Source organism: Lycium barbarum, chromosome 3 (genome assembly GCF_019175385.1).
Source record: "Lycium barbarum isolate Lr01 chromosome 3, ASM1917538v2, whole genome shotgun sequence".
NCBI classification, from domain to species: Eukaryota; Viridiplantae; Streptophyta; class Magnoliopsida; order Solanales; family Solanaceae; genus Lycium; species Lycium barbarum.
This window is the reverse complement of record NC_083339.1, coordinates 127,978,373-128,050,275: the sequence shown is the minus strand read 5'-3', so window position 1 is coordinate 128,050,275 and position 71,903 is coordinate 127,978,373. Positions and strand designations below refer to the sequence as shown.

At 34.7% G+C, this 71,903-nt stretch overlaps 4 protein-coding genes and 1 long non-coding RNA gene across 11 annotated transcripts in view; 3 read left to right on the top strand and 2 right to left on the bottom strand.

The window, feature by feature from the left end:
• The first annotated feature begins 20,173 nt into the window (after positions 1–20,173).
• On the top strand, positions 20,174–27,925 carry LOC132632407 (uncharacterized). The gene is made up of 7 exons (XM_060348333.1): positions 20,174–20,218; positions 20,327–20,348; positions 21,019–21,090; positions 23,224–25,545; positions 26,013–26,117; positions 26,295–26,469; positions 27,429–27,925. Exons 4-7 carry the CDS (start codon positions 23,498–23,500, stop codon positions 27,633–27,635), a joined length of 2,535 nt encoding a protein of 844 aa, XP_060204316.1. The 5' UTR covers positions 20,174–20,218; positions 20,327–20,348; positions 21,019–21,090; positions 23,224–23,497; the 3' UTR covers positions 27,636–27,925.
• An 894-nt stretch (positions 27,926–28,819) lies between these two features.
• On the bottom strand, positions 28,820–35,658 carry LOC132632406 (DNA-binding protein RHL1-like). 3 transcript variants are annotated; one of them, XM_060348332.1, is made up of 9 exons: positions 35,285–35,658; positions 34,101–34,211; positions 32,756–32,842; positions 32,405–32,619; positions 31,847–31,920; positions 31,465–31,625; positions 30,437–30,547; positions 29,495–29,533; positions 28,820–29,398 (listed from the first exon to the last, which is right to left on the bottom strand). In XM_060348332.1, the coding sequence occupies exons 1-9, from the start codon at positions 35,606–35,608 to the stop codon at positions 29,396–29,398; spliced, it is 1,125 nt and encodes a 374-aa protein (XP_060204315.1). In that variant the 5' UTR covers positions 35,609–35,658; the 3' UTR covers positions 28,820–29,395. The 3 variants fall into 3 exon arrangements, with proteins under 3 accessions (XP_060204315.1, XP_060204313.1, XP_060204314.1); XM_060348330.1 differs by having other exon boundaries at positions 28,820–29,343; positions 35,285–35,657; XM_060348331.1 differs by having other exon boundaries at positions 28,820–29,343; positions 32,405–32,616; positions 35,285–35,657.
• Positions 35,659–42,500: 6,842 nt separating this feature from the next.
• LOC132632404 (uncharacterized) lies at positions 42,501–45,971 on the bottom strand. Of its 2 annotated transcripts, XR_009579375.1 has the most exons (3): positions 44,538–45,837; positions 43,528–43,715; positions 42,501–43,037 (listed from the first exon to the last, which is right to left on the bottom strand). It is a non-coding gene; the product is annotated as an uncharacterized LOC132632404 (long non-coding RNA). The 2 variants fall into 2 exon arrangements; XR_009579374.1 differs by having other exon boundaries at positions 42,501–43,715; positions 44,538–45,971.
• Positions 45,972–49,170: 3,199 nt separating this feature from the next.
• On the top strand, positions 49,171–58,488 carry LOC132632403 (plastid division protein CDP1, chloroplastic). Of its 4 annotated transcripts, XR_009579373.1 has the most exons (14): positions 49,171–49,985; positions 52,141–52,254; positions 52,332–52,469; positions 52,771–52,875; positions 52,970–53,092; positions 53,509–53,877; positions 54,120–54,215; positions 54,295–54,414; positions 55,004–55,069; positions 55,149–55,931; positions 56,414–56,604; positions 58,026–58,201; positions 58,279–58,364; positions 58,458–58,488. XR_009579373.1 is itself a non-coding variant. In XM_060348329.1 (12 exons), exons 1-12 carry the CDS (start codon positions 49,683–49,685, stop codon positions 58,108–58,110), a joined length of 2,493 nt encoding a protein of 830 aa, XP_060204312.1. In that variant the 5' UTR covers positions 49,172–49,682; the 3' UTR covers positions 58,111–58,488. The 4 variants fall into 4 exon arrangements, 1 of the variants encoding a protein (XP_060204312.1); XR_009579372.1 differs by having other exon boundaries at positions 58,279–58,488; XR_009579371.1 differs by having other exon boundaries at positions 49,172–49,985; positions 58,026–58,364.
• A 9,481-nt stretch (positions 58,489–67,969) lies between these two features.
• The window catches only part of LOC132632401 (dolichyl-diphosphooligosaccharide--protein glycosyltransferase subunit STT3B), a 6,076-nt gene continuing 2,142 nt past the window's right edge, over positions 67,970–71,903 (top strand). Inside the window, exons 1-4 of the mRNA XM_060348328.1 lie at positions 67,970–68,510; positions 69,082–69,595; positions 70,016–70,552; positions 71,613–71,903. The exon at positions 71,613–71,903 is cut by the window's right edge and continues 164 nt beyond it. Coding sequence (XP_060204311.1) covers positions 68,164–68,510; positions 69,082–69,595; positions 70,016–70,552; positions 71,613–71,903 — 1,689 coding nt within the window. The 5' untranslated portion in view covers positions 67,970–68,163. The remainder of the gene's footprint in view (positions 68,511–69,081; positions 69,596–70,015; positions 70,553–71,612) is intronic.

Sequence of the window (71,903 nt, the reverse complement as noted above, 5' to 3'; positions counted from 1 at the left end):
GTATTGCTGAATTTTGATGGGCTATGTTTTAAAGATAAATGGAATGGTTGTTTTGTAAAGTTTGTTTTGTATTTCTATTTTTCTATTGCCAGCAGGAATTCCCTTGTTTGATAGCAGTGCCAGTATACGAATTAGAACTACTGTTTAGTGAATTGTAATGGAACAAGCATTGTTACGCTTCATGTCACGTTGTAAAATAGTTCAAAGAAAAGACTGTTATTATAAACCAAATGAACTATATGGAGGAATAAGGAATTAATTGATACCCTCCCAAACGTATGATTGTATTAATGCAAATGACCAAGTGGCTGCCCTTCTTAAGTTGTCGAAAAACACACAGTAGATAAATTGCTCCTTCTATGCGTCCTTTAAGAATTGTCACCCTCGTCACTTCTAACAATTGTCTTATTGAAACAATTATGTTTCTTTTTCTTTTCAATTGTGGAGTTTCCATATTTAATTCCACCTTATTAGTTAAACAACCAGGCAATAAATTATTTTCCATTCTGAAGGATGTGGATCGGGTCTAAGTAGGAAAACAATCACTGAGCATGGACACCAATGGCTTGGCTTGGATATATCAGAATCAATGGTTGGTGCGTGAATTTCTTATCATCCAAGTGCAAAGTTTTTCTCGTTTAACTGTTTTTTAATAGTGGCTTTCATGTTCTAGATATTGCATTGGAGCGCGAGGTTGACGGTGATCTAATACTTAGTGACATGGGTCAGGTAGGTACATGAATCTCAGTCTACAGGATTTCTTCATCTTTCTCCAGTTGCAGGTAGTAAAACCAGATTATATTTTTATTGCCAGAAGTAAAACTCTTAAAATTTTCCAGGTAGATGAATATATTTACAACCACAATACTTATTTTTGCTGTCATACTGTAATCTCAAACTGCAATTGACGGAAATATAAAAGAGGGCTGCCTCACTTGGTTACTTTAGTGTATATTCACATTGCTTTGGAACTAAATCATAGCATTTCTCTGAAAATTAAATATCTTGGAAAATACTCTCTCAACACATAATATTTGTTGATGAAGATGTTACTATTTGTCAAAGAATGGCTAGTTCAAATTTGGCACCTCCTTTAAATTTGCAACCTGTTCATTTGTTTGAATGACTTAAATAATAGGGTTGCATCTATTTTAGGGGTTAGGGCTTTGACCTCGAGTTCTAGACGGTGCCATCAGTATCTCGGCTGTCCAGGTACATTTTCATCCCTACTTGACTGATTCAGTGATTTGTTCTTCCATGCTAATGATAAGGTACCTACTCTGTATCAAAAATGTGATAGTAGCTATTTTGTATCGCCCTTCGCATTTGGTCCAGAAGAGCTTGAGAATACCAGAATTACATCCAAACTGGTCCTTTTTCTTTTTCCATGATTAGCTTGTATATTCCATATGAAAAGAGTTGGTTTGCATTTAACGTTCAAGAAGTATGCAAGCAATAATCTTCGTATCTCATCATCAACTTTCGAAAGTTCTCCTACCTGTGACTTGCATTGTATCTTGTTAAATTCTGTATGTATTAAAGATACTCCCTCGGTTTCAATTTATATGTCACCATTTGAATCAACACGGAATCTGAAAAGAAATGAATGGTTTTGTAACTTGTGGTCTTAAACATGCCATAATATTGGTGTAGCTATAAAAGCTTAAAACCTTTGCCTTAAACATGCCATAAAATTTGTAACAACAACAACATACCGAGTGAAATCCCACCAATTGGGGTCTGGGAAGGGTAGAGTGTACACAAACCTTACCCCTAGGTTGGGAGGTAAGGTGGTTGTTTCCAATAGACCCTCGGCACAATGCCATGACATTTGTATGATTATAAAAACTTCTCATTAGGAGTAAAATGGGAAAGGTAAAGTTAATTGTTTCCAATATTCGCAGTGCGTTTATCTATTTGGAATGGACTAAAAAGAAAAGTGTGTCACATAAACTGAACAGAGGGATTAAATAATAGCATCTCTACCTCCTTTTTCTATTTTTTTGACATGGAAATCGGCCTCCCACTCTACCCCAAAGCCCAATAGTGGTCATTCTCACTTTGCTCTCATGGTTATAAATCCCAAATTGTATGGTTGGAGGTGTCAGCTCTTTTCTTATCTAGAAGTAGGACGTTCATCCTCCTAATTTAATGTAGGTATTAGGTTAGTGTCCCATCAGAGCTCTTAATGAGGATAAAATTAAAGATACGCGTGAGAAGATAAAAAATGATTGCATTCGCCAAAAGGTTCCAGTAGCACATATTGAGGAGAAAATGATAGAAGGTCGTTTGAGATGGTTTGATTATGTCACGCGTCGATCTTCAGATGAAGGTGTGGAATTATGGTGACTGAAGGTGTAAAAGGTGGATGAGGTAGGACTACCATCACGTGAAGGAAGTTCTCTCTAAGACCTACAATCTCTTGGAATTCATGAAAACTTAGCAAAATGTAGGACAAAATGAAAGGAAAAGATCTATATAGCTGGTATCAATTACTTGAGAGTGTGCTTTAGTTATGATAGTAAATTTACTTTAGGTCCTATGCTTTTTAGGAATCTTTCAGCCCTAGTATAGATATTTATGCCAGTTAAAATACAGGAACTTCTAGTACATTTTATTTTTATTTTGCATAATGTTGGCCTGTTCGGAAACAGCCGTCCTATCTTGGTAGGAGTAAGGTCTGCGTACACTTTATCCTTCCCAGACCCCACGATGTGGGATTTCACTGGGTTGTTGTTGTTGTTGCATAATGTTGGCCTGAGATGAGTCTAATTAGATAAACATGGTCAGTGAGAATTCGTATAGCTCACTCAACTTGTTTGGTACTGTGGTGTTCTTGTTGGATAAGAATGTGCGCATCAAACCATATACATACATATGTATGTGTGGGTATACAATTGTACATTCATGTTAGTTAGGTGTCTCTTGTTTTTTTTTTTCAAAATAACAATGTTGTCCAGGTTAGTTTGCGACACCTTATTCGTCCCTTTAGCAAGAGTATATTGAGTTGAGATTGTAGTCCTTTTGAAATGTACAAGTCAAAGAGGTAGAGTGTCTAGAGGAAAAGGGAGTAGTAGTGGGCTTCTTTCAGTTGACTATTGACAAAATTAAAAAGATCGGAGATGGGAAAATTTTCTGTTATATTTCTCTGCTCAATACTGTACATTGTGTAACGTATTTATACACCTATGGTAAGGACTACAATGCTAATATAAGAAACTATAGTACTAGTATGTAAAAATAAATAAAATCCCTAACAAACTAATCAATTATGTACAGCTCACAAGATGCCTAGAAGGGTCTAGAAGATAACCATACAAGGTGTCATTATTCCTGTGTAGTGCAGTGTATGATAAAATTAGAAGTGTGCTGATTTGGACTTGGATACTTGGGCTGCATCTGAAAATGTCAATAGGCCCAAACTATGAAGAAGCCCAAAGTAAAAATGAGTCCAAGTCTCAAATCTGTAAAGCCATAGAATTAATCACCACAAGGCTATGTTGAATGGGATGTGCACTATACTTTGGTGAAGTCAAAGAGTTCTTATTCACTTGTGTTTTCTCTGTTTCTTCTTCATCGTCCATCAAGGATTTCTTACCGGATTTCTCACCGGAAACATCCCCCTCAAGTAGGATCGGACTCCTAACTTGCTCGTAAAATGCCGGTGAAGAGGACCAGCCAACGCCTTTGTAAAAAGATAAGCGACTTGAGATGAAGTTGGGACGAATTTCAACAAGATGAGTCCGAGGAGCAGTTTTTCACGAACGAAATGGCAATAAAGTTCGATGTGCTTAGTTCTTTTCGTGAAAGACTGGATTTTTAGCAATATGGATGGCGGCTTGGTTGTCACAGTGCAAAGATACCGGAAAAGAAGGCGACACACCAAGATCTGATAATAGACGAACTATCAATGCAATTTTTGCGACAAGGCGACGCATAGATCTGTACTCCGCCTCAGCGGAGGAAAGGGAGACGACGGGTTGTTTCTTGGATTTCCAAGAAACGGGAGAGCCACCCAAACTGAGATAAAACCCGCTAACAGATCAGCGAGTATCGGAGCAAGACGCCCAGTCCGCATCATAGAAACCCAGAAGTCAAAGAGAGGGATCAGAGTTCATGAAAAGACCAAGTCCTGGGTTTGAACGGATATAACGAAGGGTGTGATATGCAGCTTGAAGATGACCTGTCCAAGGAGATTGCATATATTGGCTCAAAGTTTGTACGGTGTAGGACAAATCTGGGCGTGAATGAGTCAAAAAATTCAATTGCCCCAAAAGGCGTCGGTATGTGGTTGGGTTAAAGAATCAATGGTGAGTTTGATTGTAGGGTCAAGAGGAGTGGTGGCATTTCGAGGACCAAGATATGGATGTTCAACAATAACATCTCGAGCAAATTTTCGCTGTGTGATGAGAACACCTTCAGGTATTTGCAACATTTCCATTCCAAGAAAATAACTTGCATAGCCCAAATCTTTAATCTTGAATTCTAAGTTAAGAAAGTGTTTCAAATCTATTATCTCTGCTTCATTGTTCCTTGTTAACAAGATATCGTCGACATAGACTGCAACGATAGTAACAAGTGTGTCTGTGGATTTGTGAAATAGAGAATAATTATTCAACGAAGAAAAGAAACCTCGTGTACCCAAAGCTGCTGAGAGTCGAGCATACCACTGACGAGAAGCCTGCTTAAGGCCATAAAGGGACTTGCGGAGACGACATACATGAAAAGGATGAGAGGGAGTCAAACCAGGTGGAAAACGCATAAAAACCTCTTCACTAAGATCTCCGTGAAGGAACGCGTTGTTGACATCAAGCTGGTACAGAGGCCATTGACGCTTGACTGCAATGCTTACTATACATCGAATGGTGGCCATTTTTACGACAGGTGAGTAAGTTTCGGTGTAATCAAGTGCTGCTCTTTGAATGTCCCTCCTCACTACGATTCTGGCTTTCAGTCTCTCTAAACTGCCATCTGATTTCAATTTAACTTTATACACCCATTTGCAGGGTAATGCCCTCTTACCAGGTGGTAGAGGGACAACTTCCCAAGTGGAGTTGGACTCAATAGCCTCTTATCTCATTATCCATGGCTGCTCGCCAACCCTCTTGAACAACTGCTTACTGATAAGAATAGGGTTCCTGAATCTGATTAGTGGAATCAGTAATAACTTGGTTGTGCTGGCTAAGTAAAGAGTAGCAAAATGAATGTAGAGGAAATTCAGGTGGATTAGGAGATAAAACAGAATTAGCATTACCACAAATAAAATCAGATAAATGTGAAGGAAAGATAGATTGTTTGGTTGATCTGCGCAGCACCTGATCCTGAGGCAACACATCCATGCGAGGTTGGTCAGAAAGAGAGTTAATGGGAGTACTAGAGGGAGGAATTGTTGGACTGTTTATAGGAGATGAGGGTGTAGAATGGACTGGATCAATAGAAGGAGTTGGAAAAGAAATAGAAGGAGTAGGAGATGATGAAGTTGAAGAAAGAGGTGGTGAGTGTGTGGAAGGAGGGAGAACTAGAGGTTATGCATACTGAAAAGAACCAGGAAACAATCTAGACATAGGAACTGACTTAGTGAAAGGAAATATAGATTCAAAAAATTTAACATTCCTGCTGATTATGACTTCCCTGGACTATAAACTTAGGACTTTGTATCCCTTCTTACCAAAAGGAAAACCTAAAAATACTCCTGGAATAGCTCTAGGTGCTAATTTATCCCTATTGGCTGAAAGAGTAGATACAAAACATAAACTGCCAAATGGTTTGAGATGAGATTAATCAGGACTTTTTCCAAATAGTTTTTCATATGGACTTGAATACCCAATAACCTTAGAAGGAAAAATATTTATCAAATGAGTGGTTATGAGCAAAGCTTCTCCCCAATACTTAGTTGGCAGGTGTGACTGATATAAAAGTGCCCTACATATCTCTAAAAGATGCTTATGTTTCCTTTCAGCCACCCCATTTTGTTGTGGGGTAGCCACAAAAGTGGTTTGGTGCAAAATACCTTATGAAGAGAAGAAATCTGAGGGGATAGTTCCAGAACCTAACTCATAGGCATTGTCAAATTTGATGATTTTAATTTTCTTGGAAAATTGTCTTTCTACATAAGCCAAAAATGATTTTAAAATAGGAAAAGCATTTGATTTAGTGGAGATGAGAAAGGTCCAAGTTGTTCTAGTGTAGTCATCTACAATAGTTAAGAAATATTTTTCTCCTCTATATGTCTGAGTCTTATAAGGCCGCTAAGTGTCTATGTGGATCATGTGAAAAGGATCTGTAGTGGTTATTTGGCTATTGAGGAATAGAAGTTTGCACTGTCTTGCCATAGGGCAAATGTCACAAGGGAATTCATGTTTGTTGTTATGTTGGATTAGAATTTCCTTAATGTATTTCATAGAACTAAGAGGTAAATGTCCAAGTCTATAATGCCATAATTTATGAGAATAAAAAAATATCAGAAACATTGTCTTTTGCATTGATGTAAGATTCAGTACAAATATCAGGACTCAAAATTTTCTCAGAAACATTAAACAAAGATTCTTCACCAGACTCTACATGCTTGGACAGAGCATGTGTCTTAGGTAAAGCTAAAACAGACTGATTTCTAGACTCTACATGCTTGGACTGAGCATGTGGCTTAGGTAAAAGAGAATTAGAATGGTCACTAGAAAACTGATTAGACTTGATAGGTGAGGAACTGGATGTGTCACTTCTCAGTAGATAAAGTCCTGCTGCAGCTTCACCAAAAATCTGATTCTTATTGAGAAGAAGGTCCTGCAGAAAGCAAGCATCCTCAGTTAATAAAACTCCACATTTAGTTTGTTTACAAAACTGATTAAGGGAAAGCAGATTGTGCTTAAAAGAAGGAACATATAAAACATTTTGTAATTCTAAATTTGGAGTCAAAGAAGCTGTTCCTATTTGGTTAACTGTAACCTTGTAGGAATTTGGTAGAGTGATAGTAATAGGACTAGAGAGAGACTTTAAATTATATAGTAATGCCTTTTCGAAAGTCATTTGTTGGGTTGCCCCTGAATCTATGATCCAAGGATTGGATAAAAGGGAATAGAAACAGGAAATGAATGAGATACCAACCATGTTAGCAAATTGATTTCCATCTGAATTCTTAACACTCTTCAGATTTTCAGTATGTACTGTGTGGAACATCTGAAGCAGATGATCACATTGATCTTTGGTGTATCCATGGGAACTCAGCATTGCAGAGATCTTGTTTTCCTCAGCATTCTGCACTGTAGGTACTTACTTTTCTGTAGTTGTTGCATTTGCCTTAGCATTGTACTGATTTCTCTTTGGCTTATTAGTGAATTTGAAATCCTGTGGGTAACCTATCAGCCTGTAACAATTCACTCTGACATGGTTGGTCCTTTTGCAATAGGTGCAAAATAGGTTGTTTCTGGACCCAAAGTTTTCCTGCCTTGGTGATGTTGTGTTGGCTAGATTATTGTTCTTTTGTTGACTCCATTTTGCTGCATTGAAAGCTGCTGAATATAACTAGGTTCCCAGCATGGACTTCCCTTTGGGATTCATCATGTAAAATAATAGAATAAGCTTGACTAATAGAAGGAAGTGGCTTCATCATTAAGATATTCCCTCTGCAACCTGAGTAAGCTTCATTTAATCCCATAAAAAATTGGACCAACTTCATATCTTCATTCATCTTGTGATTGTGTGTTTTTGCTCCACACTTACAATCACAAGTACAAGTCATGAAGGTATTAAGAATTTTCATCTGATCCCATATTTTTTTTAGTTTGTTAAAATAACTAGCCACATCACTACTACCTTGTGACATGTTGTTCAATTCCCTTTGTAATTGAAAAAGTTTTGCCCCATCAGGCTGTCCATACCTCTCTTGTAATTCATTCCACAAATCTGCTGCTGTTAAACAGCAGATTACACTTTCAAAGATCTCTTTGCTAAGAGAGTTGAGTAGCCAAGTAATGACCATGTCATTACACCTCTGCCACCGTTCGAACCATGGTGAGTCTTCCTTTGGTATTTCAACCTTGTCATTAAGAAAAACCAGCTTATTTTTTGCTGATAAAGAGATAAGAACTCCCCTCTTCCCGTTTCCATAACCAGATCCGTCAAAACATTTATCAGGTTGTTTCCAGGTGAATCTGAAGGTGTTAAATAATATGGGTGAGATGGAGGTACTACAATCTCACTGGATTTCTCACCAGATGAAGTAAATATAGAAGAAACTTCAGTTCCAGTCATATTCGAAAATTCTGGGAAAGAAGATGAAGTTAGCTTGAAAGAAGAAAGAAGATTTGAGAGAAACCTTGGAAAATTTCCCTTAAAATTGCTCTGATACCATGACAAAATTAAAAAGATCGAAGATGGCAAAATTTTTTGTTATATTTCTCTGCTCAACACTGTACATTGTGTAACGTATTTATACACCTATGCTAAGGACTACAATGCTAATATAAGAAACTATAGTACTAGTATGTAAAAATAAATAAAATCCCTAACAAACTAATCAATTATGTACAGCTCACAAGATGCCTAGAAGGGTCTAGAAGATAACCATACAAGGTGTCATTATTCCTGTATAGTGCAGTGTATGATAAAATTAGAAGTGTGCTGATTTGGACTTGGATACTTGGGCTGCATCTGAAAATGTCAATAGGCCCAAACTGTGAAGAAGCCCAAAGTAAAAATGAGTCCAAGTCTCAAATATGTAGGTCCATAGAATTAATCACCGACAAGGCTATGTTGAATGGGATGTGCACTATACTTTGGTGAAGTCAAAGAGTTCTTATTCACTTGTGGTTTTTCTGTTTCTTCTTCATCGTCCATCAAGGATTTCTCACCGGATTTCTCACCGGAAACAACTATATAGGTTAGGTTGGACTGATCTTTTCTCACATCTCAATTCTTGGTCTTCTTTCCATATGTATAATACTTGCTATGCTTGTTTTTTGCTTACTACAATGATCTTTATTCTCAAGCAGTAGCTATGCAATGCTGACAAGTCTTCTCATGAACCTCGGTTAAGGTTGAAGTAAGTGAAGAGTTCATTCATGTCTTAGATTGATCTCTGGTGCATATTGATCTTCCCGACATCCATTTATTATATCAGCAGTATGGGACAAGGCACAAGCAGTGTTAAGCCTACACATATTTCTGTAGGGCGTTCTTTGGTTCCTTATATAGATGTTTGGGAAGGGGCGCAAGAGCAGTACTTCAAGTCTATCCTGAAAATATTGCTCAGCGGGAGTTGATACTGGGTTTTGCCATGCGAGCTGGTTTTTCTGGAGGCATAGTTGTTGACTACCCCATAGGTAGAAAGAAGCTTATAAACTTACTCTGCTCTTCATCTTTGCTAGTTTCATGTTTAGGTGGAACACTTGCACAACTGAAAGAATAAAAGGTGAAACAGTTGAGAAATCAACATTGGGTTTTCTGTCTGCAAGCTCATTCCTGGTTGCCCTGAACTGAATTTACTTAGCGTGTATTCCCCAGGAAGCTTTACATGGCTAAATTGGAACTTGTGTCTGCATAAAGCTTAATATGGTGGTATTCCTCATGTTAACTTTTAACATATCAATCTTTAGTTTGTCCGAAATGGGATAGGTTAATCCCTCTACAAGCAGGATCAATCAAATTAAATAATTACTTAAAACAACCACTTTGCATCTTGGAGATATGCTGGGTAAGACTGCGTACAATAGACCCTTATGGTCCGGCCCTTCCCCGTATCCTGCACCCCGCGCATAGTGAGAGCTTACTGCACCGGGCTGCCCTTTTTACTTAAAACAACCACTTAGCTTCAGTACCATTAGTGTTCCTCCGCTCAACCTCCAAAAAGCTCAGTGGTTTCCTTCTTTTGAAGATATAATTAAGCAATTCATAGTGTCCCTACTCTTAACTTTAAGCTTTTAGAAGAGATGAAAATATTATACGAGCAAGACCCAGAGGCTGCTCCCGTTGAAGTTTGCATGCATGGTCATGCATCCTCTCAATCATTGTTCTTCTTTTTCATAGGATTGAAGGATAAAGTTGTAAACACAATAACGGAGGGGCTGAACTAGGATTAGCAAAAAATGTAGGAAGGTAAAGGCAAAACATATATGTTAGTCTGCAAAGAGATGGATTTTCATGGGAAGATTCAACTTCTTTGCTATTTGGTGTACTGACTTTACATTGGATGCTTTCTCTTCTCACAGTACTAAAAGGAGGAAAGAGTACTTAGTGCTCACTTGTGGTCTCCCGTCTCTCAGCTCTGTCACTCCCGAGGGAAAGGGTGAAGATGGAGAGAGTTGCTCTGACAAAGGTAGTAGCAGGGATGAAGAAAACCAGACAGTAAGTATTCTTTTTCCTTTTTGATTTTAAACCTCCTCTGTCTTCCCCTTTTCTTCTTTTCACCAGACCATGCAGGTTTGTGTATCTGATAGGCACAGATCTAGAAAAAGACAAAAACTAAACAAGAGAGGCAAAGGAAGAGATTGGGTTCTGCGGAAGAAAGAACAGATGAGGAGAAAGGGGAATACAGTGCCTGCAGACACCAAATACACAGCACGTAAAAGAAAGGATCGATTTTGATCCATTGTTCATATGAACTTCATCTGTTTTATCTGTTTGTGAATAGAACTTGAGTTCATTTTTCTGCAAGAGCACATACTTTGGGAGCAACTTTGGATTGAGTAAGAACTGAACAAATGAAGATCCTGATGATGTTCTTCGTGTGAGCTCAAGTTTACATCGAGATGATTCATTTTTTTTTGAGGTTCTTTATTTCTTTCTTTTCTTTTTTGTTTTTCCAGCGCATTTCAATCATGTAGTATGTATTGACTCTCAGTTTGGAGTTAAAGACTGGTTCTCACATTAGAGTAGTGCTCTTTTCACCATTCGAGTGTGGATATGTTGGTTGTTTCTTTACCGTATTGAAAAACTCATCATTACGGTTGGTTTTGGTATTTCTAAATGATAGTGTTTGGATGAATGAAGAACAGAGAATTATGAATGAGTGAAGGGAAGAATGACTCTTAAATTTTTCCTTTTAATGTAGTTATTTGTAAAACTAGAGTATTTTGTTCTTTTCATCCTTCGTCTTTTTAAAGACTGAATAGTATAATTTGACATGCATCGGAGCCACCTTCGGAGAAGGGTGGTCAGGTGCACACCCTTTGCGGAAAATTACCCGGTCTACATAGGTCAAATGTTAGCTACAATGAGTACATATTTAAGTTTGCACACCCTTAACACAAGTAAGAAAAAAAATTGCACACCCTTCACCAAATTCTGGCTTCGCCACTGATATCAAGCATGTCTGATTAAATCCTATTGTCTTCCTTTCTAAAAATTGCATGCGAGCAACCTCAGTGATATTGTTTGCAGTATGCACAATTATCACTGACAGTTGCGATTTTGTCATGAAAGTGAAGACAATAAGCTTGCTTTTTCACAAGCCTATACCTCAGGCATATGCAAAATCTAAAAAACTGTTAAAATAACCTCTCTTTTCGTCAACTTAGTGTTTTAAGTAAAGTTAATACTCACTTGTCAAATTTATGCTGATTCTTTGAATACTAAAAATTCAGTTTACTCCTCCTAAGTCCTAACAAGAATTACTTAGTATCATGGTCCTTATCGTCTCTTCAGATGCTACTAAATAAAACTTACTTCAACGTAGACAATTAAATCAATTTCTTGCTCAGTTTCCATTTCTTTTCATTTTCTAGAGTTCTGTTTTTAACTTTCAATACCTTCTTAATTGGTGGGTTATTTTTGGCCCAACAAATAAAAGTTCGATGATACCATCTCTTGAAAATGCGATACCGGCCAAGCTAGAAAAATTTAATCAAATTCGGCGTTTATATTGAATTGTATTAGTTTATCATGCTTGGTAGGGGTGTACATGGACCGGGTTGGTTCGGATTTTTTAAACACCAAACCAAACCAATTGCGTCGGGTTTTTAAATTTATACACCAAACCAAACCAATAAAATTCGGGTTTTTCAACCTCGGGTTTTTCGGGTTTTTTTTCGGAATAGTCTTGATACAAAACATATAACTTTTACTTCAAATATTTCTTTAGTCCTAGTAAGGTACAACTATATAATTAAGGTGTTTCTTAAGAAAATAACACAAAATGTGAGAAGAGTGATGACATTGTATTAAAATATTTAACAAAAGCTAATAAAATCGGTTAACATAAATATTGCTAATTAACAAGCCATAAAGAAAATGACCATAATCTAAAAATATTAAGTCATGCTAAAATAAGTACGACAAATAAGTATCAATTACATGACAGAGAAAAAAAACTTAAGTTATGTATTTTCACTCTCTAAATCAATTATGCAAAACTAAAGAATAGATATCCAACATCATTGTCATTCCTAATGGTAAATTGAATTTCTTTTGTTAGCATTAGTGTTGAGTTGGTTTGGTTTTGGACTTTATTTGAGTTACTAACATCCATAGGATATAAAACTTATTGACGTTCAAAATTCTAAGTTCAAGCTTGAATAATATGATAATAGATAAAAAAACTACGAAAATTTTTAAGAAATATTTATAAATTACATTCCAAATAAATACATGTAATGTCGGGTTGGTTTGGTTCGGTTTGACTTTTTTTAGTTAAAACCAAACCAAACCAATTATGGTCGGGTTTTTTTTTTCAACACCAAACCAAGTCAAACCAAATCACTAGTCGGGTTTTTTTTTCGGTTTGACTCGGTTTATCGGTTTGGTGCGGTTTGTCGGTTTACTTTGTACACCCCTAATGCTTGGTGATAAAATTGACATTAAAATGTAAAAAAGTATATTATGTGTTTATTGAATTGATGTAAATTAAAATTTTAAAACGTCGATATGCCATATAAATTAAAAAGATTAGTGGAAGAAGAAATGCAAAATATGTGGGGTTAACGAAATTTCCGAAAACTACTCCAGTATATACGTAATTTTTGTCCTATCAAAGTGGGAAATATTAGTACTACTATTAGTTAGTATATAGTAAATTTCTACTATTTAGAAGATTGAGTTTTACTCGCTCTTGGTCGTCCGTCGTGGGCCCTTCCCCATAAATAAAAAATTTTGGGCCCTCCCATAAAAAAAAAAAAAAAAATGCCCCCCCCCCCTCCACCCAATATTAAACAGGCCCATAAAAATAAAAAATAAAAAATTGTAAAAAAAATAAAAATTTTGGGCCCCCCATAAAAAGTGAAACCCATCACATCCAAACTCACGGAAATTACTATTTAGAAGAGTGAGTTTTACTCGCTCTTCGTCGTTCGTCGTGGGCCCTTCCCCATAAATAAAAAATTTTGGGCCCACCCATAAAAAAAAAAAAAAATTGCCCCCCCTCTCCACCCAATATTAAACAGGCCCACAAAAATAAAAAATAAAAAATTATAAAAAAAATAAAAATTTTGGGCCCCCCATAAAAAGTGGAACCCATCACATCCAAACTCACATAAAAAAAAAATGGACCACATATTAACAAAATCAAGTAATATTAAAAAAAAAAAAAAGTGAATCCCGTATTAAAAAATAAACAATGTTAAAAAAAAATTATGGGCCCCATATTAAACACCATGTGTATCCGTAGCAAACACTAATATAATAAAGTTTTAAATACGGAGCACAAACTACAATGTTATATTAATCGTGTTTTGAACATAGTATCTCATATTCACAAAATCAAGCAATATCCCCCATAAACCCCCCCCCCCCCCCCCCCTCCACCCAATATTAAACAGGCCCACAAAAATAAAAAAATAAAAATTGTAAAAAAAATTAAAATTTTGGGCCCCCCCCCCCCCCTTAAAAAGTGGAACCCATCACATCCAAACTCGCAGAAAAAAAAATGGACCCCATATTAACAAAATCAAGCAATATTAAAAAAAAAAAAAAAAAAAGTGAATCCCGTATTAAAAAATAAACAATGTTAAAAAAAATTGTGGGCCCCATATTAAACACCATGCGTATCCGTAGCAACACTAATATAATAAAGTTTTAAATACGGAGCACAAACTACAATGTTATATTAATCATGTTTTGAACATAGTATCCCATATTCACAAAATCAAGCAATATATAAAAAATAAAAATAAAAAGTTAATCCCATATTAAAAAAATAAACAATTTCAAAAAAAAAAAAAATCAGACTTTGTATTCTTAGCAAACACTAATATAAAAAAGTTTTAGATACGGATCACAAATTACAATGTTATATCAATCGCGTTTTGAACATATATATATATATATATATATATTATGCATAAAAATAGTGCAAACTAATAATGTTCAAAAGAGTGGCCCCATACTAAACAACACCAAGCAATATAAAAAATGGACCACATATTAACAAAATCAAGCAATATTTTAAAAAAAAAGTGAATCCCGTATTAAAAAATAAACAATGTTAAAAAAAATTATGGGCCCCATATTAAACACCATGCGTATCCGTAGCAAACACTAATATAATAAAATTTTAAATACGGAGCACAAACTACAATGTTATATTAATCGTGTTTTGAACATAGTATCCCATATTCACAAAATCAAGCAATATATATATATATATAAAAAGTTAATCCCATATTAAAAAAATAAACAATTTCAAAAAAAAAAAAAGTTCAGACTTTGTATTCTTAGCAAACACTAATATAATAAAGTTTTAGATACGAATCACAAATTACAATGTTATATCAATCGCGTTTTGAACATATATATATATATATATATATATATATATTATGCATAAAAATAGTGCAAACTAATAATGTTCAAAAGGGTGGCCCCATACTAAACAACACCAAGCAATATAAAAAAAAAAAGAAAAAAAAAAAGAAACTATATAAAGCATGGGTTTCATCGTCTGTTGTCCCTTAAAAAAAAAAGGGTGGGCCCCATACTAAATAACACCGAGCAATAAAAAAAAAGTAAAAAAAAGTGGGACTCACCACATCCAAACTCACGGGAAAAAAAGTGGACCCCATATTAATAGAATCAAGCAATATTAAAAAAAAAAAAAAAGGTGAATCCCATATTAATAAAACAAACAATGTTAAAAAACAAATGCTTAGAAAATCAAACAATTAAGTGAATAATGATGGACTCATTGCCACATGCGTATCAACCCATTAGTGGAGCAAATGAAATTATTGTACAACAATATACTTAAAATACTTATATATTAAAATAAGATAGAATTTAATTACTTTTTCATTTTTTCCTTACTCTAATAAATGTGAAAAGAGATTAATGTCATAAAAGAAAAAGTAATATTAAATGGAGATCAAATAATTAATAAGCTAAATTATTGAAATTATAATTCTAATTGACGTTTCCTTAAAAACCGCGTAAAAAATAACATGACAAGTAAAATGAGTTAAACAAAAAATATTTACTAAAAATTAAAAAATAGAAGTTCTTCATGGCCCATATTAAATACCAACTAGTATTAAAAAAAAAAAAGTGGAACCCACCACATCCAAACTCTTCGGAAAAAAAAAGTGGCCCCATATATATTAAACAACAACTAATATTAAAAAAAAAAAAGGTGAATCCCATATTAAAAAAACAAACAATGTTAAAAAAAAGTGCTTAGAAAATCAAACAATTAAATCAATAATGATGGATTCATTGCCACATGCGTATCAACCCATTAGTGCGAGCACATGAAATTATTGTACAACAACATACTTAAAATACTTATATATTAACATAAGATAGAATTTAATTACTTTTTCATTTTTTCCTTACTCTAATAAATGTGAAAAGAGATTAATGTCATAAAAGAAAAAATAATATTAAATAGAGATCAAATAATTAATAAGATAAATTAGTGAAATTATAATTCTAATTGACGTTTCCTTAAAAAACATGTAAAAAACAACATGACAAGTAAAATCAGTTACTAAAAATATTTACTAAAAATATTTACTAAAAATTTAAAAATAGAAGTTCTTCATTTAAATAGAAAATCAAATTTCTACTTCGTTTCATCTTAAACATATAAAATTAATATAATAATTAGAATTAGAATTATCCAAATCAAATTTTGATAAAAAAATTATATGTATTACTTTACTATTACTACTATATAGAAGAGCCAGTTTATAGAGGCAACATCGTCGTCCGTGTTCGGTTCTATTTTTTATTTAAGAGTAAAAAAAATCCTTTGTGGTCCCACCCACTTTTTTATTGAAGGCAAAAAAAAAAATGACGTTTTATACTTTATATTACCCCAACTCTTCTAAAAAGTGGATAGAAATACTTTATTATATTTATTATGTTTACTAAAATAAATATACTTAAAATATATATATATTTAAAAAATAACATACAATTTAATTACTTTTTTATTTTTATTCTTACTCTAATAAATGTGAAAAGAGATTAATATCAAATGAAGATCAAATAATGAATAAGATAAATTAGTCAAATTATAAATCTAATTCGCATTTCCTTAAAAAACCATGCAAAAGACAATATGACAAGTAAAATGAGTTAAACCGAGAATATTTACCAAAAATTAAAAAATAGCATTTCTTCTTTTAAATAGAAAATTAATTTCTACTTTGTTTTGTTTCAAACATGTAAAATTAATTTAATAATTAGAATTATCCAAATCAAAATTTGATAAAAAATAATAAGTATTTTACACTTTTAATTAATCGAATTAAAATTGAAAGTATCAACTGATGCTTAAATATTGCTATTATTTTATCTCAAAGAGAAGAAAATAGTTTTCTTTTAAACAAATCTTCTCTTTTAAAAAGTATTAATAAATTTTCGTAGCAAACACAAATAAAATAAAGTTTTAGATACGGAGCACAAACTACAATGTTATATTAATCGTATTTTGAACATAGTATGTATATATATATATATATATATATATATATATATATATATATATATATATTATCATTATCTAAACACAACTACATATATAAAAATACACTATAATCTGAAATGTTGGGCCCGTGCGCAGCACGGGCATAGGCCATCTAGTAGTAATATAAAGGCCTCAATTCCATGGTCCTTGTCATCGTCCACTTCAAATTCTAGAAAGTAATTTGACCTAGTATCCTATTTGCACATTGTCATTGAAAGCACAATCATTTTAAAATTGTCATTGTTCCAAGCTTAGAGAAGTTGATCTTAAATTTTGAATATAAAACAATAACAACAACCCAGTGAAATTTCACATCGTGGGGTCTGGGGAGGGTAGAGTGTACGCAGACCTTACTCCTACTAAGGTAGGACGGCTGTTTCCGAAAGACCCTCGGCTAATAAAAGCATAAAAAGAAGTCAGATAAGGTTAAGAGATTCAGATAAGAGATTCAAAGCGATATGGAAATGAAATAATGCAAGCGACACAGATAACACAGGATAATCAAAGCACAGGAAATAACAGATAATAGCAGAAATCGGAGCAGATATCACAGGATAATCAAAGCACAGGAAATAACAGATAATAACAGAAATCGGAGCACAAGAAATTATATTGCAATAATGCGACTACTAATAAGAACGGATAACAAGACTATCTACTAGCCTTCTACCCTAATTTGGGTCCTCCAAACCCTCCTATCTAAGGTCATGTCCTCGGTAAGCTGTAGTTGCGCCATGTCGTGTCTAATTACCTCTCCCCAATACTTCTTCGGCCTACCCCTATCTCGTCTGAAACCATCCATGGCCAACCTCTCACACCTCCACACTGGGGCATCTGTGTCTCTCCTCTTCACATGCCCAAATCATCTCAATCTCGCTTCTCGCATCTTGTCTTCCACCGAGGCCACCCCTACCTTATCCCGAATATCCTCATTCCTAATCCTGTCACTCCTGGTGTGGCCACACATCCATCTCAACATTCTTATCTCGGCAAATTTCATCTTTTGAACGTGAGAGATCTTAAACTGGCCAACACTCCGCCCCATACAGCATAGTCGGTCTAACCACCACTTTGTAGAACTTGCCCTTAAGTTTTGGTGGCACCTTCTTGTCACATAGCACTCCGGAAGCAAGCCTCCATTTCATCCACCCTGCCCCAATACGATGTGTGACATCATCGTCAATCAAGTGGATTTATTGAAAAAACTTGGAAATATTAATAAGGATAAAAACTGGTCGTTCAAACTTTCAAAAAAAATACTCTTAGTTTCGAACATATGTGTCTAAAACTTCACATATACATGTTTGAAGTTTTGCCATGGTAATCTTTAAGCACAATACTTTAGACAAATCAGAAGCTTGGCCTTCGCAAACTAAATTTCAGGTAAAATATCGAAAAGCTTGGCCAACCGCATATGCCTGAAATTAGTTCCGAAACAGCTAAATTTATAAATATTTTTAGACTGTGGCTACAACTTAAAAAGTGATCCCAAAATTGGTTAATGTGTGAACTTGCCCCATATTGTAGGCTCCCAACTCTCTTTTTATTTGCACGGATTGCGCTTCTTTTGGGGTGGTCTTTAGATTTTATCCTTCCTATTTGTGGTCTTTAAGTTTTTCCCTTTACGTAGAAACTCTGAAGTTCTGGGTTCGAACCCCTATTCAGGCATAAAAATAAAAAAATAAAAAAATCGCAAGGCAAGACTTGGGAAAGTTACGCCGGAGCCGGCATACGCGCGCTTAAGGCATGACTAAAGTTATGCCAGATCCTGCAGAACTTTTTGCATAGTTTAGTTGTACCTTATGGGGCAAAATTTTAGTTAAGCCATAACTAAAAGTATGTCCTATAAAATGGAATCTTTCCTTAAAGCATAGACTTTGTCTTGAGGAAAAGCTCTGCCTTATAACTTTTCCTTAAGGCATAGCCTTTGTCTTATAAGGCATAGACTTTATCTTAAGAAAAAGCTCCGCCTTATAACTTTTCCTTAAGGCATAGTTTAGTTATGACTTATGGAAGCAGACTCTTAGTTAAAACATAACTAAAAGTACGCCCCATAAGGCGGAACTTTTACTTAAGGCATAACTAAAAGTTTGTCTTGCAAAGTAAAAAAAAAAAATACATGCCTTAAGGCAAAGTCTGCCTCTTCAGGAGACTTTATCCATGCCTTACGCGAACATATGCCGGCTTCGACATAACTTTCTCCAAGTCTTGTGTTGCAAAATTATTTTTTATTTTTATATCGAAGCAAGAATTCGAACTTAAAACTTCAAAATTACTATGTGAACCTCGGAATTTCTACGGCAAAAATTAAAGACCACCCCAAAAGAAGGGCAATCCTGCGAATTGCTCCCCTGCTCTTGACATCACATTTCATTTCAAGTAAGAAAGAAGCAAAAGAGAGCAGTAAATACGAGTCCTTATCTCATTGGAACACATGCACCTGTCACACTATCACTGGCTCTAGTGTCTCTAACCCGCCCCCCCGGCACTCCACCCCAAGGGAACAAAAGAAACACCACAAATGAAAAAAAAGTAAACAAAGATACCCCACTTTAGATTGCTACTACTTCCTTAAACACTAAGTTCATGCATCCACACTGAATTGATTCTTTCAACTTTTGCTGTTTTTTTATCTTGTAGCTCCTTCATGATTTTAAGGTAAGCTTTTTTCAATCTTTTCTTCAATTATTTATGTACCTTTACGAGGGACACCAAACCCATAAAGGACAAAGTGAAAAAAAATAAAAAAAATTGTTCGTAGCTCTATCTAACATTAAAAAAAAAAAAAAGTTTATTTGGTCTTGTGCATGTGGTGAATGGTTGAGATTTGAGAAAAAGGACTATTCTTGACTTACAAAATATAGCAGTAGTTTCATTTCCTAAATTCCAGGAACCTTGAATTACTGTTTTTTTAAAAAAAAAAAAAAATCAAGAATTAAGCTTTGTGATATTGGGTTTCGGATAGATTAAGGTATTTACATGTAGATTTGTAATAATCCATATTTCTCTTTCTTGGTTGTTTCTATTTAGAGATGGTTGGTCCTGTTTTTGTGGATGTGTTTTTTTTTTTTTTTTTTTTTTTTGTTATGAATTTATCCAAAAAAGTAGTGATTAGGATTTGACTTAAATTTAGGTTTACATAAAATTGTGTGGCCTCTTTGAATTTCACTTTGTGCACCAGGGAAGTACCCAACTTGAGTTTCACATGCTCATAGGGTTCTTCTCTTTTTTTTTTAATTTTTTTTTTCCCTTATTGATTTTTCATTCCTTTGTTTTGAAACATTATTTTACAGCATAATGTTGTTGTCATTTTTCAATTTCTGGCTGGTAAATGTTTTTGCCTCCTTTTTCCCATTGTAATGTTTAATGATTAAATGAATCTTTTATTTTTATTTTTTTATGATGTGCATTCATTTTTTTTTCTTTTTCCTGCAGAGATAATTGCTGAGGTCTTCAGGTCAGGTATACCACTGTTGTTAATCTTCAGGTTCATGTTTAAGTTATAAAGAGAAGTAGAGAAATTTCATTGTAAATGGCATTCTTAGGTTCGACATGATCCTTTAATGTCTCTCATTATTTGTACATCTTCCATAGGGCTGTTCACGGTTTTGGTTAAAACCAAAACCAAACCGAATAAAAAAATCGATATTTGGTTTGGTTTGGTTTGATTTGGTTTTAAATTTTAAAAACCGATAATATTTGGTTTGGTTATGGTTCTATTAAAAAATAACCGAATAAATAACCAAACCAAACCGATAAATTATATACATAAATTTTATAATTATTTATATGTATAATATCAGTTTTTCATAAATAATTATAAATATTTTATACCTTTTAATCATTAATTTGATTTTTGGTCTACTTATTTCACATGATTGTTTAAGACCCATGTTTTTAAGAATATGTCCAAGCCCATGTTTTTAAGACTTTTAACTCTTTAAGTGTTAAGTGTAAACCTACTAACGGAAGCTCACGTTAGACTCTAATGTCTTTAACTTAAATTTTTAGCCTTTTTTTGTCAGCCATTTGATTTTAGGTTTTTTTTTTTTTTCGAATTTATACCTTTCTTTTTTCTTGTCTAAATGGGTCCTAAATTTCTAATATTTTTCATATGAAAAGGACAGAGGTTGTAGATTTGAAGATTCCTATAGAAGATACTTCAGTAACATCAGCATTTGCTGCAACTCAAGCACATGGTAATGCCCTAATACTTCTTTCGTGGGTAATCCTCCTAAAAAGCAGAAAAAAATAACACCTTGTAGTCGAGACCCTAGCCTTGGGGATAATGATAGAAAAACATCTGAAGTTTGGGATCATTACATAAAGATTTTTAATAAAATGGGAGAATTGTGGGCAAAATGCAAGTACTGCCCCAAAGTTTAGGATCATTACACAAAGTTTTTTTATTTCATATATTTTAATTTCAATTTTAGAGTCTTTATTTTTAATTAATATGTGTGTTTGTAACAATGCTCTACTTTATTTCTAGATATGTGTATTAAGATGACAAAAATGGTGCAGCCACTACTAAGTTAGTTTTTAGCTCTATATGTAATAGTTTAGTAACTTTGGGTAACTTGAGTACTACACTATCACTAATAGTGAAAATATTTCTATGATGTATGTTCCACCTTAAACTATAAATAAAAGTTATCGTTTGAACAAAAAATAACTTTTTAATGTTTTACTGATAATTCTCTCATGGCTGCTAGTCATAAACCAAAAAATCGAACCAAACCTAATCAAACCGGTGGTTATTATTTTATTTGGTTTGGTTATGGTTTTAAACATTTAAAAACCGACTAAATTGGTTTGGTTATGATTTTAATCAATAACCGACCCAAACCGAACCATGAACACTCCTGAATTCTTCCATTTTAAGGCTGTTAGATGGACCTAATAGTATTTGTGTGCCCTGTATGCTAAGTAATATTTTGGATACTGTTTGACTAGTAATTTAGGTGTCATTCAGATCTGACTTTCCTGATTCAAGCTAGCCTAACTTTTACCATTAGATTAGCGATATTTTCTTGACTTTTTACATTGTAATGCAATAAGCTATCTTCCTATGGAATTGAGCATCTATAATAATGTACTATTTTTTACTAAATGACCTATAAAAACCACGTTATTTCGTTACCTTGTCCTTTTTATACCCTGTCAACCGTTTTCCTCTACCCCTGATCTTTGTTTTCTAATATTAGACGGTAAGCAGCTCTAGTGTGGTAAGTTTGCATGATTGTATTCGTCCAAGAATTCACCTTTACTGCTTGTAGTTTACTGGACAACGTTTTTCTTTCTGCTTGAACCTTCTTCTTTCCTTCTTGCTTTGCTTGGACATATTCATGCTAAATAGGGCTCCGTTTAGTTAGAAGTTACATTGGTTCATGGGGTATATGCGCGTGCAATTGAACCACCTTAATTATAGTACATACCTACTTTGACGAGCATGGAGTTTTAGTAAATAAACTTTGAATAGATTGTTTTCAGATGTCACATCAGATTAATATAATAATGGTACTAGCTTATATTTATTTAAATTCTTATTTTTTAAGAAGGAAAACTTTTGCTTAAATTGTGAATCAAGTTATTGCGGTACGCGTGCTAAATGGTAAGTATAGTTTTCCCAAGAAGTAATAAGTTTTTCAAACTTTAGGAAACCTTGTATCTTGAATTGTTTCTTCGATATTTTTCAATATGCATTTTCCGGAAGTTGAAGACTGTTGAGGTTGCACATATTGTGATCCCTATATGCTCTTTACACTTGATTGTTGCAGAAAAATGTATGGTGTCGTTAGGAGATCAGGTAGTGTTCAGAAAGATCCCAACATAGACGACAGTACCTTGTCCCGGAAATCTCTAGAGGTGCATAAGTTCAGTTCATCTCCCACGGTTGTGTATATTCGTTGCTGCAAATCACAGTGGTACGCTAACACTTCAACATTCATCTGGGAAATTCTGACATGTATTATGGTACCTCTAGGACTATGGGAGTATCTTCACCACAAATGTGGTTGAGAAGTGGAATTGTATAAACTTTGGCCTCATACACCATGTTATTTGCTCATCTTTTAATAATTAAAATATCGTATGAGATACCAACCTTTGGCCCAAGATATTTTCGAGGTAATTATTTGAGTCCTTTATGAGAATGAGAAACTACAAGAAAGAGAGTTTTGGCCTATCAAAAGGTCGTCTGAATACAATTTGTTTTAAGCTTTCGAGAACAAAAATTCAAGGAACTCTATATGTGTCATGCAGTAGTTTCTAGCAGATAATTCTTTCAACTTTACAATATTTATATCTCTCATAAATGAATCATTTCACAGCTCTACAGATGTGACATTCTTTGCTTTGGAACCCAATGGACGATGGAGAGTTCTTGTTCTTCCACAGCAATATCTTTACCGTGAGATCTGTTGGAGATCACCTCAATCAAATGTAAATAGCTTGCAAGTTGGTTCTTTGTTGCCATTAACTTCTCTCTTCTTTGGTAGACAGAAGCTTCAAAGAGTTACATATATTGACTCTAGTCTTGAATCAGTATCGCCTAGCAGCTCTCTACACCATGAAGGTGCTTTGAGCAATCTAAACGAAGGGAACATGTTATCAATCACGTCTTCTGGTCAAAATCCAATCACCGAATGTGAATTTCCTGGAACCATCTCCCACGGATCTGATGCTACTAATGTAGAAAATATGTGCATTCATGACTCTAAGGAAGATAGATCCACAGACAAATACTCAAGGAAGAAACCTAGAAAGAAGGGGAAGAGGAACAAAACTCTCAAGTGCGGTAATGGCCAAAATGAGCTGCAATCTGCACTTGGATGTTCAATAACTCAAGCTGTGATACATAATATACAACATAGATCAATTAGTTCTTCTGCTAATATTTGTAACTCTTTGATGAACGATGCCAGACCAGAGGTTTCTTCTAATGGAGACATCTTAAACAGCGCAGAGCGTGACAGATCGGGTCAAATTGAGGAGCTTGATGAGAGGAAAAAGTGTTCAAAGCAGCATGTTGGAAATCTTTACGGAACAGAAAAGAGGGTCAATAAGTACTTTAGATCTAGAGTTCCCAAAGACTCAAATGTCTACGCAAGTAGTAATGGGAACCAGAATAGCCATGCGAGGAAGGAAAATTATCAGTGTATTTGGAAAAGGGTTCAGAAGAATGATGCCGATGTAAGCAACTGTGACTCGGAAAAGTTAAACCTAGCTTTCTCACAGTTTGATGACAGGTTGGAAAAGAATACATTGAAAAAAAAGTTTCCTAATCCTGTTGATTCCATCATATTATCACAATCAGCACATGAAAATCAGGAAAAGCTGAAAGTTCCTAAAAGCGCCAGAAGAAATAAGTGTCCAGGCTCACTGCAGGAGAATGAAAGTCAATGTCAAAAAGGATCTCCAGTTAACGGAGCCAGTTCAACTGCTTGCTCGAAGACTAACATGCAATCAGATGGTGTATTTGGTCCAGCTAATCAAATAGCTACGGAAAAAAGATCAATAAATGCGGCAGATGCTCAAACTAGAACAAGTTCTTTTAGGGCTAGATACAAGAAAAGGAATGTTCAATATGTTCCTTTTAAACCAATCCCGAATCCTAAAGCTTGTACCCGTAACTTGGAAGCAAAAGAGAATGTCCCAATTGTTGTATCCAGCATGGATGATCAAATGGTTGAACATCAATTTTTGTTACCTAGATCAGAGAAGTTCAACGGCCTAACAGAGCAGCAGGGGGAGCTTCTTGCTGCGGATGGAGAGGATGACAAAACGGACAAAGAAGTTTCTCCTTCTGTCCTTCGAGCTGTCTCAGAATCCTGGATGCACCAAGAGCCTAAAGATTCTGAGCTACCAAATTGTTTGTCAGTAGGGACGCTTGTTGAACCAGAAAGATGGACCTCCATAAATGCCACACAGGAGCAACTGGCTTCTCTATGTCTAGCTCCTGTTCCTTCATCAGGTCAAAATGTTGGTCACAGTCTTGAAAATGATTGGAGAAACATTGCTCGGGCAGTGAATGATGCCCATAGGTCACAGCTAGCCTCTAAAGCCATTGAGATAGGTAAGGGCTATCCTGCTGCTGAATTTGAGAAACTTCTTCATTCTGCCTCTCCAGCTATATGCCCATCTGCTAGTATTCAGACTTGTCAAGTGTGCTCCCGTAGTCAAGCTACTAATGCATCTCTATGCAGACATGAGATACCCAATGTCTCTTTGAAGAACTTGTGGCAGTGGTATGAGAAACAGGGGAGCTATGGTTTAGAAGTAAAAGCAGAGGACCACGGAGATGCAAGACAATGTGGGAGGGATCATTTCGAGTTTCGTGCATATTTTGTTCCATATTTGTCAGCCATTCAGCTCTTCAAGGACCATAGGTCTCATACAATGCATAATGATTATAAAGTATCTGAGAGTTCACCTAATGTAGAACTGCGCTCAATATTTTCTGTACTTGTACCTCAACCTTCAAGCTCTTTACTACAGAAAAGCAGTCTCTCTGACTCAGGGTCATCTTCAGGGTGCAGTAATGGTGATTTACATCATCTAACAGATGAATTTAAGCTGTCTGATGATATGGAGCTTCTCTTTGAATATTTCGAATCCGAGCAGCCTCAAAGGCGGCGACCGTTGTTTGAAACGTATGTCATACTTAAGCTATTTCTTCTAGCATTTAGATTTTAATTTTTTAAGCGTTTCAATACAGTGTTGAATTTCTTGTGGAAACTACAATGCAAGTGGGTCAAGGTACGAAAAAGGTTGCTATAGATGTCCTTGTATAATCGGACTAATTTCTTAGTGATTTTGCAACCTCGGGGAAGTTACTGTCAGCACATTGTTGTCTTCAATACTGATCATTTATACTACATGATTACTCTTACTTTGCTTCTGCTGAAGCACCAACTTTTATTTCCCTGTTCTCTGGTGGTGGATTTTAGTAAGCACATTGTTGCTATTTTCTGTGCTCTCTAAGCATGGAAAGTGGAAACTCTAGTTTGATTTATCTGTCATTTTGAGTTCTCTGTGAAGTTCTATGCAGCTCGTTGCCCGGAAGTGGTTTTTTGGTCGATATCACTCTTATTATCTTTCTTCAAAATCTCTATTACAGAATACAGCAACTTGTCTCTGGTGATGGACTCTCAAACTGTAGATCACATGGAGATCCATCTATCCTACATACAGTGAGCTTACATGACCTACATCCTCATTCCTGGTTAGTAGCAGAAATACGTAGCTAGTATGATTTTATATAGTTTTCAAATATGTGAGGCGCAATACGTACCCACATCCTGTTTGGAGAAGAAGAAATAGAGTGAAATAAGTATGTGAAAAGCAATCATCTGGTTCCAGAAAAGATTCTTATAGATCTGAATATTCCCTGTATTTGCAGGTTTTCGGTTGCATGGTACCCCATTTATAGGATACCCGACGGCAATTTGCGTGCTGCTTTCTTGACTTATCATTCACTTGGTCATTTTATTCACAAAGACCAGACACTAAAAGCCCACAGTGTAGATGCCTGTGTAGTTTCTCCAATCGTAGGCCTCCAAAGCTACAACGCTCAGGTAGAATCATAGTGGCTAATCTCTAGTTGTCTCATAAAATTTCTGAAGTTTATTGGACTGCTGCTGAGCTAACAACAACAACAACATACCCAGTGAAATCCCACAAAGTGGGGTCTAGGCAGGGTAGAATGTACGCAGACTTACCTCTACCATGGTAGAGAGGATGTTTCCGGTAGACCCTCTAACATGGTCAAATATTATAAATATCATGATAAGAATGGATACAGCTTTAGTGATGCAAACCATAGAGCATAAAAAGACTTTAGGTCCAAGGCAAAATGAGCATGACTAGAAATATTTGTCATGCTATTTTCCGTCACAATTCCTGGAGTTCTGTAGAAACTTAATATGCTGGTAATCATGGAATTTTCATGAAAGTAGTCAATTGGAAGTCAACATTTGCCAGCTTAATCATAAATCAGCAGTCCGGTTGTTCGCTGCAACACTGCAACTATTGAAGAAAATCTACTGTGCGATTTTAACTTGTTTTAAATGAAGGACATAGGTTTAATTTGTTGACATGGTCTGGTTGGGGAAACTCCACGTACATGAGCTTCACAAAGCATGACAGTCAATATAAAAACATTTTTCCCTTGAATCCTGCATTAAAAGAGCAGAATGGGGGCACTGAATTTCTTTAGCTGATTTCAACTAATTTGTAGTTGAGGTGTAGTTGATTGAATGAATTGTTTTGTTTGGCAAAGACTACAAAGGTACTTCAAGTAGCTGGAGTTGTTCTCGTTTACAACTAAGAGCACTGTTTGTGTAATCAAATCTTCCTTGGTATCCTTGGCACCCCCAATGCAAGCCAGCGTCTTGTGCCCATTGAGTGCATCAAGTTCACAACATAACTATTTGTATAGCTGTAAAAGTACCTGTTACGGCTTAATTCTTGTCAACTTTATTATCCTTGCATTGCCATGACCTTCCTTTTTTGTCTGAAATGGCAAAACAAATAGGGTGAATGCTGGTTTCAGCCAAGGCAATCTGCTGACAACCTGACAGAACAATCCTTGGATACGGACCTTCATACAGTTCTGAGAGATCGACTAAGAACATTGGAGCAGACAGCATCTATTATGTCACGAGCTGTTACAAAGATTGGAAATGACACGCTCGTGAACAAACATCCTGATTATGAGTTTTTCCTATCCAGGCGATGCTAATTGCTTCTGATCCTTGTATTTTCTGTTTGTAAGTTGGTACTCTCTGTATATAGCTTAGCGTACTGATAGGGTCCCCTTTGCAGGATTGAAAGTAGTGCTGACTGGTTACAGTTAGAACTTATCGGTGCTTCTTCTTTTAAGTTCTGAAGTTTGATATTTGTAGCTTAGAGTTTCGTAATTCAGCTGATGTACATATTTAGACTTTTGTCTAGTTGGAATCAAAGAATGCCGCGTGTATGAGATGATTTTTACGGATATAAAGTCAGTACGGTATTATTTTTGTGTCTTAACTATGAGAGTGTTTCCGTTCGTCGATTGTGCCGCCTTTCAGCATGCTAAAATGAGAACTAGTTTTTGAGGTTGAAAGTCTTTTAATGATTTTGCATGTATAAGTTTCACAAAGTATAGTCCATTTGAAACCTGAATAAAGGGAGGATTGTATCACGAAGTTGATAGTCAGAGAAGGATCTTTTTTGCATATTGAATGTGTATGCTCTGCATATGACATAAGATGAATTTAAATGGAGAAACATGATTAGTGAGTATTTATATAGCCAATTAAAACTTATTTGGAACTAAGGTGTAGTATTTGTGAATTCTCACAATACATGTTCAATGCAATGAACTTGAACAAAGCAGAATTGATATAAAGGATTATATAACCCATTCTAATAACATTGCTGTATAAGATAGACCAATGTAAGAGCCTGTTTGGATGGGCTTATGTCTATAAGCTGCAAACAGCTTATAAGCTAAAAAAAATAAGTTGGATAGTCTAACTTATTTTTTTTGGCTTATAAGCTGTTTTCAGCTTATAAGTTGTTTTAGATAAGCTAAGTTAAATGGGCCCAATTATTTTTTTGAGCTTATTTTAAGCACAAAATGACTTTAAGCTGGCCAGCCAAACACTCAAAAAAACTGAAAACAGCTTATAAGTAACTTATAAGCAACTTATAAGTCAATCCAAACGGGCTCTAAGAGAAGTTTATCTCACAAGCAAAGCACGAACCTTGCATTTAATTCAAGAGTCCCTCTATAGCCGAAGACTTCATGAATGTGTCTCTGTGCGTGTAATTTCAGTAGAAATGAAACAAAGATAAGATGCCAACGCTTCTGTTTGCCTTTATATTCATGACATCAACAGCAAGGTTTGTTATAACAAAAATCTCAACTCACTGGTAGTGTATAATAATTGATAACGCCACCAACGCTTCTGTTTGCCTTTATATTCATGACATCAACAGCAAGGTTTGTTATAACAAAAATCTCAACTCACTGGTAGTGTATAATAATTGATAACGCCATAACTGGAATTTGAACTGCAAAGCAAACGATTCAACACCAAAAGGCTAAGGGAAATTGGAATTCATAGGAGGAAATGAGAAATCTGAACAAACTAACAACTACAGCCTGCCGATCACATTTCACATTCTCATGGCTTTATACTTATTCTTCCATAACTAAGTATGGCCTTCTTCATGTGATCATCCTCCCTCCAAATGCAATCTTTGAGTCTTTTAGGAGGAACTGTCTATAGCTAGATCCCCGACGTGGCCTGCCCATGCGATGTTCACTCGTGGCGTCCCCCTTTACATTCATCCGCAAGAGTAATTTACAGATCCATTGAGAATAGTCGTCATAATCTATGGATTAAAATATAAAGTACAATAACTCAAGCAGCCCAATCTTCATCGCTAGCTTCTGCATCCTGTACGTATTTAAGAGTTGAAGAATAACCCAAAATGTGAGAGTCGAGGACTTCACTGCAGAGTAAAAAACTTGATGACACAACACAGAAACAGTTAAATTATACAAAATTAATCAACGAAGGAAAAAGGGAAGTGTTTCAAAACTCAAACCTTAGATGAACTTGAGAACTCTTCAATATCATCTTCACCCTACAGAGTATGTCAAAATACAAGGATTAGCTGAATTTAGAAATGAGAGACCAGCACAACCAGTACAGATCTTTTTTTTTTTTTTTTGGGTAGATCAAATGAACCAAGATACATAGATCTAGTCAGACAAGCATGAGAAAAGTGGGCTATCCTAATTCCTATCCATGAAGCAGTTGTACATTTTCTTTTTATGATGGATAGAAAAACGAATGCACTCATCGGAACAACCCTTTCTGTTTTTGATTTTAATTTACATAGAAAAAAAAATCTCAGTAGTGTTTGGGTTAAACAAATTTATCATAGGTTCTAGAAAACATGAGAGATAAAATTAGAAAGCTATAGTCAAAGTTGCACATCCAAGGAATCTGCATAACTTCAAGTGAGAAACTGTTTGACATGAGTGCTATACTTAATTACCACGATGAATAATGTTCAAGAACGGCCATAATCTCGTGATGTGTATCATGAACACAGAAAGGAGAGATCCTCCACTTCCAAACTTCCCTTAGCAGATGAAGGTGGTATAAGAAGTTTGCCAAAGCTTCCAGCTAAAATAGCCATGTGTCTAGTTTAACCCAAACTAATGATCTACTTCCCAAAATTGGAACATCCAAACATCATTCCAGGGATGAGAGGATATCCAATTATTGAACTAAACAAAGATTCAGAAAGTTAGTTACTATGTATTTCCCCTGGACTTATAGTCTATGAACCAATTCAATTATTTTCAAATATATCTTTTAACAGTCTTATAAGAGCCAGCCGGATTTCCTTTCTTTATCTTTGCTAGCTAGTCAAAACTGCCACTTAAGAGGAAACAAAGACGATGCAAGAAACAGAGTCGCCCACAGTTGGACTGAGCATGGCAAGTGGATAAATTGCATCATATAGTCTGAATTTTACCTGAGAAGTACCAACATGATCAGACATGGTCGAACCACATTCTGTGTTGGATGCCTCTTTTTTTGTTGATTTTCTTGTTTTCCTTTGAGAAACTCTATCTGGAGTGGCAAGCTTCAAAGTTTGTGGAGAAATACAAACATAATTATTTGTGCATCAACAGAACAAGTATGAGTACGACTCGACAAGTATGAAGAGAAGTCGACAAAAGAATCACTTTTACCCAAGCAGATTTTTTTTTTCTTTTTCTTTTTTTGGTAAGGTTAAAACCCAAACCCAAAATTCATAGTTACTAGCCATGAGAATCCATCTACGATATGAAATATTATGTGGTAAATCCCCAACTATAGTCCCTCAGTTATCACTTTGAGCATACAACTCAACGGCTAAGGTCATATCCTGCAACAAAATTTATGCGAAGTGCCAGGAAAGTGAAAAAGGAGTTCATGAGGGGGAGGAGGAGGAGAAAGTTACTTAGAAAATTTTCCCCAAGGCTAGCTATTTTAGCAAACACCATTATGATAGCTTCCACATTTTCCTCTGCAAATGAATTAAGCTATTGATCCTATTTGTGAAACTGGCTTTCAAATTTTTCATCTATTTCCTATCTTTCCTCTTCAGTCCACCCATGATCTTGCATTACCTCTCTTTACCATCTTACCCTCTTTTACAGGGAATGCTGGTAATGCAGGACTGCAACACTTTTTGCTCCCAATAACCATATGTGCTTATCAAACACCTTCATAACCATGTCTATAGACAATCATGTAGTTAGCATCATTATTGGAGATAACAGGATAGCATCACCAAATACAATTTCTGAATGCACGTGATTCTACTTTTTTAGAATACAAGCTTTAGAAAATTTAAAGGATGAAGCGTTGGGGTGGCCCATGAAGGGAGATCGTAAAAAAAAGCATTGGTCACGCCCTCCCTCTTCTACAAGTACACATTAATATTGTTAGACAGACGAAATGTTCAACAATCTCTAACACTAACTGTTGCCTCGTGACAGAGCTCCGAGTCCGTACCTTGTCCACTTTCTTAAACATTGTGGAAATAGTAGCCTGAACAAGAGAACTTTTCTTAGTGCGGAAGGATTTCTTAGACTTGGAAGCAGATTCAGCAGCGGCAGTGATTTTTTCAGCAACTTGACCTTCTACTACAGTATCATCACAAAGAATGTCACTGCCTGCACCAGAGATTTTTCAATCCATAAACTATATATAGGAACAGGGAGATAGCAGGTGAAAGGAGATGAACAACAGAACAAGCCCACAGAACAATGACAGGACTTTGAGGGACTCACTCTAATGGCTTTTTTGAAAAAGCTTGGCAAAAAACTAAAAATGATATAAGAATTATTTATACAGATGTTTCCAGAGGTACAACTTTTTGTTGAATGATCCATACCACTTTTCTCTTCTTCCTCGGAAGTTTCGGCTTCATTGTCAACCAAATCATCCCCGGAAGAAGGTTCTGCAAAACTGAATTACTGAACATAAATTTCCTGGTAATGCATTAAGCAGAGGAAGACATCAGAGTCAACTAGATCTTAGTTAATAAAGGATAAATTGTCCCTCAAGAAATCAATGCAAACAATTACAAAGAAAAAAGTACAGGCATATAACATTGGGACAAGATCAGTACTTGTTCAGTTACTTCTTTGGATGGTCCTTGAATGAGTACCAAAATAAGGCTCCTTAACCAGAGTCCTCGGGAGTCTTAACGGATTCCTATTTCCTTCCGATAAAAGCACATATTATAAATGAATTTGATTTTAAATGCCTAGTCTTTCTTATGCCTTACTTTATGCAGGTCCAGTAATCCTGGGCAGTCCATAAAGTTGTCTTTGAACTCCCCTGATAAAAGCTATGTTAAACTACATAAAATTAGTTGCATGCAATATGATACAGTCAGTGCAAGGGATCAGGAATAAGGAAAACTTATTATACAAGTCAAAGCATATACTTGAATTTTTTTCCTGCTGCCCTTGCTGAACGACGACTTGGAGTTAATTCTATAACTTCTTTTGAATCATTTTGACTTTCTGAAAAATTCTCCTCCTGTTCATGTTCAGGAGACTCTTGCTCCATATGCTTGACCCCACATTCGCTAATACTTCGTTTTTGAACGCATGCAGCACCTGCACCACCTTTGAAATCACACTCCAATTTCTCTTGCTGCTATAACCAAATAAGGTATCCAAAATAGTGTCAGCAATTCTTTGAAAACATTGGACAACGATCAGCAACTTTAGTATACTCTTATAATAAATGCTTTAACCAGTTGAATTAGGAACAACTCGAAAAAAAAACTAACCACATTTAGCTCCATTGGAAACTCGAGCCGTGCTTCTTCAGGATTCTCATCCTTCCTCCCTATCCACCATGCATCAGAAAACACAATCTGGAAAAAAAAAAAACCATAAATCATGAAAAATGAAACGGGACAAGTAAATGTAACTAAGTGCTAAAACAAATCCTTTTAGTTTTCATCAGAACCTTATAATAAGCTAACTGTAACAGAAGTAAACCTAATCCCAACCCGTCGAACAGAGTCAACAGTCAAAGTAGATCTAAATCTTTTCTCAAACTCGAGAGAAAAAACATTTGCAATGGTTGTTGGCACTTCATATTCAACATGTTTATAATATCTCAAAATAAAAAAATAAAAATACTACGAGAACATAGACAAAGTCACGGGAAACAGATTTAATAACTGAATATACCATCTTGATAGATAATCAACTGCACTAAAACAACTTTTTCCTGATCAAACTTTTGGAATGTAAAATGAAATCAATGTGTGCAATGTATTAGCCCAGCAGATGAAGGTTTTGTGGAATGGATGAAAAGGTACAACCATTAGAGAAGGTGTGAGGTATCAAATAATAGCACTTATTTGGTAGTTCCCTTCACTTCTCGCAATGTGTGTCAAAGCTATTCAACTTACAATATTTAAGAAAAATTAACTTGAGAAGGAAAGTTGAAAGTTGAAAGAACAATATTCATGCTTGAATCAAATAAAAATCTAGAAGCGCAGAAAACTTTAGCCCAATAAGTTCAATAAGTCAAAATATTGGGCATGTTCACTTTATAACGCACTCCCATTCTAAGACTCCAGTAGCAAGCTCCTTAGCAGACAAAGAACAGAACCATTTATCATATGGACATTGCCAAATCACAAAACATATCAGAAATATGACAAACCAAAAAACATATCAGAAGTATGGTCTTTGGCAAACTAAACTAAAGAGCTATTCTTGGTTCTATTTTTCATTGAAAAGAGTCATTCTTGGTTCTATTTTTCATTGAAAAGAGCCATTCTTGGTTCTATTTTTCATTGTCATGAAACAATTCTGTTAGGTAAAAGACAAAAAGTTCCTCTTGACTCATTCTAATTCCTGGGAGGATGGCTCCTGCATACTTTCTTATCGATCATCGGAAGGAGTATTTTGTTTCTATAGACAATATAATTCCACAGCCTGCAAGGGACTAATGAGAAGGAAAGTTCTAAATATGATGCCTTGATGATGATTAATACATTGTTCTTTGAAATAAAAGTGATAACTTAGGAAGACAAGTATTTGCAAAACGAAGCTCCTGCAATTTAAATTGATACTAAGATAAACAGAATAAAACACAAAAGAGAGAGAACTACCAACCATATTGTCAAGGTAATCTTCGCACACTACATTCTTCCCACCTCTGGAGAACTGCATAGTCAGATAACCATTCTTTGGATATACAATTGTCCCAAACAACTTCATTTGACCCTGCAGATCCAATATGGAAAATAATTGACTTTAAGCTGAAATTTTACATGGAAATTTAAATACTACAAAGAAAAAGAATTTCACGATTTCCTATCAACGTGGATGCATCAACACTATGGGTAGCAAATGCAGTCATACCAACTACCTTCAGCTTAGTAAAAATATAGGCAAAAGAAAATTCAAAAAATTACATACAAATACATTGATAATCATTCACACTAAAAATCTAAAAACAGAAGGAAAAACTAACTCCCACTCGATTCCCATAATTACTACTACTACTAGTTTCTGAGCAATCAATCCCTAACAAGTAGGCAAATTTACCAGAGAGTTAAAATATTGTCCTTTGTTTCCTCATTTGCAAGTTTCTGACCATTAAGCCGTCACGTGCTAGGAAAATACAGGCACTTTTTGTTTTTGGATATTCAAACTATGTAAACTTTGACCAATAATTTAAAATGTATTTTTTAATCATATTAACATGAGAAAAATTGCAACTTATAGTACTTCTCGTACAATTTTTAAAATTTTCAAAAACATTCAGCTCAACATTAAATATTACACCAGATAGCCATATTTTCAGTTTATACAATATCATACAGCATTATACCTAGGGGAAAGCAATTTACATAATGTATCAACCTTGTATAAACGTAAATAATAATGTATAAAAGGTGTTTATACACAAAAATGGGCTAAACCGGTTAACAAACTCAAAATATGCGCTACATGTCATAAATATTTTCTCCTAGTAAACATAGAGCTTAATTTTCCCTTTTGAATATATCTACATTTTAGTTTTAAAATATTAAGTTAATTGTATCCAATTTAGTCAAATTAACTCTCAGCAAGCAAAAAGTACCACATAAGCTAAAATCTATTTTTTTTTTCATCATATTAACATGAGAAAAATTGCAAATTCTAGTACTAGTCGTACAATTTTTGAGTATCTACATTTTAATTTTAACATATTAAGTTGATCTAATCCAATGCAACTTCAAAGATTAGTCGAGCAAGCAAAAAGTACTGCCACATAAGTTAATTAAGTAAGTAAAAAATTATTATTATTATACCTGAGGGAAGTCAAGGTAGAGAATAGGGTTTTTAGTACCAAGGTCTTTAAGCTCCCCAATTTTACCACCCGAAATCGGGGCAAGTAAACCCGGAAAAGAGAAGAGAAAACGGTTCTTGCGCTGTGATTTGCGCAGAATATCTTTGCCATGGTGTTTAATCACAGTTTTTGATGGACTCAGTGGATTATTATTATTAACTCTTGATGGATTCTCTGAGAGCATTTGCTTAGAAATTGCTAGTTTTTTTAACCTCTTTTTCTCCTCCATATCTGGGTTTGGTTCTCCATTTGTTGTGGATGCTGCCTTTTTCCCACCTCTAGCCATAGTGTGTATGCACAATTGCTCGAAACTCCACTGGCTTAATAGTGATGGAGCGGGAATGGAACTCCCACATTTTTATTTTTATTTTACGTGTTTTAATTTAATTGGACACGTAATTTTTTTTTAAAATAAGGTCCTAAATTAAAAATATATTTAATGAAGTTCTTTTTAGTTTTTATATCATGTGTACTTAATGAAATTATTAAATAAAAGTAAAAAAAAAAACTTTTTAAACAACGAAAAAAATAATACGTATAATTGAAATAGATAAACTACTTGGATAGTTACAGACTTACAGTAATATATTTTGCTTTTTGGTATGATTTTAAGGATAATTTGGATATTTAGACTTACAGTAATATCTATGTAAAGATTATTTCAAAATATTTTCAAAATCAATGTTCAATTAATCAATTTTACAGAAGATTAAATACACTAACACTCCAAATCTCATTTTTTGTTGACAAAAAATACATCGAAAACCCCACTGAAAATTTTGCGAGAGTTCTATTACCCCTAATCAAAACTCCAAACTTATATTAATACTCTGTTTTTTACCAACCCCAATTTTTAAAAAAATGTGTTAACCACGCACCAATATTTGCTTGACGCGTGTGAATTCGTTTTTGCTTATATTTTTTCTTTTCTCTTTCTTACTTTTTGACTTTACCCTAACTAAATCTTCGACATCCCCCAGCCCTCATCCACGCACTTCTTGTTCTCCAGCTAACCCCTTCCCTCATATTTTTGCGTTCTTTCTTTTTTTCTTTCTTTTTTCGGATGACCCGTCAAATTCGCCCAAAATTTTATAAATAGGGCTTAAAATAATTTTATACTAAACTGATTTTAACCCAATCTAATATAATTCATTTTAAATTGATCTCCAATTTAGCTCAATTTTAGTCCAATTCTAAGATTTATTTAGATTTCGGTTTATTTCTTAAGATTTATTTCTTTTTTTTATGTATACATATTTCTTGTATCATGTATCTTATAAATTTGTGATGTGTATGATATGAAGAAAAATATTTCCTCGAAAAAAAAAAATCTCGAAAACATTTTCCACCTCAAAAATATATTCCATGAAAAATCCGCAAAAATGTCTTCAGGAAAAATATTTTTCCCAAAATATATTTCTAGAAAAAAAAAATCACGAAAAAATGTTTTTCTAGAAAATAGACCCTTCAAAAAAATTAGATTAAGTTGGGCGGGTCATGACCCAATCCATTTCTAGTTCATTTTAGCCCAAGTAACTTTTGAGTTAATGTTAGCTCAACTCATTTACTATCTTAATCCATTTTAATATGGTCAATTTCAACTCAACCCGCCCATTTGACATCCTAGTTGACAATAAGACTAGTGTTTCAGTTTTTTCCAAGTATTCCTGGACTGTTGAGTTGTTGATAATAAAAATAATTAATTTTTTTCCTTTCCTAGTAGAGTCAAAATTTGGGGGATACCATCGATTAAATTCTCTCATTTTCATATAACTTCAACACAATTAAGAATGAAGATTTCAAAAGAATCAATAAGCTTCCTATGATTTATATGGGGCTGGGCTGAAGATGGAAATAAAAAGTCTAGATTCTGCCTTCATTAATCTTATGGGTTTTGCGAAATTTGTCAAATTGCAAGGGAATATTTTGGATAAGATTTTGAATTGAAGAAAAGAGTTGAAGTACAAGAAGGTGGATGGCGTTGTGGCGGAAATGGTGATATTGGAAGCGGTGGGGTCCAGTGGAGATGGCAACTGGTTTGAAGAAGAGAGAAAAGAAAAAAAAAAAAGAATAAGTGAAAAATAATTAGATTAGCAAGAAAAATAGGAAAATACATTTTATAAAGAAGAAACTTGTAGAAATTATAAAAAAAAAAAAAAAAAAAAAAAAAAAACTTTTTATGGGTTCCTACGCTCTTTAAGAAAGTGTATGCGCTCTGTATGCTAGGTGGCTAAAAAGGAGGTACTAATATTAGTTCGAAATTATTTAGGGGATTAATAAGACCCCTTCTCCCACCCCGTAAAGTTTAAGTGTCTTTTTGAAAAAGGGTGTCAACTTTAGGGGGTTTTCGATGTATTTTCTCTTTTGTTGATTGTATTCCCGTAAACGACTCCATCTAAAATACAATAGGGACAACCGTTTTCGGCTGCTCATTTCGTATCTCGAAGAAAGAGTAAACTTAAGTAATGTAACAGAAATCAAGTTAATAATAGTTATGATATTGCCTTACTGATTTAAGGCTTCCGCCCGATTCCGAATGTACATTTTTTCGAGTTCATCTTCTATTTTCAAGTATGGTGATGATTTTTTCCATTTTTACCACATCATATTGGAAATCAAACTACAAAAGAAAAAAAATCGGGTTCATCTTCAATTGATGTTTTTAAGTACATGGCGATTTTTCTCATTTTTACCAAATCATATAGAGGAAATCAAACTACAAAATTACAGTTTTTGACATAGTCAAACTGTGGTTGTTTGTGGGGGCAGAGTTAGATAGGGTTGAGGGGTTCGGCAAAAAATTACTCTATATATACAAAGTTAAAATTTATTCCTTATGTATATATAGTAGATGTTGAACCTCCTTCATTCTTTGTGTATTTACTTCTTCATATTTTTTAACTCCCTTAATGAAAATTCTACTCCACCACTGACTATTTGCCTGTTTGTAACAACCATAATTGTGAAATATTAAAGTTAATTTTTTGGAAGAATAAATATCATAGATATTTAGAAGAATATCTAGAATGGTCTAGTGTAGCATCTTGGATAATTATCTTATAGAATATCTAGATGTTCTAGAGTATTACTAGAAGATAAAGGTTGCTGGAATTTTCTTGTAGATGTATCTAGAAGAGTATCTAGAATCATCCATAGACAACTATAAATAGGGATGATCTTGTACATTTCTAATCAAGCAGGTTAACCCAACACAACCCACTTCAAAGCAATTCAAGTAAACACTTCCTTTCCAAAGCTTCCTCTTCTTTAGTTGAATCTTCCGATCTTAGTAACGATCTTGGGCTAGCAGAAGGTCTCCTCGATTTACTTTTCTTCTGCTATATTTCTCTACATGGTATCATAGCCACAGGTTGGCTTCTGAATTTTATTTCAAGATCGGGTTAGTGGTAGATTCAACTGGTTTCTTTAAATGCATTTGAGCGGCCGTGTTAATGGACTGGGGATGGAGTTGTTGAATCAGTTCAATTAGAAGGTATGAAAAATATGTATGGAGTCATGCCTTGTGGGTGAGGATTTGTGGGATGTTGTTAATGTTAGTTACACAAGTCCTCCTACCGACGGACCGGAAAATAGCAACGCATACAAGAAGTGGAAGTAGATTAATGCGAAGGCGGAGTTCATCCTAAAGAGGTCTATCTCTCACAACTTGTTTGATCATATTATAAGGTGCAAATCAGCTCATGAAATTTGGAGGACCTTTGATCGTTTGTTCAATAAGAAGAATGAAGCGCGGCTACAGATCTTGGAGAATGAATTGGCTAACACCATTCAAGGTAATCTTTCTATTGCCGAATATTTTTTGAAGATTGAGAACTTATGTTCAGAGATCTCATTATTAAATCCGGATGAGGCTATCTCTGAAGCACGAATGAGAAGAATTATCATTCGTGGTTTGAAGAAAGAATATATTCCTTTTGTTGCATCAATTCAAGGATGGGCTCACCAACCATCCTTAGAGGAGTTTGAGAATTTGTTGTCATCACAGGAGCTACTAGCCAAACAGATGGCTAGTGTGTCTATCAAAGAAGGGAAGGAAATGCTCTTGTTGCTAACAAGAGGAATTTTAAAGAAATACAAGAGCGAAGTGGCTCAAGAGATATGACACATTCTCAATTCCATGAGGGTTCAAGCTCGTCAAGACAGAAGGAAGATTCTTCTAATCATTATGGTAAGAAGTCTATTAAATGTTACCGATGTGGTAAAGTAGGACACATAAAAAGATTTTACCGAGCCAAAGAAAGCAACTTGGCTAAAACCAAGAAAGTTGCTGAAGAAGACGAAGACTGGGGAAGGTGCTTCGTACCTGAGACTAGAGCAGTAGATGCCTTAGCCTCCCTCAATTTCAAAAAAGATCGGATCGTGGATTCAGGAGATAATACAGTCTATCACGTGGAGAAAGAACGCATTGGTGTCATCAACAAAATATAAGAAGATTCTGAAGACGTTCAGACTGGTGACGTGGCAGCTGCCATCGAGAAAATCAACGAAGCAGATTCTGAAATTGGTAATAAAAGTCTGGACGTGGAGGATGTTGAAGTAGATCCTGAGCATGAAGTTTCTAAAACTCTATATGGCAATGGTGACCATTCCGGAGAAAGCATTGAGGGAGTTGTAGTGGAAGTTGAAGTCTCTGGTCAATCATCTATCGTATCAGAGTCAATCACTAGCTCAGATCAAATACTGGAAGCAGATGGAGAAGCTGATGGTCAAATAAATGAAGAGGTTGACCTTGAAGGCTCAATTTCATATGGAGAGACAAATAATATGGTTCTCAGATGCTCTAAAGCTGACAAACAGTTCACTGAGGAGCTGAAAAAGGAATCTGGTGGTGGATCATACGGTAGTGCTGAGTCTTCGCAGGAAATTAATGGTCAGATCGTCACCGACTCAGGTGTTTCTCCAAATAAAAAAATTGTCAAGGAGCTAAGAGAAAGGGGGAGTCTGGAAATTCAAGAATGTGAAACTCAGCATGAAGATGATTCACGTGGTTCGCAAAGGTCAAAAAGAAATATTGGCAAGTCTGGCCGTAATAAAGATGAAAATTTCATCAAGACGTATTCATGTTTCTTTGGAGGCCCAATTATTAGCGGAAAATCATCATCATTTGAAGAAGGAAGAAGTTTTGAGAAAATATTATTGAGATCTTCACCATGGCACGCTCCAAAAGCTTCGTCTGAGGATAGCTTCCAAAAAATTACTTTAAGGGAGAGCGTAAAATATTAAAGTTAATTTTTTGGAAGAATAAATATCATAGATATTTAGAAGAATATCTAGAATGGTCTAGTGTAGCATCTTGGATAATTATCTTATAGAATATCTAGATGTTCTAGAGTATTACTAGAAGATAAAGGTTGCTGGAATTTTCTTGTAGATGTATCTAGAAGAGTATCTAGAATCATTCATAGACAACTATAAATAGGGATGATCTTGTACATTTCTAATCAAGCCAAGTTAACCCAACACAACCCACTTCAAAGTAATTCAAGTAAACACTTCCTTTCCAAAGCTTCCTCTTCTTTAGTTGAATCTTCGGATTTTAGTAACGATCTTGGGCTAGTAGAAGGTCTCCTCGATTTACTTTTCTTCTGCTATATTTCTCTACACTAATGACATCCAAAAAATTACTCTAGATATACAAAGTTAAAATTTATTCTTTATGTATATATAGTAGATGTTGAACCTCCTTCAATCTTCGTGTATTTACTTCTTTATATTTTTGAACTCCCTTAATGAAAATTCTGCTCCACCACTGTCTGTTTGCCTGTTTGTAACAACCCTAGTGACACCCAAAAAATATGGTAAAAATATACTCACCGATTAAACTTAACCAAGATAATTAGAAACACAAATAAAGTCCTCCTTCGGCACAATGATTTACCCCTTCAACCAAATTTTAAAATACCTCTTTCCTTACTGCAAGAGGTTCCTCTTATAATTCACGGAGATTGAAAAGCATGAATTGGGGAAGAAATTACTGTAAAAATGAAGTAAATGGAGAGTTGGAAATGAAAAAAATTGTAAATGTCTGAATTGATCCATGAATTCAGAAGTCTTGTGGGTTTAAACCTCGACAAAAAATAAAAAAAAATAAAAAAATCACCATTTGCAAGCAAGCCTGAAATCAGGGGTTAATGATTTTATAAACAAACATAAACGATACATGGGAATTCATGAACTTCGTAAGTACATTTTAAGCTCATTATCTATTTATAAGTATTTTATTGTAAATTCAGTTATTGATATAATATTTTTGAAGCTGTTGTATCTATGAAAATAAAAATAAGCAGTGATATACTTCAATCTAGTTATCACTGTTTTCTTATAATTTTTTGAACTTTTTCACGGTTTTTTTCGTTAAAAGAAGTATATGCGAAGATACCTGGAAGTAAACCCGTCAATCGGTTCAAACCGGACCGGACCGATAACCGGTTACGGAACCGGCCGGTTTCCGGTTTGAAACCCCAAACCGGAACCGGTCCGGTTCAAACAGTCCAAAACCCCCTTTTTTTTGTATTATATATATATATATATATATATATATATATATTATAGTATTGTAGGTATATTTACATATGTTATATAAGTTTATAAGTAAAGTTTAAATATTTACTGACTAACAGGCTAACAACAAGTCAGCAATACAGAATATACATGTATATATATATATATATATTAAGTTGTATGCTTAAGTTATAGTGTTATACTACATATACCTAAAATATAGTAAGAATATACTTATATATATCAATAGACTTAGGTTATATAACTTATATAGATATATAGATATATGTTTAAGTTATATATATATATATTAATATATATATATATATATATATGTTTAAGTTATATATATATATATTAATATATATATATATATATATGTTTAAGTTATATATATATTAATATATATATATATATATATATATACGTATATATACATATACCTAAAATATAGTAAGAATATACTTATATATATCAATATACTTAGGTTATATAACTTAATATATATAAATATGTTTAAGTTATATATAACTTATATATATGTATAACTTAATATATATATATTTATATGTGTGTGTTTAAGTTGTATGTATATTATATATTATAAGTATATTCTTAGTATATTTTAGGTATATTCCTAACTTAATATAAGTAAAAATATGAACATAAGTAAATAGAAGAAAGCTCAATGAGCCATATATTTTATTCATTCTTGGATAACATTTATTTGCAAGTTGTAGTTTTTTTTTTTTTAACTTGCAAATAATACATGAGTTGTAAAGAAATAGTAGAATAATAAATTCACCAATTCTGAATCATTTCGTTAATTTCCCCCATATCATATTCGGCCATGGAGATATCTTCAAAGTCTTCCATTTGGTCCGGTCCACTTGCTATCAAATCTTCAATTTCTTCCTCTTCGCCTTCCTCCGCTTCTAAGTTTTGGTTGCGTCGCTCCGATCTAATCCAACCGCGAATGCACACTAGTACTTGCAAGCTAAAGCCGGATAATGAATGTCTATGGTCTCCAATTTGTTGTCTTCCTTGGCTAAATGCGCTCTCCTGAGCCATGGTTGATACTTGAACCGTAAGGATATCTCGAGCCATTCTTGAGAGTATCGATGACTTGCCTTGTACTTCTTCCACCATGCTAAGACGTCCAATTCATCCAGTTCCTTGATATTCACATTTGGCTGCATCAAATAAAAGTTATATTCATCAGAGTTTGCATTACAAGAAGAAGTTGGCTGTCAATGTAAAACTTTTAAATGCGACAAACCCAACAAGCCCTTTTTGCTACTTTGAGAAGTAGTAGGGCGTGGAGCAACGGGTGTAGCACGTTCTTCCAAATTAGAATAATGAGTAAAAACTTTTCTAAACTCGTCATCAATAGCGAGTTCGGCTTCAGCTAAAGATGGTTGAACTCCCTGTTCAATTTCTAAAAATGTATAAATTTGACCGACCAATTGTCACACCCTAAAAATGGTAGGGCATGACGGGCACCCAACTCTCTTCAGAGTCGAGCGAACCCTTAAACATTCGCTTTACCAAAACCTGTCATTTCAAAAACTTTCAAAAACATGAAACTTTTCCAAATAGAGGTCATTACCTTTATACAGATTATGAAAAACTTTCAATCAATTACGTATTTTTTACCAACTGAAATCATCTGAAAATACATACTCTTTTAACATCTATAATTAATTCGCACTTCTCGACGCCCTATCCACAGGACACTGTCTGCAAAGTCTCTAACATATACAAAATACCATAACAAAAGTACTTGACTCGGCAATACTCCGAACTGAGATGGAGCTCGCCAATCCCGCTGGAACACCATCTAGCAAAGTCTTCTACTCATCTGGGTGTACCTGCGTGGCATGAAACGCAGCCCCCGAAGAAAGGGGGTCAGTACGGAATATGTACTGAATATGTAAAGCATCACTGAATCATAAACAAGGAAAGGCATAATAGTAAACCAGTTTAAAAGCAACCCGGAAGTAACCTGGAACAGCATTATAATCCGTGCCATGTAGTTCCTTACACAAATTCTAAGTTACACAATGTGAGTATAGTATCACAATAGTCCCTTCGGACGACCGCTTCCGGCATAGTAATAATGATGGCCCCTTCGGGCATGCCGCTTCCGGCATAATAATAATGTTGTCCCCTTCGGGCATGCCGCTTCCGGCATAATAACAATGATGGCCCCTTCGGGCATGCCGCTTCCGGCATAATAATAATGATGGCCCCTTCGGGCAGCCGCTTCCGGCTCAATAATAATAATGGCCCCTTCGGGCAGCCGCTTCCGGCTCAATAATAATAATGGCATGGAATGTAAACATAAGTCGTAAATGAAATGAAATAGTAAAACCTCGCACCCCCTTCGGAGTGGTTTTGAAAATCTAAATAGTAAAATCTTGCACCCCTTCGGAGTGGTTTTGAAAATCTAACTTTATGTTTCCTTTAGTATAAAACTAATTTTCTCGAAATCATTAGTAAAACCTTATACACATTTCAACTGGCACCTTATGGGTGTTCCCTTCGGAACAGAATAGGAGTACAATATCAATAAACCATCACAAGAAACATTTAGACCTTACTCGTCTAAGAATGAAATCATATGGAGTACTTATAGAATGAATAACAACAAGGATCATGCCAAAATGAAAGAAGAAATAGACTTAACATACCTCGATTATCGATCCGCTAATCACAATAAAACCACCGTCTCATCCAAACTTATTCTTAAACCAAGATGAAACAACCTGCCTTGCCCCGAGTATACAAGAACCAAACAACCACTTAAAATAGAATACACGTTACTGCAAGGTGCCACTTAGTTGCTGCCCAACTTCCAATTACACTACAAGCTAAGTGCCTTGCGGCTCCCTTCTTTCTCAAAATGAAGTGCCTAAAACATTGTTGGTCGTTAATCTTCTTTGAAACAAAAATGTAAAACATTGCTGTGCACTTCTATATCTTCCATTAAACTAAAGTAAGAAGAAGAAATATATGTATCTTCTTTACATATATAACTGAAACGTGAGAGATAGCTATATGTTACGTACATAGCCAAAATAGTGATGTAGAACCTATATATGTATCTATATTTCTCAAGAAGTCTTGTACTCTCCAAAAACAAGGCAAGTTTTATAGAATATATATTGGATGGTGGAGCCCACCACTAAAAGGTATTTCCTTGGATGAGGCTTGCAGATCTGTATGCAAGTGACTTAGTCACTAATCACTTCTTCTACTATGCTTCCACGTGTAGGGGGCTGCCACCTCATTAACCATCCAGCAATACAATACTACCTCTTTAATCCTTGTCCGATAATACAATAATTAGTTCCTTGCTGTCCCACTTTATTTCAACATTCACTAACTATCCACATAATAACAACAACTATTTATCCGATTTCCGATATAACTTTCGTAATTCCCGTCTCTTCATTTAATTGTGGCCTGGACGAATTTAAATATATCTAATAGAGGAGAATTTTTACCTCATATGCCAAGAAATACTCTTCTTCCACATTACTTCACCTTGAATAAATTTCAAATTTTAACAATACAACAAAACGGAACAACGAAATCAAAATAGTGGACAAAACTCGCATGTCGTTCTTGAGCAAAATTATACTTTGCTTCCATAAAATTGGGACTCACATTGCTACTAAGAACTGAAGCTCACGTTGCTTTCTACCAAAATATCTTGCATGACTTTTCCTTCCAAGTGAATTCTCAATAAAGTATAATAAGTGACATAAATTACACCTTTTCTACCTTACACGTGGCCCCATCTTGATCTACATTATGACACTTATCATAAGAATAGAAGGCACATTTATGCATAGTACCCATGTATTTCAATACGTGTAATGCTGCCACTACTTCACTAATTGAATACTAGATATTGATTAGTATAATATACACACTTTCCAATCTTACACATGGCACTCATTGGCCAACCCCTTCCCTTTTGATACTTATCATATTTGTGACACAATATTGCTTATGTATACGTACATAATGGACTTGCTTCCGCTTATCCATGACATATGTCCACATTATTTTTATCAAACAATCTTAATTAATTTCCTAATCACGATTTACGTAAATGTTGATCACTTTTGACATAATTCATATACCCATTACCATGACCATGTAATATAACATCACCTTCATAGCCTCTATTGGCACACATAAAATATTATTTTCAATTATCGTCGTCACACCTTTTCGTCTTAAATAATTTTTGGGACTTCTTTTCTCATATACACCAAGTTTTTGATTTTCGTGCTTGAATATAACCAAATCCTACGGCCTCGGTAAAACCGCTCATGTTGGACGGTTCCATTCCTTGGTCCAAAAATACGGGATATTATAGCGTTGACCTATTCGAATAAATTTTGAAACTCGACAATTTTTTTTTTTTTTTCGATTGGTTTAACTTCAAATCCTTACGATACATGTGTACCATTACTTTAACCACCTATAAGCTTGGGGAATAACCTCGTGTCCGTTACTAATATCATTTAACTTGCACACTTTCCAACGCATGAGAACACGGGATGTAACACCAATGCTTTAGTATAAGACACTTTTAAACAAGGATTTAAAAGAGAACCCAAAATAAACAAAGTTGGGATGGGAAAAAAATACTTCTTAAATTTGATTATCATTTCAAAAATAGCCGTTTGATAATCGGGTTTATATTTATACTCTTGTAAAACTCTAGCTATTTTCGCTAAGTAGGCTAAAATTTCGGTTACCGTGGGATATAATTGTCTAGAAAAAACAAGAGTTGCATTATAAAAATTTTCTAAGAGTTCAACACATTCTTTAACATCTTCCCAGTGCGTAAAATTTAACCAATCAGCACTATTAATAATATATTTGTTGTGAACTTGTTGTATGAGGATCCTATACTCATGTGCTTGTTGTAGCATAATGTAAGTGTAGTTCCACCTAATCTCAATTTCTACTTGAATTTTCCTAGGTCTAAGGTTATTTTCCACACAAACATTCTTAAAATCTCTAAGTCTTCCCCTATTAGCATTACAAAAAAGAAATTCAACCGCATCTCTAACTTTTTGAATAGAATCGTCAAAACACACAAGACCATCTTTAACAATTAAATTTAAAATATGACAACTACATCTTACATGAAAAATATTTCTTAGCGGAGGGTTTATTTCTCTTTTTAAAAGACCAATCGCCTTTGTATTATTAGAAACATTATCTAAAGCAATACAAAGTGTTTTTCTATAAATATTAAAAAATCTCATAATAGTAGACATTGAATCCGCTAAATTTTTTCCATCGTGACGACTTTTTCCTTCATCATATAAAAAAACTATAATTCTTTTTTGCATAACCCAATTGTCATCAACCCAATGACATGTAATAGCAAAAAAATCTAACTTGTTAAGACTAAAACCCAAATCAGCGGTAAGAGAAACATTACAATTTAAAGAATTAAATACATGGCGCAAATAAAATCTATATTTTTTTATACAAATCTATAACATCCGCTCTACAATTACTTCTAGGAATACCCTCAAATAACGGATTATAACAACGTTAAATGTAAGTAACAAACCCCAAACCCGAGGGAAAGGAAAATGGTAAACAATCATAAGCTACCATGTTAGCTATTTCTACACGCTCTTTTTTCTTGTCATACTTAAAATTTCTACCGGTTCGTGGGTCTATCGTCATTTGAATACCCCAACATTTGAACCCGTTTGCTCTCCCCAAACATCCATATGTTTTTTTCTCATATGACCATTTAGTGTACCTGTTCCACCATCCTTACTAGTTCCTTGCCTAAAAGCAAATACTTATCCACATAGGGCACATGTAACTGATTGGTTTTCCCTATCCTTAGTCATAAATTTCCAAATTTTAACGGTTGGCTTACGAGTTCTAGGCGGTTTGTCTTGTGTATGTGATTGTGCAGGACATGTATCTCCTATGGGATTTTCCGGGGGGGGGGGGGGGGGGGGGTTGTGTTTCATCATCATCATCAATTTCATTAAAAGTGTCGGTAAAATGTTGTTGCATTGCCTCATGACCTAAAAGTGGATTATTTCCACCAACATCAATACCTAAATTAGGTGTTTCTTCCACAAATGTTGAAAATAAATTGCAACAAATTAAATTGCTAGAATTAAATTGCGAAAAATAAAGATAGAGTTGAAACGAAGGTACCAAATTGCCGGATTAATTTCCAACAAAGTGAAGGCGGCTAGAATTGCAGATCCACCAAAGCTACTTCGGATTGTTGCAAAATCACCAACTCCATCAACAATATTATAATTGCAAAATTAATAATTGAAACTATAATAAGACTTTATAATATTTATTTGAGAGAAATTTAAAGCGGCTAATTATTGCAAAGTAACTATAATTGAGAGATTGAGATTTGAGAGAAAGAGAAGAGTAAATTGGTGTGGATTAAAATGAAAATGAAGAACGGTTTATATAGGGGTGGGGAATGGGTTAAAGTGTAAAAAAAAAAGTTTGGGGGGTTGGGGGGGGGGGGGGGGATGAATTTATGGCCGTTTGGCAACGGCCATTTTTGCAAATGGACCGTTGCCAACGGTCCAATAACGGACAGCTGAGCCCAACAACGGCTATATATTTTTTTTTTTTAATTTCACCCGTTTAACCAGTTTCGTTTTCAAAAAAATCGAAACCGAATCGGTAAGAAATAGACGTTCTGATTTTACAGGTCCGGTTACCAGTTTGAACCGGACCGGTTGACGGGCTTACCTGGAAGTTCATAAATTCACTCAAAGACAGCAATATATATGAGAGTATATACGTTAGTCCATATCTTAGCTAAATTATCTGTTTCGCTCTAACACAGCCACAGGGTTACTTGGGATTTTATTCTCATGTAAAATGTGCCACAAATATATAGTGTATGCTTTCCTTTTCGCAACATAATGACGAAATAAAAAGTACACATATGCATTGCATCCAAAAATTTATAGATTTTTGAAAACAACTTTCTTCCGTGTGATATTAGGTCTATTCCGTCCCCTTTAACACCATTACTCACCATAATTTCACATATAAAAAATCATTGTATCTTTAGGTTGATGCAGGATATGACCAAATAAATTCATGCTACATCATATGATCCGTCGTCATAATGAATAATTGAACACAAACAAATTCTGTCCGTCCAACAACACTTGTAAACAATTTAATAAGATATGAGAAAGAAGATTATATACCAAAGTTATATCCCACCACACAACTTGCGAAATTGAAAATTTTCTCTTTTCACCCAATTGTAAATTGTGAAAAAAGTTGTGTAACTTGCAACGTGCAGATTATTTCTGCAGAAATGGGATAAAATTTAACTAACAGTATTTCAATGATCCCCAATATTTTCTCTTAGCCCATTGGGCCAATCCTTTTTTAAGATAGTTCCAAACTTTGGAATCAGTAGTTCAGGATTTTCCCTTTCAATTTCTTTTTTCTTTTTCCATCTCGTTATACAAATTCTTTCACACGTTAATCACAAAAAGGGCAAAAGCTCATTAAAGCAACGGTAATCCTAACGATTCTTTCATTCCAAATACTGCAAGGCATATAACTCAATCTATTGCACAACTGTTTAGCAAAGCAAACACTTTCACTGTAATAATTGTCATTGCTTTTCAGAGTTACAACATACAAATTGAAGTTTTTGCACCAAAAATCAGCTCCACATTTCTTTCATTTGTGAAATGATAGTCACTTGTTGTTGCAATGTTGATTTTGGCGATTTGTGAGTAATGCCACAAAAACTTCTTCAAATATAGTAGTGTGTGTATATGACGGCAGTTTTTCATCAAGTGCCAAGTGCACTTTATTTATGTTGCATTGAGAATGACCTAGAGAAACTGTATGTCTACAATGCTGTTCCAATCAGAGACAAAATCGATAAGAAATGGGGGAAATTCAGAGCTAGGGTTACGATTAACCGTTGTGGTTCCAGGAAGAGAGTTAATCGACGGTGGAGATTGTATGCCACTGAGACTCGAGTTCTCGAAAGCAACACTGTAGAGAGGAGTAATAATGCTAATGCTCAACCTTCAACAGTTCCCTCTATTGAAATCCCAGTCACTTGTTATCAGGTGCCCCCTTTGCCGCATTATTATGTATAGAAAAATGACTTCGATTGTCTGTTTTATCTGTAATTTTTGTGGAAAAGAGCTTATGTTGAGATTTTTGAAGGTAGAAATATGCTGTTAGCTAATATTGCGATAAATTAATGTGCTCCATTCGTACTTTAGCACAATTAATATATCATATATTTGAAACAAATTCGGAATTAAACTGAATAGATGTATCTAGGGAGAATTCCATTTGAAGAAACTATTCCCTAGATACACATGTCGTGTTATTTCACAGTTGAATCAATTAACGGAGATACCCTAATTAATAGCAGGTCTGATTCCCGAATTGAATAGGTTAGATTTGTGCTAATTCAACAGTTCTGAAGTCATTGTGCAATTTGCTTGGGTTAGAAAAAAATTGAAGCCGTACTGATCATACTTATACTAATTGATGGAAGATACCTGGTGCAAATAGACCGTGTTCAATTACTTACCTATCAGAGAAACAAAATGGATGCTTAATGAATGGAGCAGAAAACTCGATATTAACTATTGTTTTGGTTCATGGAAGTTCATCATTTTCCAATTATGGTTTTGCATGCACAAAGATGAGATAACTTGTTCGGTTCTTCATCTTTTGACATTTGGCTTCCATTTCCTGGAAAACTAATTTTGGGAAACTTGACCAATGATAGAATTTTGTTGTGGGATTACACTGGGTATGTTGTTGTTGTTCTTGTTGTCAGATTATACGATCACAAATGTTTAGGGCCAGTCAATAAAACAACAGCGAACATACGTTGCATGCTTATGTTTTAATTTTCTCCCAAACTAAGTAATTGGGGCTAAGGTTTAGTCGTTGTTGATACACATAAAAACATTAGGAAAGGTGCATGAGTCTCTTTAGTTTGGTTAGAGATTTGATGTTAGTGTGGAAATACGTATGATGTTTTGAGAATCTCTAGCTAAAGTGAACCCCTTAATTGTAGAACATGAATACCTAGCCGTAACTAGTTTGGAGTTGAAACACAGTTGTTGTTGTTTCAAGCCATGCCTTTAGCCTGTGCCACACAATAGTTGTGTTCCACATTCCTTAGTAAATAAATTCAAACAACTTTAGTTGTCCTTGTATCACTAATATGGTGACCCCAAGCATCCATTTTGAACTCTAATTATGACTTATAAATAGTAATGCCCCTAAATTTACCATTTTCCAAACAAGAATAATGCCCTAATAAAAAAAGAATTAAATAGTACTCCCTTTGTCTCATTGTGTTACCTTTCTATAGTTAGAATCAATTTAACTTTAAACTTCCCTTTTATCCTTAAAGCCAAGGTAGAGGTAAGGTATGCGTACAATCTACCCTCCCCAGACCCCACATTGTGGGACTCACTGGGTATGTTGTTGTTGTTGTAGATGAGTTATAGCCACACAAATGTCTATGACTTATTTTAAGCCACAAATTCCAAAAGCCTTTTTTTCTTTCTTAAACTCCGTGCCCAATCAAACATCGCCACATAAATTGGACGGAGGCAGTAATGTATTTGTGGTTTAACAAGTTAAATCTTAATGGACATAGGTCAAATAGTGGGTTGATAATATCCAAAAACTACATAAATATATTGAAGAAGGGGTTTGACCAAAATCAAGTTCACCTATTGGAAGGTCAGCATAGACCAGAATAATGGGATAGAGTAAGTATACTTCATGTACCTGTCTCTGTTCTACACATTCCTTAATATGCAGGCAGGAAGCATTCTCCAAAACTGTTTTTTTGAAACTGGTAACTTTTCATTCTCCAAAGCTGTTTTGAAAGTCTTGTGAAGAAAAAATGAGGCCGGATACAATACAAAGTATAGGATGAACAATGTAATGATATGGATACACTGTATCTATGGATTCTTTATGCTAGTGAGATGAACACAGGTCCTTTTTGTAGTTATTTGCACCTTCTTGGTATTATATACTTTAAATAAAATCACCTCTTTTCTTTTTTATTTCCTTTTAATGTGCCTTTCTTTACTTGGTCGGTGCTTTCAAATGGGAATATCTTTTGTACTAAGTCTAGCAAAGTTGATTTGGTGTCCAAGAAAGTGGTACTAAAGCTGAGATATGGGGAGGAGGGATCTTTCTATTTCCAAGAAATGATCACAATTTTGTATAAACTTGCAGATCCTTGGTGTCTCAGACCGAGCTGAGAAGGATGAAATTGTCAAGTCAGTAATGCATCTCAAGAATGCTGAGATTGAAGATGGGTACACCATGGATGCTGCTGTTTCTCGCCAGGTGGTAGCTGCAATCCTACATATTCAACTTGCTTATGGAGCTTATCTGTATTCTCATGCTTGGCTACATCTTTTCAGAATCTTTTAATGGATGTGAGAGATAAGCTTTTGTTTGAGCCAGAATATGCCGGAAATATAAAAGAAAAGGTTCCACCAAGGTCTTCTCTTAGAATACCATGGGCTTGGTTATCTAGCGCTCTTTGTCTTCTTCAAGAGGTAAGATACAATATACTATTGCATTTTCTGGAAAAAGTTGCGAAGTAAATAAAATAAATAGTATCACAAGACATGTAACTGAGGGCAGATGAAGTTACCCGCCAAGTTTGTGGCTACAGACTTTATCCATGGACCGGTGCCTTTCTCTTTTCTTTTATGTTTAGCTTATTTCAGTATACACACTATATTCATACCTTGTTCTATTAGAATTATAATAATTTCTTAGATTGAGCAAGCGGATTACTTTCTTTGCAAGTTTGTGCAAGTATGATTATTTACAATGTTAAAAATATCCATTCAGGTTGGGGAAGAGAAGCTTGTGCTAAATATTGGACAAAAAGCTCTTCAACATCCAGACTCTAAGCCTTATGTTCATGATATTCTTTTGTCCATGGCACTTGCTGAGGTTAGGCAAAGAGAGAAAAGTTCATAACTTTATGCTTTCTTTTACTTGGGATTGTGTTGTGCTTGGGTTTCTTATTCTAGATGCTTTCTTGAAGTGTGCAATTGCAAAAGTTGGATTTGAGAAGAACAAAATTTCACAAGGATTTGAAGCTCTTGCTCGTGCTCAATGTCTTTTAAGGAGCAAAGTTTCTCTTGGGAAGATGACATTGTTATCTCAGGTTAGTCTTGTTTTAGTTTGGCTGTCTTATATCCAGAGTTTATTTTGCGAAAGCTAAGTTATGTTTTTCATCATCGTATTTGTCATTTTACATGTAAGTGCGGTAGTTTAGAAGTATAACAAGATGGGAACCTAGTGTTAGATATTTAAGGTTGTGCTATGTGAGCGTGTACCAATTTTACTACATCCATCTCATCACCAGTGCATTCATTATCGTTCTAAAAGTAAGTGAAATAGATTAAAGATCTAGCATGAGTTAGATATAGAAGGTTCTTCTCTGTAAGAACGTGGAGCTATGATGTTATGACTATATTTGGAGTTGTTTGGTGGTTTCAGTCTCTGCGGCATATAGTGCAAGTACTTTGTGATATGCTGTTTCTTATTTCTCATTGGGATTATGTTTAACCTTGCTCTTAGATAGAAGAATCTTTGGAAGAGCTTGCCCCTGCCTGCACCTTGGAGTTATTAGGCATGCCTCGTACACCTGAAAATGCTGAACGGAGGATAGGGGCCATTGCAGCATTACGTGAATTGCTCAGACAGGGCCTTGATGTAGAAGCTTCCTGCCAAGTTCAGGATTGGCAATGCTTCTTGAATCAAGCTCTCAGAAAACTTATGGCTTCGGAGATTGTTGAACTCCTTCAATGGGATGATTTGGGTCTCACAAGGAAGAACAAAAAGTCCATTGAGTCACAAAACCAAAGAGTTGTAATTGATTTCAACTGTTTCTACATGGTTTTATTAGCTCATATTGCCCTAGGATTTTCCAGCAAGCAGATTGATCTGGTAATTACTATGTTGGTCTGTTTTTTGTACTTGGATTTTCACTTGCTGAAGTTAACACAATAAAGTATTTTCACTTTGTTAAATTATAAGGTTGAATTGCATTTACTCTCTCTCTCTCCCTCTCTCTCTCTCTCTCTCTCTGTGGAGGATTATTCCAGTATCTTGCTAGATGTTTTACCTGAGAATGTCAGGAGACTTAATGCAGTAATATGTTAACAAAAAATTTCAATTGTTTATTGCAGATTAACAAATCCAAAATAATTTGCGAGTGTTTGATTGCTTCAGAAGGAGTTGATCTGAAATTTGAGGAAGCCTTCTTGTTGTTCCTTCTTGGGCAGGTAAATCTGTAATTTCCTCTTTCATTGGCTACGTATTTCATCTGCCTTGAGTGTTTCTCCATAAATTCTGTTAATACAGGGTGATGAGGCTGCAGCTACTGAAAAGCTTCGGCAGCTTGAGCTGAACACAGATACAGCTTCACATAATTTAGCATCAGTCAAAGAAATGAAAGATGTTTCTGCTGCATCAAAACCGCTGGTATGTATTGCTTTACATGCTGTTAATCAGACTTTGAAACTATATGTCGCTCGTATAGACTGATTTCCTGGTTTGTCCCTCTGCAGTTATTTCATTTTATTTTCTCTAGGGATCCTTACTTTTTTCTCTTGTAAAATGTAAATGCAATTTTCTGTGGCCCCAACTCCTCAGCACCAACTTATATTTGCTGACATGTTGCTCTTTTGCAGAGTCCACCTTTATGTAAACAAAACTAGGATATCCTGACCATAGATAAGGATAAAAGCAAAACTAGTTTTTATTTTTTTCCTTCAGAAAAATTCAGTTCTGATTTGAAGGCACCCTATTGAGTGTTTTGGCATATACACTAACCAAGTCAGTGTTGCATGGACATTTTCCATTTGACCTTGATTTGATCTATTTCTAACTTAGGTGAACCTCTGGGTGCTGTATATATGTGTGTGCTTTTACCAATTTTGACCATTTTCTATATTGTTCTTCCGTCTGCTAATTGTTGAAAACTTAATCTGCATTCTTTTATCTAAGGGTGATTTTGTTGAGTTGAGTTGAAGTTAAAAGTTTCTCATCAGAACATCTTGTGGATTTCCAGGAGACCTGGTTGAAGGATGCTGTGCTTGGCTTGTTCCCAGACACGAGGGATTGTTCTCCATCATTAGTGAGTCATGTTACGAAATGTTTGATCTGAGCAGTACCTCATTATTGAGAGCTAAACTAACTCTAAAGATTTGCAACAGGTAAACTTCTTTCGCGGCGAAAAACGACCTTTCGCTACCAGGGGAAACAGAAGAGGTCTGCAGAACGCATCTCATATTAGTCATAGACCACTTGCACCTGCTATTCCACGGGACCAAAGAGCTTTAGATGAACCACTTTCGTATGGTGATACTTCTCGACATCTCGGGTCAGCTGTGAAGCAGTTATCTCCACCTAATTTACAACCTCAGTTGACTGTGGACAAGGTCAATGTGAGCAATGTTGGTGGGATGCCATCTGTTCAGTTAAAAAGAAATTTGGGTGCTGGACGTAAGGTTTGGGAAATCTGGTTGGGCCTGAATAGCATAGTTGAGAAGATAATTTTTGTTGTGTCAGTTGGATGCGTCATTTTTGTTTCGTTCAAGCTAATGAACATGCAGTTGTGGAGAAGAAAAAATGGATCTGGTTGGTGGCCAAACACGCCTAGGATGACAAGCTCCCATCCCTGGAAAATGGATTTTCCTCAAGATCCTAGTTATAGGCATGCAAGCAATAAGAGAAGTGGCGTCATTGAGAAGTTGAAGGAGTTGCTTCCAAAGTTCACAATGCAGATAGGGGAGCACCCGCAAGTTTCTGGTCGCCCAAACTCTTTCTTTGCTGCTGGTCTATCACCTTCCGCAACAGCAGCTTACAAGACGCCAATGCCTATAGAGCAAGCTGAGACCCTTATCAAGAAATGGCAAACCATTAAGGCAGAAGCACTAGGACCGGATCATAATATTGATGGTCTCTTTGATGTTCTTGATGAGCCAATGCTTGTTCAGGTGAGCTGCATTGGTTATTAATGTGTGATGTGCCTATAGGTATTGCTAGGATCATGGTGTTCAACATCAATTATTTTACTAACATATGTCCATTTTAAACGCCATTTGCATACCATAATAGTACATGTTCACTTATATGGTGCAACACCTTGTAGCGCAGTGCATGATACTCGGACTTGAAAAAAAGTTAAAATATTTAATTTCAGATTGTCAAACGCGATTTTCTTATCAGCTGAGCTCAAGTTGAGATTGTTGGGCTAAACTGGTTAAAATTGGTTATGTGAGATTCACTGAACAGTTTGGTTTTATGTATCTTCAAAGTTGTTATGATGAACTAGTGAAGTAATTCTTTTTTTCTAATATGCTGTGATTCTGGAGAAAGGTTGGACCTCATTGATTCTACAGAATGTCAAACTTAAACCGATGCTTTTTCCCACTTAAGTGCCTACTGCTGATTCATATTCTTTCTAATTGTACAACAGTGGCAAGCCTTGTCTGAAGCAGCAAAAACCAGGTCGTGTTTCTGGAGATTTGTTTTGCTCCAACTTTCAGTTTTACGAGCAGATATTTTGACTGATGGGATTGGTCAGGAGATGGCAGAAATAGAGGCAATCCTGGAGGAAGCAGCTGAACTTGTGGATGAATCACAGGTTAAGAACCCAAATTATTACAGGTAATCAGTTATTGTTGAAAAGTTGCTTGTGGACGTCAGTTTGACTATGCTACTTCATTCTTTTTGGATTCTGATATGGCAGTTGTTTGCCCATGCCTGCATACCCTCTCCCCCACCCCCCCCACCCCCACCCCCACCCAAAAAAAAAGGGAAGAAAGAAAGACGAAGCTCAAAGAAAAAGGGAAGTTGGAGAAGTGAAGGTGCTAGGCGCTTGATGTACCGACTCTCTGTGTCCGCTAGATATTCTAACTAGATATTTAACTTTTTGAGTGCCAGGAAAAAAGATTTTCTCTTGACAATTCAGACATGATTAAACTAGTGAGTTACATTGTACCTAAGATTTGGACTAATTCTGATTTTAGTATGTTGTGCTCAACATTTAACTCTTTATAATTCCAGCCTTTTGTTGCTCCCTTCGCTTACATTCTCATATCTCTGTGTAACCCATACCTTCCATAAATCCTTGGAACTATCATCCCCTCACTTAGTGGCACTTAAGAGGTTTGCCTAGATTGGGGAGGAGGAGTTGGTTAATTTGAGGATTTGGTGGCAAGCTGTAAGATATGGCGGAGTGGGGTGCAAAGTTGGAGGAAATATTTGCATAGAAGCAACGAAAGGGCTGGCGGTAAACAATGCTAGTTGAGTTGTGGTATTCTGCTCAACTTAATTCCGGTGCCCAAAGTTGTTCATGATGGGGCTCTAGAAGAATTAATTGGCAAGATAGTACTGATGTAGGGTGTGTGTTTTTTTTTTTTTTGGGGGGGGGGGGGGTCAGTTTCGGGTAAGGTTACAGGATATGAGGAAGTGTGTGCAGGTTACAGAATGGTGGAGTGCGGATGCTGGTTGAGTTTTCAGATTTCTATTCCACTTGGTTGTTCTGTTAGTATGAGGTCTAATTGGCTCATCTCTAAGAAGTTGAAGTTTAAGCATGTCCAGTAAAAGAATATAAGAACTAAAGTTGGTGTTAAGTTGTAATTTGAAGCCTGAAATTGCTTTATGTATGTCTCATTTGAGATAATTCATCATACTTTTAGAGCTACACATTGTAATATCACTAAAAAATAATTCACAATATTGTATAAAGTACTATCTATGTGTCAGGTGCTGAGTTGATTTTTCTTTTCACATAAAATTTACTCGAGTGCTTTATATGGAGTGTGAGATTGGTCCATGGCTTCGTAGAGGTATATTCAACTTTCACGCAAATCTGATCACTAGTAGAGGATTTGTTGATCACTCCAGTTGTCTGTTAGATGTTTTATCCATTTCTACCATGGCATCTCATAGCGAGCTATTTTGATATCATTTCCACAAAATATTCCCCCATGAATTAAGAGTTCCACCCCCTCTCTAGTCCCACAACAAATCCGTGTTTGTTTTCATATAAAACAACTAAAAGTTCCTTGGTGATCATCTTGCAGCACGTACAAAATTCGTTATGTTCTGAAGAGGCAAGATGATGGTGCTTGGAGGTTTAGTGAAGCAGATATTCTAACAAAGTCTTGACTTCTAGCATAGTGAGAGCAGAACTCTCAGTATATAAATCACAGCTTACCTGTATATGAGATATTCAAGCTGACATTGACTGCAGTTCGAGGTAGTGGTCTGTTCTGTTTATTTTACCTTCCTCTTCAAAATAATGCTTTTTTCTTTTATCCTCGTCAATTTTGGCAGGTAATTTCTGGCAGCATTAGTTGGTGTATTCTTTTTTTTTTGACATGTTAAAATGCTGAAGGGAGTGGCTAATCTATTGTAGCGAGGTAATTAGACTATGAAAGTAAAATCTGATTTGTTAAACTGATTTCCGATGAAATCTGTTGGCAGTATCCAATACCTTTATGATTGTTTTACAGTATATGTGCTTCTTAAGAGAATTTGAGCAAACATCAGTGTGTTCATACCCAACGTCATTTCTACTTTACCTATATTGAACTTTTGGAATTGTTATAAAATGTACTGCCCCGGTGTATTCTGGTAAACTTTCGTGACTCACTCACCTTGACTTCGATGGCCGGAAAGATAACGTGGAAAGTCAATCTTTGTTTGGTCCCTAACCTGCACAAGTTGTGATGGCCTGCGAAAAACTATTGCTAGGTTTGCTCATCACAGGCCACCAAAATGTAGAGTGCTTATGGAAAGAACATCTTTGAATAAGAGTCGTTTTTGTATTACATGTCATACTTAAGAAAAGCACGTTCAAGATTCCACACATGTAATGACAAAAATAGCTAAATGCTCTATTACTTTATTACTTCAGTTTTTATTTATTAAAGAAACTATGTTGCATAGTTCTGTTCTACTATTTCAGTATATAGGTGAAATTGATCATCAAAAAGAAAATTCTTGGGTTCATCCTTAACGATAAGATTATCGGTCCATCATTGGATTTTGAAGTTCCTTTATGCCCTTAAATTAGACATCTACATGTTAAATTCTAATGCGTTGATATGATTTTGAGTTAATAGAATTGTCAAAAAAGGTTTAAGACCAGCTGGACATGCATTCGCTGCAAAGAAGAATGTTAGACAAAAGCCCACCAAGTGAATTGACGGTACCGTAGGTCAAATGGGCAATTCGCAGAATTGCCATTCTTTTGGGGTGGTCTTTAAATTTTGCCCTTCGGCTAAATCCCATGGGTTCTAAGTTCGAACCTTCACACAGTCAAAATTTTTAAAAAAATTCGCAAGGCAGAGTTTAAATTTTGTTATGCCCCCATCGGCATACACTTGTGAAGGAATTACCAAAGTTATGCCGGACCCGGCATACTTATGCCTTATGGGCAGACTTGGCATAAGTATGTCGGGTCCAGCATAACTTTGGTAATTCCTTCACAAGTTTATGCCGGGCCCGGTATAAAAGTTTGTCCATTAAAAGTATGCCCCCGCCGGCATAAACTTGTTAAGGAATTACCAAACTTATGCTGGACCCGGCATACTTATGCCTTATGGGCAGACTTGGCATAAGTATGCCGGGTCCGACATAACTTTAGTAATTCCTTCACAAGTTTATGCCGGTGGGGGCAAACTTTTATAGTATGCCACATAAGGCGGAAGTTTTCCTTAAGGCATAACTAAAAGTTTGCCTTATGAGGCAAAGTCTATACCTTAAGAAAAAATTCTGCCTTATGGGGCATACTTTTGATTATGCCTTATGGGCATACTTTTGATTATGCCTTAATTAAAAGTTTTCCCCATAAAGCATAGTTCCTTAAGGAAAAGTTTTGCCCCATAAGGCATAACTAAACTATGCCTTGAGGAAAAGTTATGCTCCCTCCGGCATAACTTTAGTTTTTCCTTAAGGACTTTATGTCGGATTCGGCATACACTCCCTCAGTCCTGCCTTGCGAAATTATTTTTTTATTTTATGTCTGAGCAGGAGTTTGAACCCAGAACCTCAGGTATCCAAGAGAAGGGCAAAATTTAAAGATCACAAATATGAGGGCAAAATTTAAAGACCACCCCAAAAGAAGGGCAATCCGTGCAAAAAAAATGTAGGTCAAATACGCAATCAAATGATTTTGAATTGACAAAAAAAGTTGAACATCACTTTGCCGTACACTCACTTTAACTATATAGAAGAGTCGGTTGGGCTCCTTTTTCGTCGTCCGTTGTGGGCTCCATAAAAGAAAATGTGGGGACCCATATATATTAAACAACAATTAAAATAAAAAAAATTGTGGGCCCCATATATATTAAACAACAACTAATATTAAAAAAAAAAATGTGGGCCGCATATTAAACACCAACCAGTATTAAAAGAAAAACAAGAAGAAAAAAAGTGGAACCCACCACATCCAAACTCACGGGAAAAAAAAAGTGGACCCCATATTAACAAAATCAAGCAATATTATAAAAAAAAAAGTGAATCCCATATTAAAAAAACAAATAATGTTAAAAAAAATTATGGGCCCCATATTAAACACCAACCAGTATTAAAAAAAAAATAAGAAAAAAAAGTGGAACCCACCACATCCAAACTCACGGGAAAAAAAAAGTGGACCCCATATTAACAAAATCAAGTAATATTAAAAAAAAAAAGTGAATCTCATATTAAAAAACAAACAATGTTAAAAAAAATGCTTAGAAAATCAAACAATTAAATCAATGATGATGGACTTATTGCCACATGCGTATCAACCCATTAGTGGGAGCAAATGAAATTATTGTACAGCAACATACTTAAAATACTTATATATTAAAATAAGATAGAATTTAATTACTTTTTCATTTTTTCCTTACTCTAATAAATGTGAAAAGAGATTAATGTCATAAAAGAAAAAATAATATTAAATGGAGATCAAATAATTAATAAGGTAAATTAGTGAAATTATAATTCTAATTGACGTTTCCTTAAAAAACTGTGTAAAAAATAACATAACAAGTAAAATGAGTTAAACAAAAAATATTTACTAAAAATTAAAAAATAGAAGTTCTTCATGGCCCCATATTAAATACCAACCAGTATTAAAAAAAAAAAAAAGTGAAACCCACCACATCCAAACTCACGGGAAAAAAAAAAGTGGATCCCATATTAACAAAATCAAACAATATTAAAAAAAAAAATGAATCCCATATTAAAAAAATAAAAAATGTTAAAAAAAATAGTGCTTAGAAAATCAAACAATTAAATCAATAATGATGAATTCATTGCCACATGCGTATCAACCCATTAGTGGGAGCAAATGAAATTATTATACAGCAACATACTTAAAATACTTATATATTAAAATAAGATAGAATTTAATTACTTTTTCATTTTTCCTTACTCTAATAAATGTGAAAAGAGATTAATGTCATAAAAGAAAAAATAATATTAAATGGAGATCAAATAATTAATAAGGTAAATTAGTGAAATTCTAATTCTAATTGACGTTTCCTTAAAAAACCATGTAAAAAAAACATGACAAGTTAAATGAGTTAAACAAAAAATATTTACTAAAAATTAAAAAATAGAAGTTCTTCATTTAAATAGAAAATCAAATTTCTATGTTTCCTTTTAAACATGTAAAATTAATATAATAATTTGAATTAGAATTATCCAAATTAAAATTTGATAAAAAAATTATATGTATTGCTTTACTATTACTACTATATAGAAGAGCCGGTTTATAGAGGCAAGATCGTCGTCCATGTTCGGTCCTACTTTTTTATTTAAGGGTAAAAAAATTCTTTGTGGTCTCACCCACTTTTGTATTTAAGGGCAAAAAAATAACGTTTTATACTTTATATTACCAACTCTTCTAAAAAGTAGATAGAAATACTTTATTATATTTCTATTTTTCTACTATATAGAAGCATCGGTTTACCCATGCTTTGTCGACAGTCACTCTTAAAAAAAAAAAAAAAAAAAGTAGACCCCACCCTCTCCAAACTCATGAAAAAAAAAGTGGACCCCACCCTCTCCAAACTCATGAAAAAAAAGTGGACCCCATATTAACAAAATCAAGCAATATTATAAAAAAAAAAGTGAATCCCATATTAAAAAAACAAATAATGTTAAAAAAAATTATGGGCCCCATATTAAACACCAACCAGTATTAAAAAAAAAATAAGAAAAAAAAGTGGAACCCACCACATCCAAACTCACGGGAAAAAAAAAGTGGACCCCATATTAACAAAATCAAGTAATATTAAAAAAAAAAAGTGAATCTCATATTAAAAAACAAACAATGTTAAAAAAAATGCTTAGAAAATCAAACAATTAAATCAATGATGATGGACTTATTGCCACATGCGTATCAACCCATTAGTGGGAGCAAATGAAATTATTGTACAGCAACATACTTAAAATACTTATATATTAAAATAAGATAGAATTTAATTACTTTTTCATTTTTTCCTTACTCTAATAAATGTGAAAAGAGATTAATGTCATAAAAGAAAAAATAATATTAAATGGAGATCAAATAATTAATAAGGTAAATTAGTGAAATTATAATTCTAATTGACGTTTCCTTAAAAAACTGTGTAAAAAATAACATAACAAGTAAAATGAGTTAAACAAAAAATATTTACTAAAAATTAAAAAATAGAAGTTCTTCATGGCCCCATATTAAATACCAACCAGTATTAAAAAAAAAAAAAAAGTGAAACCCACCACATCCAAACTCACGGGAAAAAAAAAAGTGGATCCCATATTAACAAAATCAAACAATATTAAAAAAAAAATGAATCCCATATTAAAAAAATAAAAAATGTTAAAAAAAATAGTGCTTAGAAAATCAAACAATTAAATCAATAATGATGAATTCATTGCCACATGCGTATCAACCCATTAGTGGGAGCAAATGAAATTATTATACAGCAACATACTTAAAATACTTATATATTAAAATAAGATAGAATTTAATTACTTTTTCATTTTTCCTTACTCTAATAAATGTGAAAAGAGATTAATGTCATAAAAGAAAAAATAATATTAAATGGAGATCAAATAATTAATAAGGTAAATTAGTGAAATTCTAATTCTAATTGACGTTTCCTTAAAAAACCATGTAAAAAAAACATGACAAGTTAAATGAGTTAAACAAAAAATATTTACTAAAAATTAAAAAATAGAAGTTCTTCATTTAAATAGAAAATCAAATTTCTATGTTTCCTTTTAAACATGTAAAATTAATATAATAATTTGAATTAGAATTATCCAAATTAAAATTTGATAAAAAAATTATATGTATTGCTTTACTATTACTACTATATAGAAGAGCCGGTTTATAGAGGCAAGATCGTCGTCCATGTTCGGTCCTACTTTTTTATTTAAGGGTAAAAAAATTCTTTGTGGTCTCACCCACTTTTGTATTTAAGGGCAAAAAAATAACGTTTTATACTTTATATTACCAACTCTTCTAAAAAGTAGATAGAAATACTTTATTATATTTCTATTTTTCTACTATATAGAAGCATCGGTTTACCCATGCTTTGTCGACAGTCACTCTTAAAAAAAAAAAAAAAAAAAGTAGACCCCACCCTCTCCAAACTCATGAAAAAAAAAGTGGACCCCACCCTCTCCAAACTCATGAAAAAAAAGTGGACCCCATATTAAAAAAAGAAAAAGAAAAAAGGCAACGTCAAAAAAAAAAAAAAAAAACGTGCACCCCATATATTAAAAAATTAAACAATATTCATGTAATTCCCAAAGTATCCCCATCAAGTCAATAATAATGGATTCATTGCCACATGCATATTAACTCATTAGTGAGAGCAAATGAAATTATTGCACAGCGAAAAACATGGACCCATATTATTACTTTTCTTCAAAATATTTAATTGTTGTATTTGCTATTCCGCCATGTCATTTATTTTTTATGTTTACTAAAATAAATATACTTAAAATATATATATTTAAAAAATAAGATACAATTTAATTACTTTTTTATTTTTATTCTTACTCTAATAAATGTGAAAAGAGATTAATATCAAATGAAGATCAAATAATGCATAAGGTAAATTAATTAAATTCTAATTCTAATTCACGTTTCCTTAAAAAACCATGCAAAAGACAACATGACAAGTAAAATGAGTTAAACCGAGAATATTTACCAAAAATTAAAAAATAACATTTCTTCGTTTAAATAGAAAATTAATTTCTACTTTGTTTCGTTTTAAACATGTAAAATTAATTTAATAATTTGAATTAGAATTATCCATAAAATTTGATAAAAAATAATAAGTATTTTACACTTTTAAATTAATCGAATTAAAATTGAAAGTATCAACTGATGCTTAAATATTGCAATTATTTTATCTCAAAGAGAGGAAAATAGTTTTCTTTTAAACAAGTCTCTCTTTTAAAAAGTATTAATAAATTTTCGTAGCAAACACGAATAAAATAAAGTTTTAGATACAGAGCACAAACTACAATGTTATATTAATTGTATTTTGAAGATAGTATATATATATATATATATATATATATATATATATATATATATATATTATCACTATCTAAACACAACTACATATACATAGATACACTATAATCCGAAGCGTTGGGCCCGTGCGCGGCACGGGCATAGGCCATCTAGTGCAAAGAGAAATATTGGACAAAAACCATCAGCCCCATTATACTACTAATTGGAGTTTTGACTAGGGGTGGGCGTTCGGTTTTATCAAACTTCGATTCGGCTATTTCGGTTTCGGTTTTTTGAAGGTGGACATCGAATACCGAACCGAACTAGTTCGGTTCGGTTCTTTCGGTTTCGGTGTTTTGAAGTTTGGTTCGGTTCGGTTCTTTCGGTTTCAGTTTTTTGAAGTTTGGTTCGGTTTCGGTTTTTTCAATTCGGTTTTTTTGATATGATATTAGAAGCGATTTCATTTACCCTAATTCATATTCTCAAAAGCAATAAAACATAAACTGATAAATTGAAATCAAAATCAAATAAACAGGATACACAAGAACAAAAAACCATAACCATAATATAGGATTACTAGGTGTTATATACATACAGTAAAAATAATTAAGAAAACACATAAAGGACATACATTAATCCTAAAGACACATCCTAGTCACCTTTTTTTGTTAAGGATATTTGATTTTCTCAATTGAAGTGAAAAATTAGGGATACGAAAGCAAAAGAGGGCTTATTACAATTGGATTTTTTTGGGCTTAAACTTAATGGACCTGGACTATTTTAATTTTTTGGGTAATGTATTAAATTTCGGTTCTTCGGTTCGGTTTCATCTAAGTTCGGTTCGGCTATTTCAGTTTCGATTTTTTGAAGGTGAACACTGAACCAAACTAGTTCGGTCCGGTTTTTCGATTTTCGGTATTTATGCCCAGCCTTAGTTTTGACGGGTGGTGCTGCTAGGGGTGGGCATGGTGTGGTAAATACCGATTATCATATCGAAATTGAATTTTTTTATACCGCGGTTTCTGTATTATGGTATTCGGTACGGTATTTAGTATGCATTTTTAAAAAGTTTGATATTCAGTATTCATAAAGAAAATATCGAAATACCGAATATCATACCGAAGTATATAATTACATATACAGAAGTGTATAATTACATATACAATTCGTATATCTTAGTATTATAATACTAACAAATATATAAACTAGTATTATTAGAAACTAATTGTTTAAACGTTGAAACTTTGACTACTCTATCTTGATTTAAATGTCTTTTTTGTGTAATCTTTTGAATATTTTTACATGTGTAAGGTGTTTAGTGCATAATAATCGAGACGTTTTTTAAGTAGCGGAAGTCATAATTCTCCACGATATGAGTATATGTAAGTTGAAGTCGGATAAACTATGGTACAAATTTACCGTACCGTAAAATATCGAATCATACTGAATTAATTTAGTACGATAATGATATAATATTTTTAGAAATCAAAAATCAAAATTACCATGCCGAAATTTTAAATACCGTATCATATCGTACCATGCCCACCTTAGGTGCTGCTCCTTTATTTAACTTTTGTCTTGTTAAAGGAATCTGGCCAAAACTAGCCTCGGTACGGCACCCGAAAGAAAATGAAAAGTGGCCCTTTTCAAGTTTTGCGTGGGCCAGGAATGGCTTTAAACCATAATCTACTTAATTGGACATACGTGAGATGAAATTAGATATACTGAGATGAAATTAGCTTTGGATATGCGATTTCATTTATGAGTTCGAGATAAAATTTCAAATCATTCAAAAAGATATGATTTGGGATTTGAATCATAATTTTAAAAAATATAAATATAAAATTTGACTCATATATTTATATTTTGTAAAAAAAATCCATAAGTTGGTAGATGTATTTACCAATCATGTTTCCAACCATTTGTATTAAATATTAATCTGCAGGTTGGTAAAATATTTTCAACAATTAATTACTCCCACCAACCATATTAAATTCTACCATGTGAAGAGATTGTTCGTACCATGTGGGAAGATTATATTAAAAAGTAGTTACATTACTATTTATGTTAAATTTTCCTTTTTATTGAACTAAAGTTTGATCAATCGATGTTATACTTTTTAGAAAGGCCTTCTAGTAGCGTATTAATTTTATTATGAACTATGATTTACTCATTTAGTAAGATTGTATAAGAATGGGGAAAATTTTGACGGTTTTCATAACTTGTGGGATTTTTATATTTATAAAAAAAATTACAACTTAAGAAATCCAAATTGCATGTCCAAATATGATTTCATCTCATGAGATGGAAATCATATCCAAACGGCTCCTTAAATTATTCACAAGTTATGCGGATAGAGAAGATTAATTTTTATTGTTAAGTGTTCACAAATTACGATGGACTGACTTTCCCTTTTCTTTAAATTGTTTACAAGTTTTATTATATTAATATTGCTTGCTTGTGTTGTTCAATTATTCTTAAATAAATTGAAGCATTTTAGGTTACCAAAATACATGTGGCCATATTGCTATACTAATGTTTGCATCCGTTTTGGACACTTGATCGAATAATGAAGGTACATTCAACAAAATAACACTGCACCTTGTCTTATTCGATGTTTCCCTATAAACAATATATATTATTCGTCATATGCCTTAGAATTTAAAAGCTCGCAATTTGCTTTGCTTATGTTGCGAAATACCGCAAGTTACAAAACAATACAATAATTTTGATTTCTGCTTATATTTGTTGGGCCTTTATCTATGGTAGCTAATACTTCTTCCTTTCCGGACTGTTCTATCATGACTTTCTCACTTTTGTTATTCATCGTTTTCATATTATTTTTGATATGCTTGTCCCTATCTGGCTTTTTGTCTTATTTTCCTTTCTTGAGCCGAGGGTCTTTTGGAAACAGCCGCCCTACCTTTCAAAGTGGGGTTAGGTTTGCGTACACTCTACCCTCCCCAAACCCCACATTGTGAGATTCTATTGGGCTTGTTGAACAAGAAGAAAGAGAATGATAGAAATTATGCTAGCTAGTTGTTTTCGCACAACTTTAAAAGATAGGAATAAAAAGCTAAAGGCACAATACACCCCTTCAAATTTGGCATCAGTTGAACACTCTAACTTACAAAATGATCATCTAAACACCTTCAAAATTTATGTGCCACATCAGCATTTGTATTTACGTGTTCAACTTTATATAAGTCGAGGTGCCCACTCATACACACTCAAAGTTAGAGGACATACTTGTCGATTGAGGCCAAGTTTGAAAGCATGTGCATGTATTATCCAAAGTTCTTTTTGGAATTAGCGAAAAGAGAAAGAATGTCATGTAAATAGGGACAGTGGACTAAACATTAGTCTCATAAAAAGGATATTGGTGAATTTTATCCACATCGTACAAGCCTGGATTGGGTCTCTTCATTCTTGGCAATTGGGCCTAAAAGGAAAGAGCTAAGCCCATTGACTAAAGGAAAATAGATACCTCGTAAAAGTCCTCCTTTTATGTCATTTTTTCCACGTTTGTCGATTCCTTGCTGATCCCTCATGATTCACAGAGTAGCGTTTCAGTAGGGTTTGCGTTTTGATCCTTATCCCAAAAATTAACTCTTAAATGTAACAAAAGATCCCTCAAAACTCAATAAATTCGAACCAAAAACTCCAATTCAACTGAACCACTAGATCTAATCTTAAAAACTGTAGCAAAAATGGAGAAAGCAACGGATCTGCAATCACTCTTCTCACTGAAATCACTAAAGCTGAAAACGAAGCAACAGGAGCTACTCCTTCGTATCTCGATTCTCGGACTCGTATACATTCTAGCATTTATAACTCGGCTTTTCAGTGTGTTAAGATACGAGAGTATGATCCATGAATTCGATCCGTATTTCAATTACAGGACAACATTGTATTTGACAGAGAAAGGTTTTTATGAGTTCTGGAATTGGTTTGATTCGGAGAGTTGGTATCCACTTGGACGTATTATTGGGGGTACTCTCTATCCTGGACTTATGGTTACTGCTGCCTTTATTTACTGGACACTTAATTTCCTCAGGTATCCCTTTTCTAAATGCTCTGCTTTTTTATTACCAAAAATGAAAGACTTGAGTTTATTGCATAAAGTGAGGACTAATTTTGTAAAGAAATTGTGAAAGTGGAAGCATTGTGTGAGGAGAGTTATAAATATATATATGGACCGGAAAGCTATTTAATGAAATTTAGGAAACATCAAATTGAATATGAGTAATTGAGAGAATTCTTTTGTTTATTGAAAGTGAGACATAGAGGGCAAAGTTTAATGTTTTCTAAAAATACTTACCGTTAAGCTGCAAATTAATGTGGCTTTACTAAATTAGCTGCAAAGTTTTAATCTTTCTAAAACTTACTTAACTTTAAGCTGCAAATCGAGAGCGCAAACAATGCCTCTTTGCTAAATTAGCCAAATTTGAGTATACTATTTTGTCACGTTTGTGAAACTCTGAAACTTTTGTCTAATTTGTGAAGATAAAATTTCAGTCTTCGATCCCTCGGGCTAATATGATCTGTAACCTGAGAGACATGCATTTTCAATACTGGAAAATGCAAAATTCTTCTCCGATAGCTAAAAATATAACATTCTTTTTTAGGTTTGCTGTCCATATCCGGGAGGTTTGTGTGCTCACAGCCCCATTCTTTGCTTCCAACACAACCATTGTTGCTTACTTCTTTGGGAAAGAGTTATGGGATTCGGGTGCCGGGCTTGTGGCTGCAGCATTGATTGCTATCTGCCCGGGTTACATCTCAAGGTCGGTGGCAGGATCATATGACAACGAGGGGGTTGCAATATTTGCTCTGTTGCTTACTTTCTATTTATTCGTTAAGGCAGTGAAAACAGGTTCACTTGCTTGGTCTCTGGCTTCGGCTTTTGGGTACTTCTACATGGTTTCAGCTTGGGGTGGTTATATCTTTATCATTAATCTTATCCCGCTCTATGTGCTGGTACTCTTGGTTGTTGGAAGATATTCAATGAGGCTATATGTGGCTTACAACTGCATGTACATTTTAGGAATGTTGCTAGCAATGCAAATTCGTTTTGTGGGTTTTCAGCATGTACAGTCCGGGGAACATATGGCAGCAATGGGAGTATTTTTCTTGATGCAGGTATTCTTTTTGTCCTTTGTACTATTTGGATGGAAACAGATAAAAGTGAATCATGTTTCTTTAAATTGTTTTATATCACTATGAAGTAGTTGTTCATGTTTTCCTGTATAGTCCGTAGCTTTATGCCCTTTTAAGGATGCAGCTGCTGAGGTATTCTGGGGTCCTTGATGGGAGTTCATAGCATTTTGTTCAACTCCTCCTTCAGGAGGATTTCTTCTCCTCAGCTTGTAGATTCCCCCCCCCCCCCCTCCCCCGTAAGAATCTAATCTGGAGGATAGAGTTTTTTTTTCTTTGGACATTTTCTCCTTCAGCCTGTTCTTTTTGTTCTTTGCTCATGACCGATAATTGATGTTAGCATTTTACTGATGCTTGAGAAGGTGGACAGCTGGTTCTCAATACAAAGTTTTGATCTTGTTGCAGGTGTTTTATTTCTTGGATTGGGTGAAGCATCTACTGAATGACCAGAAGTTGTTTCAAGCTTTCTTAAGAATAACATTGACTTGTGCTATAAGTGTGGGTGTCATTGCTCTTGGAGTTGGCACTGCTTCTGGTTATATCTCTCCATGGACTGGTCGGTTTTACTCACTTCTGGATCCAACTTACGCAAAAGACCACATTCCCATTATTGCTTCTGTTTCTGAGCATCAGCCAACCGCATGGTCATCTTTCATGTTTGATTTTCATATATTGCTAATCCTTTTTCCGGCGGGTCTGTATTTCTGCTTCAAACGGCTGTCGGATGCTACTATATTTATTGTGATGTATGGTCTCACGAGCATGTACTTCGCCGGGGTCATGGTTCGATTGATTCTTGTTGCTACACCTGCGGTATGCCTCATCAGTGCTATTGCTGTCTCGGCAACTATCAAGAATTTAAGTCAGTTGGTGAGGGCAAAACCAAAACCTACTCAAGGTGGCTCTGGTAAAGGAACAACTAGCACAAAGGCTTCCTCAAAGGTAGCATCACCGCATATGATTATTTATAGTTTTTCCTAATACCTCACATTACATGATGAACCTATATCTTCTTAACAAGCAGCCAGTTGGTGCAAACTTCTTACTGCTACTAATTCAAATAGCTTGAAAGACATATTAGCAGGAAACGAATCATGGGTGTTAAATAGCTTACGAGTCATTTAATAAACAGAATTTTATTGGAAGATGATGTAAAGTTTTCAGAAACTTTAGAGTGCTCCGACAAGCAAATGGAGAAACAAAGATATTTGATGTATTTGTCTGACTTGACACATCTGAAAGATCTCTATAGGGAATGGTAAATTTTGATGTTTTTCTTCAATGTCCTTCAAGTTTGAAATAAGCCGCCTTACAGAAACGTTGGACACGTTCTTTTTTTCCCTTCTCTTGGATTATCTCTCAACTCAAATTTCTCTAAAATGGTCAACAGGTGTTTTGGTAATTTAACTTCCCAGTGTAATGTGTGTATGTTCCAAGACGTCTTACGGTCTTAATATGTGCAAGCAACTATATTGATATCTAGTGACAAAAATTGATATCTACTGACTAGTGGGAAGTTTAATAATCATGAATTTAGCAAACAGTAGCCAGTTATTTTGATGTAGACTTACTCTGGCTCCGTTGTCGTCTGCTTCTGTGCAGATCCCTTTTCGGGTTGGGCTATTGTCTGATCCGATAATCTAGTGCAACTATAAGTACAAAAAAATTTTGCTCCATGTATTATTGAATACCAATTCTTTGGCAAAGTTACTGTTACCCAAAAGGCATTATGATATGACTCCCGAACCCTTTTTCATTTTATTTTTACTCGTGAATCTAGCTATGTTACCTTTAACCACCGTGTTGTCAGAGCTGATTCGGATATTCTTGCTGTGAGATTCTCCTTACTTATCTTTCTGCATTTAACTTATCAATTCCTTGATTTTCTTTCAAAATGAGGTGATATTGAAAAAGAAATCACCAACCATAATCGAGTTTTGAACTACTTTCCAAATGTGGCCTATAACTAACTTGCTTTTGTAAATTATTGTGACTAAAACAGGGTGCGCTTGATCATTCTCTGCCCTACCAAAGAAATGGAGCAATTGCATTGCTTGTTGGTGCTTTCTATTTGCTGACTAGATATGCAATCCATTGTACCTGGGTGACGTCAGAGGCATACTCATCTCCCTCCATTGTCCTAGCTGCAAGGGGTGCCCATGGGCAGAGGGTTATCTTCGATGACTACCGTGAAGCGTATTTTTGGCTGAGGCAGAACACTCCTCAGGATGCTAAGGTCATGTCTTGGTGGGATTATGGTTATCAGATCACTGCCATGGGGAACAGGACTGTG

Bases quoted from the DNA above. Each gene is read 5' to 3' on its own strand.
- LOC132632407 (XM_060348333.1), top strand. From the start codon at position 23,498: ATGTTATCAATCACGTCTTCTGGTCAAAATCCAATCACCGAATGTGAA. The intron at 26,118-26,294 runs GTTAGTAGCAGA...CTGTATTTGCAG, and splicing joins GACCTACATCCTCATTCCTG to GTTTTCGGTTGCATGGTACC. The intron at 26,470-27,428 runs GTAGAATCATAG...CAAAACAAATAG, and splicing joins TCCAAAGCTACAACGCTCAG to GGTGAATGCTGGTTTCAGCC.
- LOC132632406 (XM_060348330.1), bottom strand. From the start codon at position 35,608: ATGGCTAGAGGTGGGAAAAAGGCAGCATCCACAACAAATGGAGAACCA. The intron at 32,843-34,100 runs GTTGGTAGTTCT...TTTTTTTTCCAG, and splicing joins AAGATTACCTTGACAATATG to ATTGTGTTTTCTGATGCATG. The intron at 30,548-31,464 runs GTACGGACTCGG...CAAACTTTGAAG, and splicing joins TGTTTAAGAAAGTGGACAAG to CTTGCCACTCCAGATAGAGT.
- LOC132632403 (XM_060348329.1), top strand. From the start codon at position 49,683: ATGACGGCAGTTTTTCATCAAGTGCCAAGTGCACTTTATTTATGTTGC. The intron at 49,986-52,140 runs GTGCCCCCTTTG...ATAAACTTGCAG, and splicing joins TCCCAGTCACTTGTTATCAG to ATCCTTGGTGTCTCAGACCG. The intron at 55,932-56,413 runs GTGAGCTGCATT...ATTGTACAACAG, and splicing joins ATGAGCCAATGCTTGTTCAG to TGGCAAGCCTTGTCTGAAGC.